The sequence below is a fragment of the Zingiber officinale genome, chromosome 2B (genome assembly GCF_018446385.1).
Source record: "Zingiber officinale cultivar Zhangliang chromosome 2B, Zo_v1.1, whole genome shotgun sequence".
Lineage (NCBI taxonomy): Eukaryota > Viridiplantae > Streptophyta > Magnoliopsida > Zingiberales > Zingiberaceae > Zingiber > Zingiber officinale.
The window spans coordinates 8,374,688-8,435,937 of record NC_055989.1 but is presented as its reverse complement, the minus strand read 5'-3'; the positions used below and the strand labels follow the sequence as shown (position 1 = coordinate 8,435,937).

At 38.6% G+C, this 61,250-nt stretch overlaps 3 protein-coding genes and 2 pseudogenes across 3 annotated transcripts; all 5 read left to right on the top strand.

Annotated features, from left to right (window-relative positions):
• Positions 1-1,585: 1,585 nt before the first annotated feature.
• On the top strand, positions 1,586-5,610 carry LOC122045205. Its single transcript, XM_042605317.1, has 4 exons — positions 1,586-2,092; positions 2,941-3,086; positions 3,162-3,272; positions 4,756-5,610. Exons 1-4 carry the CDS (start codon positions 1,591-1,593, stop codon positions 5,338-5,340), a joined length of 1,344 nt encoding a protein of 447 aa, XP_042461251.1. The 5' UTR covers positions 1,586-1,590; the 3' UTR covers positions 5,341-5,610.
• Positions 5,611-6,012: 402 nt separating this feature from the next.
• LOC122045204 (probable 5'-adenylylsulfate reductase 1, chloroplastic) lies at positions 6,013-7,982 on the top strand. Its single transcript, XM_042605316.1, has 4 exons — positions 6,013-6,201; positions 6,296-6,563; positions 6,658-7,141; positions 7,216-7,982. The coding sequence occupies exons 1-4, from the start codon at positions 6,135-6,137 to the stop codon at positions 7,750-7,752; spliced, it is 1,356 nt and encodes a 451-aa protein (XP_042461250.1). The 5' UTR covers positions 6,013-6,134; the 3' UTR covers positions 7,753-7,982.
• A 24,009-nt stretch (positions 7,983-31,991) lies between these two features.
• On the top strand, positions 31,992-33,231 carry LOC122045203 (ethylene-responsive transcription factor 4-like). The gene has a single exon (XM_042605315.1). It carries the CDS (start codon positions 32,292-32,294, stop codon positions 33,036-33,038), a length of 747 nt encoding a protein of 248 aa, XP_042461249.1. The 5' UTR covers positions 31,992-32,291; the 3' UTR covers positions 33,039-33,231.
• A 19,291-nt stretch (positions 33,232-52,522) lies between these two features.
• On the top strand, positions 52,523-52,652 carry LOC122049765 (annotated as a pseudogene).
• Positions 52,653-52,658: 6 nt separating this feature from the next.
• LOC122049755 lies at positions 52,659-52,835 on the top strand (annotated as a pseudogene).
• The last annotated feature ends 8,415 nt before the right edge of the window (positions 52,836-61,250 follow it).

The following is a 61,250-nucleotide window of genomic DNA, read 5'->3' as shown; positions in this document are numbered from 1 at the left end:
CATAATTGCTCTTGAAAGTCATATTCTAAAGCAATTTTTTGTAATTTTGGAATGATTTAGCATCCATTCCTACCAAGCTGAGTCCAAACAAACCGACCACTACATTAGCTTTCAATTCAACATGCTGATTATTTTTTATTCCAAAATTTTTATAATTAATACTTTTTATTTTTTCATCCAATCCAGTCAACATCTATAGTTTTTTTTAAAAAAAAACATTTGTGTTTCCTTCTAAAAGAAATCATTCCATAACTCAACACATAAATAAATGAAAAAAATAATGACATTCCATTGTTAAAAAAATTAGTATATAACCTTTACAAACCATCATTATCAACCAAAATAGCATATCATTCAACTAAAAAATTATATTATTTATTTCTAGCTCTAATATGAATCAAAATATCCTTTTCTCAAATTCTAACTACTACTATTTTATTTTTCTCATGGAGGATATTTTCTTGAGCATTTGATGTAATGCTCATATATTGTTGCATGATTTCTACCATCACACCTGCCATCTACAAAAAAAAAAAAAAAAAAAAAAAACAGATTTTACATCATGCATTATACAAATAATTTTTAATCACTCTTTGGTTAATATCAAATATGCTAATATTTGTCCCGGTAATATTTCGGACCTTTGAGATCCCCTAGCAGTTCTAACCATCATATTTTGCATAATACAGATAAAATTTTGGAATTATTGTTCCTGCATCCACCTCATTGATTGCTCCATCTCTGTGGCATCCGAAACGGTGTCATATCCTTGGGAATGGCTATGCTTATATTGGTCAAGAGAAAACTTAGCTAGGTAGTACACCAGCTCCTAAACATCGAACTCGCCCAGAATGCTAACACCTCGCCGCATAAAAAATAATTAGTATCATAACTTTAGCAAAAATTAAATGTGCTCATTACCAAAATACTTGCTCATGCACTTGTCTTGGATCTGTTCTCTCCGACATGTCTGGAGATGACATTTCACAACCTTATTCAACAAAGCTTACACAAAAATTGTCAATAACATTACAAAATATTGAGAAGTCATTTTAAAAAATTGAAACAAAATTCTTACCTCATGTCGTATAGCTTCATCATCAATAGGAGTCCTTCCTTTCTTTTTACTATGACAACTTAATTCTAATAAAAAATAAAATAAAATAACATAAATTCTAACCTTTCTCATTATGTTCAACATTGTGTTACAAGTCTAATTTAGCATTTTGTGTTTCCGATGGAGAGTGTGGCAATATTACATCTTGTGATTCATTGTCACCATTTAATCCTCTATTACTTGGTTCTTCTCTTTTGGATAGTTCTATGATATTTTGAAGTAACTTTTGAATTCTTTTGTTCACTATTTTTAAAGTGAAGCAATTCCTACAAAACAACACATATCACGGATAGCTTGAGGCTTTAGCTCAAAGACTCAAAGTTACATAAAAAAAAAATGAAATTGAAACATAAATAAACCCGATATTAGAGGCTGCAACCTAATTTCTTATTGGGCCTCAAGCGATCAACTGAGTAGCCCAATATGCAGGTCTTATATTTCAAATGACCTCTGCATTTGATTCTCTTTTCTAGATGCTTCCTCTTCTTCGCCGGATAATGGCAGCCTCCTCGTCTTCCTCTTCGTCTTGGGCTTGCAACCTCTGCACCTTCGTAAACTCTCCGTCTCGCACCTCCTCCTGCCAAGTCTGCCTCTCTCCCGTCCCCGTCGCTTCTTCTCCTTCGTTTTCATTTTCGTCTTCTACTCTTTCCGATGTCTCGCGATGGTCGTGCCGTGCCTGTACCTTCTCCAACCCGACCGCTGCCTCCGCATGCGAGGTCTGCGGCACCCCCGCCGTCTTGCCCTCTTCCAGGGCCTCTCTCCTCGCGGAGTTGGAGCCCGAACCCAGCGAGCTCGCCGATCCGGCCATCGGCCGCATCTTCCGCCCCCTCCGGCGCTGCGGCACCAAGCGCCCCGCCTCGCCTGGCTCTGTCACAGTCGCCCAAATCTCCTCCGATGCTGCATCACAGAAGCTACCTAGGGTGGGCGGAGATCAGCAGGAACAGCAAACCGTGACCCTATCCTCGCCTGTCTTAGGTTTGCTTTTCTTTATTCTTGTAAAGTCTTGATTTTTGCAGTTATTTATCCAATTTTCTTTTGCTTCTCAGCTTCGGTCTAGTAAGTTATTTTGGCACTTCGCATCCTTTTTGTGCAATGACCCGTGAGTTGGATAAGTTATTTATGTTCTTGGCGTTTCTAGTTGGAGCAGAAAGAAGGTTCCGGGCCGAATCATAGTCAATAAGTATTAGAAGAAAGAAAATAGTATTATTAAATGGAGGGAAAAAATATGATATTCACTATGATTGTGTTTGGTTTCAAAAATGTGATTAGATCATTAAAATTTAGAAGTTTCGATTTTTTTTCCCACTATGTCACAAGTACTATCCTGAGGCATATTTATCTTTCTAAGTGAGTTTTTTGGTGGATGCTTGTGAGTTTCCAATTTTTTCTTAAATGGTTGAATTGATGAATAAAAATTTGATTGTTTTTATAATTTCTAATTTTTTATTCTTATAAGAAATTTAGATAGTAGAATGATAAGGCAAAGGACAATCATGGCCTAGGATCTTGAAAGTGTGTATCAAAATTGTAAAGATGTAAGCCTGGAGAACTTTGGAGATAGGAAGATGTGAGGGAAGATTAAAGATTTAAAATTTTTAAAATTGTTTCAGGTTTCCTAAACTACGTAGTGAGTTTTGAAAGTGTATTTTTAGATTCTACCTTGGTAGCATGTGTTCAATGATGGACCAGGATATTATCCTTTTTTACCTAGGAGACAAATGTCTTCAGATCATCAGTCTCACTACTAAGTTCTTCATTCTTATCACTTTGTTTTCAATATGTTTGATTATTTGAGCCTGATACTTTTAATACTTCTACTACAGGAGATATTAGTATGAACCCAAATAGGAGCATGTTTAAAATTTTAAGCTACAATGTCTGGTTCCGTGAGGATTTGGAACTCCATGGGCGAATGGAAGCTCTTGGAAATCTCATCGAACAATATGCACCTGATTTCATATGTTTCCAGGTCTGAGCATCTCCTCTATCCTTAACAGTTCTTGATTTTGTGGGAAAATTTGGATTCTGAATATCAATATCATAGGAGGTCACATCAAATATTTATGTGATTTTCCAAAAATCAAACTGGTGGAAGCACTACAACTGTTCGCTACCACGACAAATGGCTGCTCAGAGGCCATATTTCTGCATGCAGGTTTGAGCTATTGGCTTTCACAATTTATACATTGTTGATGATAATAATAAAAAAAATCAGTAGATTTTGTTTGCCTAACATTATCTGAGAAATGTGGTTACGATGTTAGGTAAGTGCATCCATCTAAATTGGTTTATGCTTGCTTAGAAATTCAGTTAAAAGCTGATGTTTGAAAGGTAAGGCATCAACGTTAGGTATTAGGTAGGCATTTGAGATTGGGGAGAGCAATCAAAGATTATAGTACAAAGAAAAATAAGCTAGGAATTGATGTTGAATGACGGGAACTAATTAAGGTTGTCTCGCCCCATAATGTAAATGGGGCAAGGATGGCCTGCATATTTGGAGCAGGCAGAATATGGGATAGACATTTTATGCCCTGCACTACCGTATAGTCATCCCGAAACAGAAGCTTCAGTAGAGGAGGGAAGGGAAAATATGAGAACTCTAGGACCGAACTGCCAACCTTCTTATACCATTCTTTGAATGTTGCATAGGATCTATGGTGTATGATTCGACTCAGCCACTTATTTGCAGTGAGATTGCCATAGTCTAATATTATGTTCAATTTTGTTTTCCATATTAGTGCTATCAGTAGGAATTTGTCAAAAGATGTCACTTTGTGCTCATCTCTGAATTCTAGCTGTGCAGTTTCTTCATTTTGCATGACTTTCAACTCTCTCTAGATTACAAATTTGATGCTAAAATTTAACTATGATGGCTCCCTTCATGTGCACTAAACTTTCAAACAATAAAGTTTTCTTATATGACTAGATCTTTTCAGTAGTTAGCATTGCCAAAGCTTGCTATGTTCGAACATTGAGTGACAGCTTACAACACATGCATTTCTAATTATGTTCTATGAATACTTTCATGCATGGTAGTCAAATTGCAATATGATCTTAATTTCTTGTGACCTTATGATCCAAATTGGTCTAAATAGTTAACATGAAGCCGATCTATTGTTCCTAATATAGTATCTTTGTCCCAACAATATGTTTTTAATTCAACGACACATTTTAATAATTAACATTTCAATCCGTGAAAATTTGATAGTTCTGCAATATTCCTATTAAATTTAAAACATTTCAATCCTAAATCCGAACCTATGTACCTCTATCCCATTCTAGGTAGCATCTCTACCTTGTTTTCACGCATTCATTTATTATCTCAACTATTACCTGTTTGAAAGACTTATAACACAATCTTGAATTCAAACTTTATTCTATGGATTTAAGCGTAAAAGTGTCCATTTATGCAAGGAAACATCTGCCATAAAATTAAATTATTTCATTTTTTGCAATAAATAAATATTGACAGTTATCTAGGTCCATTTGTTCATGTGTTTAATTAATTTCCACCATGCAATGTTGTATCTTCATTTTTTTTATACCGAGTGTTCAGTTTTCATTTGCTAATTTAATCTGTTGCTATACTTTATTTTCAGGTTTTTACGTAAATCTCCTTTATTTCTTCATTTTTACAGATGAGCAAATTGCCCGTGAAGGAATTTAGCCGTGTACCATTTACCAATTCAGTGATGGGAAGAGAGCTATGCTTAGCTGAGGTTGAAGTCGGAGAGAAACAAAGTTTGGTCATTGCAACTAGCCACCTTGAGAGTCCCTGTCCTGCACCTCCACGCTGGGACCAAATGTACAGTAAAGAACGCGTAGCCCAAGCCAAGATGGCAACTGACGTTCTGGTAGATTCACCAAATGTAATATTCGCCGGTGACATGAATTGGGACGACAAGCTGGATGGCGCTTTCCCCCTACCCGATGGTTGGATTGATGCTTGGTTGGAGCTAAAACCTGGAGAAAATGGTTGGACTTACGATACCAAGGCCAACCAGATGTTGTCAGGCAACCGAACTTTGCAAAAGAGATTGGATAGATTCATATGCTGCCTGCCCGACTTCAAGATGGACGGCATCGAAATGATCGGGATGGAGGCTATTCCAGGGCTTTCCTATCGCAAGGAGAAGAAGGTGAAAAAAGAGCTCAGGCAACTGGAACTTCCTGTTCTACCTAGCGATCACTATGGTTTGCTGTTGACCATCCGCCGCTCGTGATTCAAATGACTGGAATCTCAAGAAGCATTTTGTAGAAATTTTTTGGAGGAGAAAGTGGATGAATAGGTTGCTATTCAATTTTGTGCCTATAACGTCTCTATAACATTCACTTGCATGAGACTTGATGGCATTATGTTTCTAACTGATTGTTGGTGGTCTCAGTGGACCTGCCACCGGCAAGATACTTGATGATGCAACTATTAAAACTCTAAACTCCAGGCTTTTGGGTCACTAACCAAATAAAAGTATAGCTGGATGGTTCTCTCTTTATTTCGACTTCTAATTCGAAGGAGTTAGCACATAAGATATTGTTATCATTAAGATTTGTAGTTCGAATTTTGATAAAGTCGAATTAAATATCTCTTTTACATATTAGTCATTATTTTAAAAATTAGTAATCATTCATGATTTATCTTCTTCTTATTAATTCTGGATGAATTGATATGGATATTAGGAGCGAGCTTATTCATCTTACCATCAAGAAATCTAAGAGTAGAGTCGAAATTTATGGAATTAATTGGATTATTAAAAAAATATAATTAATGGGGAATAAACTTGATACATTGCAATCACCGGTCACACCGTCCTCATCACCACCACGCGTACCATTTTGATCGGCAGCGGCGAGATCACGTCCAGATTCATTGCACCGACACGAGACGCCTACGCTTCGGTTGCGAAGATGACACGGCCTACTGCACGCTTTCCACTCCCGAGAAAACAGCGCGAGCGTTAAAATCCAACCTTCGCTCTGCTTTAATGCTCACCGATTTTCTTCAGTTTCCCTCGTCTCAATGGCTTTGGCGACTTCGACTTCGAGCTCCATCCCCTCGCATTCCTTCCTCACTCGCGATTCCGATGGTATTGCTTCTCGTCTTTGTTCCTTTTTCAAAATGGAAGATTTCGTGTTGTTCTGGCTTAAAAATTGTGTTTTTTGGGGGGGGCGATTTTTTAGCGGCCGCTGCAATTAGGCACGCCAAGCCGTCGTCCGTGCCTCAGTCAGTGAGCGGCGGTTCCCGCCTCAGGCGAATTGTGGCGCGGCCGTGCCGCGCCGTGGAGCCGGCCAAGAGAAATGATTGGGCGGTGGAGACGGCGGTGGCCGCGGCGGAAGGGCTAGCCCTCGATTGGGAGGAGCTGGACAAGGAGCTCAAGAACGCTTCGCCGCTGGAGATCATGGATTCGGCTCTCAGGATCTTCGGGAACGAAATCGCCATTGCCTTCAGGTGAAAATCGAGCTAGGGCGCCGCGCCCTTTACTCATCCCCAAAATTTTAGGTTTCTGACCGGAGGCGCATTCTCGATCGATTCATTGTGACAGCGGAGCAGAAGACGTCGCGCTGATCGAGTACGCGAAGCTAACGGGCCGACCCTACAGGGTTTTCAGCCTCGACACCGGGAGGCTGAACCGAGAGACCTACAGGTTCTTCGACGCCGTGGAGAAGCACTACGGCATTCACATCGAGTACTCGTTCCCGGACGCCGGGGAGGTGCAGGCCCTCGTGAGAACCAAAGGCTTGTTCTCCTTCTACCAGGACGGCCACCAGGAGTGCTGCAGCGTGAGAAAGGTGAGACCTTTGCGAAGAATGCTGCGAGGCGTCCGCGCCTGGATCACCGGACAGCGCAAGGATCAATCCCCCGGCACTAGATCCGACACCCCTGTCGTTCAGGTAGATCCAGTTTTCGAAGGCGTCGACGGCGCCGGCAGCTTGATCAAGTGGAATCCCGTCGCGAATGTCGACGGAAAGGACCTGTGGAATTTCCTCAGGAGCATGGACGTTCCTGTCAACTCCCTGCACTCGCAGGTTTATCACGAACCGCAGAACCTCTCTCGATCGGTAGTTCAGTTCCATTATTGACCTTCTTCATCCTGCTTCAGGGGTACATTTCCATCGGCTGCGAACCCTGCACGAGGCCGGTTCTCCCCGGCCAGCATGAACGCGAAGGGAGGTGGTGGTGGGAGGATGCAAACGCCAAGGAATGCGGCCTCCACAACAGGCGCCTCCAGACAAACGACGCGGCGAACAGGCTCACCGTCAATGGCGTCAACACCAGAGCAGACATCTTCGAGATCGCCGCCGTTGTCAGCCTCACTCGGCCGGGGATCGAGAACTTGCTGCGGCTCAGGAAGCGGCAGGAGGCATGGCTGGTCGTTCTCTACGCGCCCTGGTGCCGGTTTTGCCAGGCAATGGAAGCATCGTACTTGGAGTTGGCCGGGGAACTCGCCGGGACGGGCATCAAGGTCGGAAAGTTCCGCGCGGACGGCGAACAAAAGCCGTTTGCTCAGAAAGAACTACAATTGGGGAGCTTTCCGACGATCCTGTTCTTCCCCAAGAACACATCTAAGCCGATCAAATACCCGTCGGAGCGCCGCGACGCCGACTCGCTGGTCTCCTTCGTTAAGGCTCTGACATGAGCTTCGCCGGCGACTCTGCTGGATGGTGGAGTTCCCCCTTCTATTCACTTCTATAGATTCGCTTTCTGATCTGATTGATCTCTCTTGGGAGTAATAGGATTTGAAGGTTAGAGCGAGATCCCTTGTAGTGTGTTTCATGCTCAAGGTTGATTTGATGATGTATCGATCTGTTTGGAATAAGAATCTACTACTGTGTATATATTGTTCTAGCGCAGCCGATCAATAATTAATGTTTTTATAGCAGATTTTTCTATATATCTCTTTATCATTGCTGTTGATCTTTCATTCATTCATTCATTCTTCAACTTCACATTCCGATCGAATTCCAACAGGAGATCTTTTTTTGACTACTGTTTCTTGTTCATAAACAAAATTGCTGTCAAATTCCTTTCCTGTAATTTTTTTTGGGTTCGATCTAACACATGAATTGAGCCCTTGTTGCTTGACTGGACAGATGGTCCAAGTTAGACCTGGCTTACATTGACTACCATTTTGGGAGGAGGACCATTAAATCAGGGGATGGGCTCAAGCCTCAAGGAAGGCCAATTGCATTTGATGACAGCCTGATACCATTATCTAAGAGCTTCCGCAATGGGATATTTGAAGGGGATATTTTTTCAAATATCCCTCACTCTTAAATATCTTCTATTGTGGAGGATATTTGATGGGTAACGAAAATCACCGGGTATTCTCTTTGTGGGGCTCACAAAAAGTGAGCCGCCACTATTTTTTTATTTATTTTTTATTATTTTAATTGTTGGTGGACCCCATCTTAAATGTGGATACGTGACTTTATTTTTTTTATTTTTTTAAATTTAATTAAATTTATATTTCTAATATATTTTTATTAAAATTATATATAAGTTAATTAAATGGTCTTAGACCCTATACATATTTAGTTGATGGTGAGATATTTAATTGTAGAATTGAGAATATTTGAGAGTGAATATTTGATAAGTGAGACCCATAAATATTTGGATGGTAGATATTTCATTGTGAAAGTTGAGATATTTGAATAGTGGGATATTTGAAAGTTGATGTGGAAGTGAGGTCCACAAATATTTGGGAGAAATATCCCAAGCTATTGTGGATGCTCTAAAGGGTAAAACTCTCCCAGCGCAACGATAAAGATATTCAATTATCTTCTAAATATTTATAATTTTATTTTCAATTATAATATATTTATATATTTTTTTTAAAAAATTAGACTTCCAACTAAGGACTTCTGGGCTAGTGGCTAGTAGAAAATTTTCATAGGCCCAGACTAGTCACCCAAGCTAGGTTTCTAGGCTGGTGGCTGATGAAAATTTTTCATAGGATCGAATTGATCACTTAGACTCAACGTTAACGGTCTGTTTAATATTATATATATTTTTTAATATAGGAGTAAAATATGGTAAAAATTCTTAAAGGATATCTTCATCAAATGAGATACTTTGTAACTAACGTAACACAGGTCAGTCATTCAAAGATAATCAATGAGACTAATTAGTATTATCATTTTATAATTATAATTAACTGTGTCGTATACAAATTCGGGTCAGATTGAATTGAGATCGATCTTAAATCTGGCTAGTTGAACTTGTGCTCGACTGTGAGGGGTGGAATTGGGTTGAGCTTTGAAGGGTCGATCTGATTTGACTTAGCTCACCGTGAGTCAGGTAGGCTAGATTTGAACTCAACTGTGAGTCAGACTGACTGAATCCGAGCTGATCTGACTTTGTCTTGAATCTACCACGTGCTTCTGACAAATAATGAACGAGAGATATTTAATCTATTAAATTATAAAATTTGAGATTGAGATTTTAACCAACCACTTCAGTCCTTTAGTTTAGTTTGGAAAACATTGTGAGAAAATATTTTAAAATGTGGGAAAATAACTGATGCGCATCGGGAAGACCTCTCGAATTTTAATGAGTCATAATTTTGAATTTGGATATCTCAGATGTTGTTGGATTTATAAACATAAATTTATTATTAGATGGAATTCATAATCGGTCAAATGTCGAATCCAAACATTGTTAAGGATTTTTTGGAAACTCTAAATATTTTTAAACTATTTTTAGTAATTTTTTATATTTATTTATTTTTTAATATTTAATGTGTTTATGAATTAATATTTATCTATTTATATATCTATTTAGTTGTTTGAGAAATTATCTATATTATTCAATATTTTTTTTATAAAACGATAATTGTTTCTCTTTGTTTTTTGGATTTCTCTTCAGGTTTCTTTCATAAATCTTCCTTCTTGTCCGCCCGATAAGCACTATCTTATCCTACAGCAATTATCTTAGCAAAAGAAAAATTGAAAAGAAATAAATAAGATATTTTGCAAATTAAGTTTTTTTTAATGAAAATAGTAAATTCATTATAAAATTTCCGTTAGTAAAATTAAATTATCGGAGAGGAAAATTATCTTAAAATCTCTAATCACAACTTAAATTTTGTATGTAATTTCTATGTAAAAAAAATTTATTTTCACTCCCTGTAGTTCATCCTAAATTCAACTAAAATCTAGTATATTTTTTTCTATTAAATTAAGGATGACTCTTTAAATGATATTCAATTGGATGAAAAATATATTAGATTATCTTTAAATGATCTCAATTTGATATAAAATATATATTATATTCTCTTTAAATTGTGTTAAATTTAGGAGAAATTATATTAAATAAAAAAAAATATAAAATATACTTTATTCAAATTTAAATGTGTTAAATTTAGAAGAAATTATATCTTATTTTAAATTTTTTTACCTAAAAAAATAAGAGGATGAAGTTTACATGCAAGGAGTTGAAGCATAGATTTAGTTATTTGAGGGATTATTTCTATTCCGGTTTCCTTTGTAAATCTTCCTTATTGTCATGCATCAGACATCAATAATATTAGAAAAGGGAAATTTGAAAAGGAAGTAAATAAGATATTTTGCAAATCAAGTTTGTGTCTATTGAAAATAGTAAATTCGTTATAAAATTTCCGTTAGTAAAATAAAATTTGTTGAGAAGCTAGTCCACTTAAACTAATCTTGTGGGTTCAGTTAATTAGGAAATGCATATGTAATTCTTAAAATTGTAGTATCAAAGACCAAAAAAACTCATGTACATTTATTTATTTTTAAAATAAGAGACAAGAATAAAAAAGTACTCACTGTTTATTTTTAAAAAAAAAAAATCACAAAGGCATCCTTAACTATCAATATTACGAGAAGAGCACATCCCTTTTTAAAATTATTAAAATAGTATTCACCCATAATTTATATTTAAAATATACTTTTGTACTCCAAAGCTGAACATTAACTTTGATTTTTTTAAAAAAATACTATTATTTTATGAGCATTTATATCTTAGAGCAGTTTTAATTAAAATTATATTACTTTAAAGTATTTTTTGATTAAAGTATAATGAAGGTTGAATATCAAACTAGGGGGAAATATTCTAATAACTTTTAAAAGATATGTGCTTTTGTCTTTTTACTGTATAGATAATGGAGTACGAAAAATTTTAAAATAAAGTAAATTATAACTCTGGCGATCGAATATCTCTATAATTATATTGTCTAACTTAGATCTAAATTTTTAGAATTTTACTTTTAGTTTTTACTTAAATGTTTCACGTTAATAGAGAGATTTTATATCTATTAAATTAATAATTTTAAACGTGGAATTTGATTGAATCCCAACCATGATAATTTGATCTCTGTTATTTTTTATTCGATAATTTAGATTTTAATTTTTCAAAATTTAATTGTATTGCACGATCTCAATTATATATATAAAAAAAATGCATTGCAGGGTCTCAGCGCCGCCCAACGGCAAAGCAGAGCTCGCCGGCCCGGCCGCTGCGAATGCCCAGATTTCAAACTTGTCACCCCTCTCTAGGCCACTCCACGCCCGGAACAGCTTCAGCTCCTCTCCCTTCAGCACCGTGCCGCCGCTGCTGTCCCAGCACGTCAGCTTCAGGAAGAACCGGAACCTACACCGCGCGTGCACCGTCACCGGCAACCCCCCGTGCGGCCGCCCCGCCACTTTCCTCCTCTGCCTCTGCCTTCGCCTCCTCATGCCCCTGCTAGGCCGACCCTCAACTGGTCTGGAGGTCCTAGACAAATTTTTATTTTTATTTTCAAAAAACAATATTAATTATTTTTATATAAAATTTATTTTTTTATTTTTTGAGATGAAAAAATTAATTAAAGAAATTATATTTAAGCTTGATAATAATTTTTTCTGTGAATAAAATTGTTAAATTATTTATTTTTTATGAGATATTATTGAAGATAAATAAACTTTTATTAATTTTAATTTTAATTTTAAAAACTTTTTTCTAATAAATTTATATTAACAAATATTATTAGTAATATTATAAGTTATTCATGTATAAAAAGTGTTTTTTAATATCTCACGTATTGATTTTAATTTGAATTTATTATTTATATATTTTTCTCCTAAAGTATTATCTTCTAAGAAAAATTTGTGATTTTTTATTTAAATTTTCAATTGATACTTTTGAGTTTTTATTTTTAATATTAATAACAAATCTATATAGTTCATATTTTTGATTGAGTAATATGGTTTAATATATAGAATGAATAAAAATCCTTATTTTATGTTTCTTATAAGGGAAAGAAAGAACGCTAAGGTAGATCATAATGAGGAAGGAAAATGATGTCCTTTTGAAAGTATTATTGACAAGAGAAGAGAGGAGAAAAACAGAGAAAAATTATGTGAGAATACCAATGGGAAAATAAAAATTTATGAAATTACCGATAATTATTAGGATGTATGTTTTTTTAGAGATCAACATAGAAAAAAAGAATCATTTAGGTTTTTAAACAAAATAAGATATACAATTGAAACAAATGAAAAATAAATAAAATTAGAATAATTTTAAATTTAAAATTGATATTTTTTAAATTGATCTAAATTTAAGGATGAATATTTTTAATATATATATATATATATATAGTATTGATATCTTGCCCGTTGCGCAGGATATCACCCTTTTTTATAATTTTTTTTAATTTTTGAATTAAAAAATAATTAAAATATTTTTTAAAATTTTATTTCTAAGATTTATGCTGCGCTTGATTTTAATCTAGGCATCTAGATTTTTTTTAAAATTTTTGGTCAGGCTCCCGATTAAATCCAACCATCCCGACTCTATTTTTTATTTTTTTTTATTTTTAAAAAATAAAAAATTCTTTAAAACATCCTTAATACATATATTATACCTCGTATTATTTAAAATTGAATACTAAAACTCAAGAGGGAAGTCTGAATCCTAGAAAAAAAATCTTATTAGCTTAAATCCATTATAATACATCTCCTAAATTTTAAAATCTTATCCCTATATATATATATGAAAAATTAGGGGCCCCAATTTTATTGGGCCCTAGACATAGGCCTTAATGGCCTATGCCTTGAGCCCGCATTGCCCTCGAGGCTAGCAGTCGCGAGCTCCTCCGGCTAAAGGATCCCGACGAGATTGGACTCTACGAAATGGAAGGGGATGTAGAGACGGTTCTGCTGTGGCATCACGTCGGAATTCTCCGTCGTCTTGGTGGCGATGAAGCCAGGCAATGGCGGCGGCGTCAACATCGCCCACGAATTCGTGCTTCACCAAGGCAGCCACCCATTCTGACACCGGGCGGGTTCCTCTGGTGCCTTCTACCTTGCTCCGCTCTTGGACAAGGAGTGGATTCAATGCCTCACCTATTTTGCAGGTGGGAGTCAATTGAATTTCATCTATCATTATAGTGGACCAGGGTCCTTATCCGCTAAATGTGAATTAGGACCTAGTCCACTAAATACGGACATAAGGATCTGATCTGCACCTTCGACACGGCCGCCTGGTTGCCGGACCTGTACTTGCTCTCAGAGACGAAGCCACCCAGGAGATGTCCTGGGCTATAGCAGAGCCTTCCTGAGTACAACATCAAGGGGGAAAAAAAAGTAATCGACCGATTCTCGCACACAAGTAACTAATATTGTTTAGAAACAAAAAAAAAAAAGAAGAAAACAAGGTTAGTGTTTCTTCTTCTTTAGCTTACGATGGCAAGCAACCAACCATGAAGAGTCGGTAGGCTTTGACAATGTTCAGCGATGGTGGATCACTGGATCTTGTTACTATGTTCATCCAGAAAACAAAGCAAGAGAATTAGAGTCGACTATTTTGGATTGGGAGAAAAAAAAAGAAACTAAATGGAAGAAGAGAATATCACTATTGTTGTTGCTCTTGTTAAATAAAATGACAGTGAAACCTGTTGCTTAAGGCTTGAAGGAAACTTGGAAGAAATTTACTGTTGAGCTGTTGGCCGGCCTACCGAAAGATGGCTGCTGCTATGGTTAAAAGAGGACAGTAAGTTGCTGCTTTTGTTGTTGAGAAAGGGTAACAATGACTGCTATTCTAGATGAAGGATGAGAGAACATCTAGGGTTTCTATGGTTGAGAAAAGGAGAGTTGGAGAGGGAAAGGGTGGTTGGAAGAAGAAAAAGAAACAGCAAGGTTGCTGCTATTGCAAAGAAGAACAGAGCAGAGGCTCACTTGGGAAGAACGGAGAAAAGAAAATCGAAGTCAACATTGTGAGTCGGTGAGGATGGTTATGGCTGCTGTGTACGTGGAGAGCAAAAGGTTAAAAAGAGTTTAAAAAAAAATAATGTACGTCATTTTAAATTGATAATTAATCCATATATTTAGTCCGATTATAATTTAACTAAATTATATTTAAATTAATCTCGATTTAAATCAATATAATTTTTATTTTGATGTCTATCTATGGATTTAGATTTTAGATGCAGCATTTTCATCGTTGGACAATTCAAATTTTCTTATATAACGAGATGGTAATATGCTCACTTAAAATTAAGTGGGACCTCTTCTATGATATATTTGGCAGACTCAATCAACTTAAGCTCAGCCTAGTCCACATTAAATTTCTGGATCCGTCCCTGCTTGCTCTAGTCATGAGCGAACAACGGTGATTATCCACGTCTCTGGCATTGCCTGCCGCAGAACCCAAGTAGAGTGGCCCTTGAAAGCACCACTTTCTATCATCAGATCTGGCTTAATCCACCGTGCCATGAACCACAACCCAAAGCTGTGGTCAAAGCCCATGTCGTACATGTTGTTCTTGATAGGTCGAGTCTCATAGATCTTCACAAGCGACGGTGGAGGTAGCTGGAGGGAGGCGACGCTAGAGGGAGGAGAGTTCGAGAGGCTAGGGCGCTGGAGACGGCGCTGGAGGGAGTCCGCAGGCGACGAGGGAGGCGCGGGAGGGAAGCGGCGCTGGAGCGAGGTAGGCGACGCTGGAGACTGGAGTTGGAAGAGGTAGGGTTTTTTTGGGCGTTGGCGCGTGCACGTGCAAAGCACGTAAGGGAAAGTTTTATACTTATTATGTGGTCCAGGGGTGGACCAGGAATTCCTGGTCCAGAAGATCCGCTCTCGCAATCTGTATCACTGCAGTGGCATTGTGGCACCGTAGAAGGATAGCAGATCTGTTATGTTTTTTCTCTTCGTCTCTTTCCTATTATAATTTAGATCGAAATAGATGATTAAAAATTGTCCTAGCTCGACATCCGATAGTCCAACCGTCCGCCTACAGTGACACCGTAGAAGACGAAACATGTGCGACACAATTTATGGCTCGCTGGTGCGCTGCAGTAGCGTTGAATTCTGAAAGTTGGATTCACCCACTCTATCCGGACGGACCTCGTCCTCAGCGATCATGGCGGTTTCTCATCGTATTGCGGATCATCTTCATGAGAACGAACAACGACGATTACCGCTTTTCAACTTTAGTTAACGATGGAAATTATAAATCGAGTTTTATTAGACATTTACTAATGATGTCCATTTTATATTTCTAAAAAATGTATTAAGAGTGTACCTTAACGAATCTCAGTTGTTTATCTTTTCTTTAAGATTCGAAAGTCCAGTGATGAGCTCTTTAATCCTCGAGTGAAGGTGTGCAATGATTTTGTCTTCTTCAAATCGAAAGTTGGTGAGCTGGTTGCGAAGTAAGTCCCGTCTCGCGAGCTTGGCTTCGGATGCCCCTTCGTGTAGCCTAAGGAATTTCTCCCAAAGCTCATTTGCTGAGTTGTAGGTGCCAATCCGGTTAACTTTTTGTGACGGTAGGACGCTCAGCAGAGGGAACTTTACTTTGTCGTTTGCCACGTAGTCGGCCTGCTCCTTCGCCCACTGGTATTCATCCTTATCTTCAGGTGCTACAAAACCGAACTTCATTATTAAAAGTAATTCAAAACCGATTTTAAAGAATACATGCATTCTATTTTTCCAGCTCATGAGCTCTCCCTAGAACTTCGGTGGTATATGCTCGGTCCGGCCATCGATTCACTGCTTTGATCGGCGGTTAGTTATCCTGAAACGTTCTTGCTCTGATACTACTTGTTAGGACCCTTAGCGGTCAGCTAGAGGGGAGTTGAATAGCCCCTACACAAATCAAACAAAATAACCTTTCTCGGACAAATAACTTGATTAAAAGAACACTTGCATATAAAAAATAATTAAGAAACTAAAAAGCAGAGACTCGACAGATTTACTTGGTTACAACAGGGAAAGTTGTTAATCCAAGACGAAAAAGCGTACTAACAATTCTCCTTCAGGCGGAGAAGCCTCTTTACAATAGTGAACTCTTAGAAACAGAAAGCTAAACAGAAAATGAAGTGCGTACAAGTATTGTATTGATCTTTCTTGTTGTTGTTTAGCTTTGAGAGTAAGACTGCTTATATAGCCTTGCTCAGGGCGTCTGGAAGGGTTCCAGGCGCCTGGAGGTAGATAAATTTTATCCCCTTCGTAACAGAATACGGTCAAACGCGATTCAGATAGCATTTGATTTCGGGCCCCCAAAAAGTCAACCACATTGACTTTTTCAGTCCAGACCTTCCGCTCCAGTTTCCCTTGCCTCGGTCCGGGTATTCCGTTCTGAATCCTCTTGCTTGGGCGATCTTAGCCATCCGAAATATGGCTCACCGGAACCCAACTTCCAGCCTTCTCGAGCAAGCTTCCGCTCTTGGCTTCTCGTCCCTCAGAAACGTCACGCGCCTCCTTCTCGTCCGTCCGCATACTCTTCCGTAGCTCCTCGTCCCTCAGATGCACCAACCTGTTGGCTCTCTCCCGTACCTTCCTTCTCGCTAGCTGCGTTTTTTGTTGGACGCCCTGTTCTCCTAAGTTCCTGTACACATAGACACAAGGTTAAACACAACAAGACTTAACTTAACTTGTTTGATCACATCAAAATAACCTTGGGATACCAACAGAATTGTCTTGCACAAATAAACAACAAATACCTTTTTTAAACAATCGGGCTTTAAAACAATTACACACATAAAGAAATATTACAGAATAAAAGAGAAGTATGAGACAATCACTTTTACTTGATTGACAATTAGAGGATTGCTACTCCAAGGCAAATAAGCTCACTCTGAAGATCTCCTTCTCGAACAAAACGTCGGAGGTGGAGAAGCCTTGTACACAAAAATAACTCTCGAAAATGAAAAATAGAATGAAACTTGAAGTACAGAGTATGCTGTTCGAAAAGGAGAAGACCGGGCTCTATTTATAACCCACTAGTCGAAAATAACCATTTGCTGACATGGCACGGTCTGGGAACCTGTACCTTCTCCGACACCCTTAGCATGACAAATCTTATCGTCACGCAAACGGTTACGCATAGGGCATGGGATAAAATTTTATCCCACTCTGGGCGACGGACCCTTGCAAATTTGATCCATAGTGCCAAAGAGGTTGAGGCGCCCCGGATGGCACCAAACTGGTCCAGGCACCCAGACTAGAGTCAAATCAAAGTTAAATTTCTATCCAGGCTTCCACTCGGGTTTCACTCGCTTGGGTGATTTCGGCCATCCAGAATAGGGCTCACCCGAACCCATTTTTTGGCCTTCTCGAGCAATCTTCCGCTCTGGCTTCTCATCCATCGGAAACTCTGCGCTTCCTTCTCATCCACTAACGTACTCTTCCACAGTACTTCATCCCTCGGATGCACCGAGCCTGTCGACTCTCTCCTGTGTCATCCTTCTCGCTAGTTGTGTCTTTTGTCCGACTTTCTGTGCTCCTAAGTTCCTACACACTGAGACACAAGACATCAAAAGACAACATGACCTAACTTGACTTAGTTGATCACATAAAAACTACCACGGGGTACTTACAATCTCTCATTTTTTGATGTGAGCAATCCAAGTTAAGTTAGGGTAAATCAAAATACATAACATTAAAATAACAAGTACATAATTTATAATTTAATAAAAATGTACTCTATGTATCCTCCCCTAAACTTAATCTCTAATTCTCCCCCTTTGATCATATTAAAAATAAAAGAAATATTAGAAAATAACTTTGAAAGAAATATGAAATAATTTTTAAGAGAAAAAAAAATTCTAATATTAAAAAAAAATTTAAAATTTGAAAACTTTAACTTTTGCGATTTATAAAGTATTTTTAGAGAAATAATTTTAAAATTAATTCTAAGTGTTGAAAAATTTTAAAATTTTGTATAACAAATACATCCAAAGTAGTAAGAAAATTTTTATGAAAAATAAAAAATAATTTGTGTAGTAATAAATTATTTTTTACAAAAGGATTTAGTTTCATAAAAAATACTTAAAAATAGTTTTTAAGCTCAAAAAATCTTGATAAATTTTCTAAAAATGTAATAGAGCAAATATTTTTATAAAAAAAATTAAATTAAAATTTTGAGAATTTTTAATATTAAAAATTAGTATTTTTATAAAAAATTTATAGAAAATTCAATAATAGTAAAAAAAATCTAAAAATATTTTCTTGAATAGATAACATGATAAATTTTCACAAAAAAATAAAGTTTACAAAAATAACTCTGCGAAATATTTTTAAGTAAAAAAATATAATATTTGTTAAAAGAATTTATAAAAAATAATTCAACGGTTAAAAAATTTAAATTTTTTTCTACAGAGAAGTAATGAACTCTTCTTTATCTGAAATTTTAAGATCAAATTAATTTCAACTAGAAATTGTATGTCACAATTTATTTAGACAATTCTAAGCAAAAACAATATTAAATCAAATTAATGATAAGACATGCAAAAAAATATTAATTTAAGCATGATTTTGAAACCCAATATAGGTTCCTACTTACTGGATTAATTAGAAATTTTTTGAAATATATTTTGATGATAAATTTCTAATTTGGCCCTTATTATATCTAAAATATCGATTAAGTCCTTGATAATTTATAAAAATAGTAAAATTTAAATATGTAGAATTCTTCAAATGTTTCTATTTGTTCTTTCAATTTTTCATTTTCTATTTTCATTTTGTCGAAATCTTCTGATCAACAAGATATTGCTAAAGTTGTTTTTAATTGTTCATTTTCCTTTTTAAAATTTTTATTTCCAACTTCTAAATGACAAAATATTTTTGAAAGCATTTTTATAAACTTGTAAAATTTATCAGGAGGTAGAGATCATACCTGACTTACCCTTGTCGATCTCGTTGACTGATGCTCCCCCTTATTGCTACTTCCTTTTGAAGTGGCTCCCCCTTCGTTGATATTCTTGATGTTTATTTTGGATGAGCTTGCTTCATCGTCTTCTTGGTGACTTACTATCAGTGCAAGTTTGGCATAGGCTGTAACTTCCGAATCTGATGATGACATTTCATCCCACGTTGTCTTTAGATTTTTATGCTTCCTTTGGGTCGCTCTTTTGTCCTTGTTCTTCAGTTTTGGGCAGTTATCTTTGACGTGTCCTTCTTCATTACAATGATATCACCTCGCTTTTCTTTTTCTTCTTTTACCATGCACTTGATTGAATTATTAGTTTTAACAAACTTTTTGAACTTTCTTACCATAAACATCATTTCGTCATCATCGAGAGATGCTTCAGAATCTGGTTCATCCATTTTTGACTTCAAGACAATGTTATACTTCGACTCCTTTTTTAGATCTGTGCATTTAGAGTCGTGAATTTTAAAAGTAGAAAATAGTTCTTCTAAATTACTTACCTCTAAATATCTAGAGATCTAATATGCATCTACTAGAGTTACCATTCAGGAGTTCTAGGAAAAGCATTAAGCGCATCCCTTAGCGAATCTCGATTGGTTACCTTTTCTCTGAGATGCGTGAGTTCGGTGACTAGCTCTTTTAGCATGGAGTGCAATTGAGGAACTGTTTCACCTTCCTTTAGTCGTAGATTTGTCAGTTGGTTTCGAAGTAGATCTCTCCTTACGAGCTTGGCTTCAAATGATCCTTCGTGAATCTCCAAGAATTTTTTCCAAAGGTCTTTTGCAGACTGGTAGACTCTGATTTAGTTTACCTCTTGTGGTGGCAGCGCACTTAATAGATGGAATTTTGTTTTTCCATTTGCCTTAAATTTGGTTTGTTCTTTCTTCGTCCAGTGTTCTTCTTTCTTCAACTCAATGTTGTTATCGGTAGGTATTGTAAAACCACTTTTAAAAATTAAAAATATATCAAAATCTATTTTAAAATATACCTCCATTTTTTTCTTCCAGTGTGTAAAGTCTCCTTTGAACTTCAGTGGATGGATGCTTATTCCGACTATCGTCTTTGCTTCAGTTGGTGGTTAGTCATTCTGAGGATACTTGGTTAGCAATTAGAGAATTACTACTCCATGGTAAATAAGCTTAGTATGAAGATCTCCTTCTCGAACAAAACGTCGGAGATGGAGAAGCCTCGTATACAGAAATAACGCTCGAAAATGAAAAACAGAATGAAACTTGAAGTACAGAATGTGTTGTTATAAAAGGAGAAGATCAGAGCTTTATTTATAGCTCACTAGTTGAAAATGACCATTTGATGATGTGACACATCCTCTCTAGGCGCCCCCAAAGTGGTAAATCTTATCATCATGCAAACGGCTACGCATTGGGTGTAGGATAAAATTTTATCCCGCTCCGGGTGCTCAAACCAGCTCCGGGCCCCCAAACCCTTGCAAATTTGAACCACAACACCGAAGAGGTCAAGGCGCCCCGGATGGCACTAAACTGGTCCAAGTGCCCAAACTCCGGGAGCCCGGAATGGCTCTGGGGGCCCTGACCAGAGTCAATTCAAAGTTGACTTTCTATTCGGGCTTTTGCTTTAGCTCCACTCGCTTGGGTGATTTCGGCCATCCGAAAATAGGGCTCAGCCGAACCTATTTTCCAACCTTCTCAACTAGTCTTCTGCTTCGGCTTCTCGTCCCTCGAAAACTCTGCGCGCTTCTTCTCGTTTGACAGCGTAATCTTCCGCAATACCTCGTCCCTCGGACGTACCGAACCTGTCAACTCTCTCCTGTACCGTCCTTCTCGCTAGCTGTGTCTTTCGCTTGACTTCTTATTCTCCTAATTTCTTGCACACTTAAACATAAGACATCAAAAGACAATAAGACCTAATTTAACTTAGTTGATCACATAAAAATTACCACAGGCACTTACATCTTTTTCAAAATTTACAACTTTGATTAAGATAAACACTTTACTAAAATGCTTGAAAAAAGTACGAGACAAAAAGATTTACTTGGTTTACTATCGGGGAGGTTGATAATCCAAGTTAAATGAAGCTAAAGTAATCAACTCCTTCTTCGACACAAGTCGGAGGCGGAGAAGCCTCGTACAGAATGTTAAACGCACAGGCAAATGGAAAACAAAGTGAAAAAATTCGAATACAGAAAGTGTTGTGTGAAATGAAGAGTGCCAGGGCTCCTTTTCTAGGCTCACTGGTCAAAGTGATCGTTTGCTAACGTGGTGCGGTCCGGGTGCCCCCAGCGTGGCAAAACTCTATCTCTACGTACAGCTACACAACGGCTAAGTGATAAAGTTTTATCTACTTTCGAGTGCCCGGACCCTCTTCGGGCACGCAGACTGTTGCTGATGTGGACCCAAAAGTTGATCCGCAACGACGAGGCGCCCTTTGCGCACCCTGGTGATCCAGGCACCCGAATCAGTTAACCTTGTGCTGACTGTCTAGCACCTTCTCCAGTCGCTTGGGTGATCTCATCCATTTGGAATTGGGCTCACCCGAATCCATCTTCAGGCCTTTTCGAGCAATCTTCCGCTCTTGCTTCTCGTCCCTTGGAAATGTCACACGCTTCCTTTTCGTCCGCCAGCGTATTCTTCTGCAGCACCTCATCCCTCGGACCTACCGAGTCTGTTGACTCTTTCCCGTGCCATCTTTCTCACTAGCTGTGTCTTTTGCTCGACTTCTAGTGCTCCTAAGTTTCTGCACACTTAGACACAATAATCAAACACAACATGACCTAACTAGACTTGGTTAATCACATCAAAACTAACATGAGGTATTTTCAATCTCCCCTTTTTGATGTGATCAACCCAAGTTAAGTTAATATTAAACAAAACAAAAAATAGTAAAGTAATAGGGAAATAATTGTAATTAATAAACATTTATGCAATGCAAAATTAAAATGTACCTCCCCTTAGACTTAATCTATAATTCTCCTCTTTTGATCATATTAAAAATAGGGGTATACTTTGAAAATAAATTTGAAATAAATTCTAAGAGATAAAAAAAATAGTGACTAACATTCAGAAAACTTATGAAGTTTATATTTCAAAAAACTAAATTTTTGTGATTTATAAACTAATTTTGGAAGAAATAATTTTAAAATTACTTTTAATTGGAAAAAATTTCTTAAATATTTTTTCACGGTTAAACATACTTATTCAAAATAGTGATAAAATTTTTATGAATAAATAAAATTATATTTAGCAATAATGAATTATTTTATACAGGGAGATATATTTTCTTAACAAATTGTTTAAAAATAGTTTATAAACTTAAAAAAATCTTGAAAATTTTTATAAGAATGTAAATTTTTAAAAATTAAATATTGAAAATTTTTAATATTAAAATCAGGATTTTGATAAAAAAAAATTGTAGAAAATTAAATAACATTGAAAATTTTCAACAAAATTTCCTTTGATAGAGTATAGGATGTTTTATCACAAAAAAAAATAAAATTTTCAAAAATAACTTTATAAAATAATTTTAATTTCACAAATACCATTTTTTGTTAAAAAATTTATAAAAAATAATACATCGGTTAAAAAAATTTTAAAATTTTTTCCTACATATAAGTAATGAAATTCTCTTTCTCGGAAAGATCACAATCTAATTAATTACAAATAGAAAGGTTACAAAACAATTTATTTAAAAAAAATTAAGCATACAATGAAAATATTAACGCAAATAAAAATTAGAGCATGTGTGAAAATTTAACCTAAGCATGATTTAGGAACCCAATATAGTTTCCTACCTATTGGATTAATCAGAATTTTTTTTGGAATATATTTTCATGACAATTTTTTAATTTGGCCCTTTTGATATCTAAAATACCAATTTAGGTATTGATAATTTTTAAGCTCTTGAACATGTAAGCATGCATCATCCTTGTATAATTTTTCTTATTGTTCTTTTAACTTTTTATTTTTAATTTTTAAATTATCAAAATCTTCGAACTGCATGCATTTTCTAATGTTAACTTTAACTTTGCATTTTCTTTTTTCTAATTTAACTATATTTCTAGTAAGAATTTTAATAAACTGATATGATTGTTCAGAAGATAAAACACGTACCTCGCTTACCTCGTGTTCTGATGCTTCTTCCTCATCAATGCTTTTGTTTAATGACACTCCCCTTTCGTCGATGCTTTCTTCTAATGATGCTCCTCCTTCATCAATGCTCATATTTGATGTACTTTCTTCATCCCTCTGATAGTTCGCCACTAGTATCAGTCTGACATGGACCTCGATCTCGGACTCGAGGGGGCAATGATTCATTGCATGTTGTTTTTAAGTTCTTGTGTTTCGTTCGTCTTGGTCCTTTGTCTTTTTTCCCTTCCTTTTAAGTTTAGGACAGTCATCCTTAATGTGCCCTTCTTCTTGGTAGTTGTAGCATCGAACCTTCCTTTTACTTCAAAGGTGTTTCTTTACCTACGACTTGTGAATTTGTTAGTTTTAAGAAATTTTCTTAGGTTTCTTACCATTAGTGCTGCTTCATTTTTGTTGATGAAAGTTTCAGAATCTGGTTCGTCCATTTTTGCTTTTAAGGCAATGTTCTGATTCAACTCCTTCTTTAGTTCTGTACATCTAGATTTATGAATTTCAAAGGTAGAAAATAATTCTTTTAGATTACTTACCTTTAAGTCCCTAGAGATATAGTATGCATCTACTTAGGTTGACCATTCTAGTTTTTTTTGAAAAGTATTAAGCGCATACCTTAGTGAATCTCAGTTGGTTACCTTTTCTCCGAGATACGTGAGTTCGGTGATTAGCTTCTTTAGCTTGACGTACAGTTGAAGGACAGTTTCACCTTCCTTTAATCAAAGATTTGTTAGTTGGTTCTGAAATAGATCTCTTCTTGCGAGCTTGCCTTCGAAGGATCCTTCGTGAAGCTCCAGGATTTTTTCCCAGAGATCATTTGTAGACTTGTAGACTCCGATCTTGTTAACCTCTTGTGGTGGCAGTGTACTCAACAGATGGAATTCTACTTTTTCGCTGGCCACAAATTTGGCTTGTTCTTTCTTTTTCTAGTTCTCCTTTTTCTTTAGATCACCGTTTTTTTCGGTAGGTACTACAAAACCATTTTTTAAAATTAGAAAAATATTAAAATCTATTTTAAAGTATACCTTCATTTTCTTCTTTCAATGGGTGAAGTCTCCTACGAACTTAGGCGGATAAATACTTGTTTTGGCCGTCATCTTCTATGCTTCGGTCGGAGGCTAGTCCTTTTGAAACGGTTGAACTCTGATACTAATTGTAGATCCTGTGTGGCCAGCAAGAGGGGGGGGGGGGGAATTGTCTTGAAAAAAATAAGTATACCTTTCTCAAAACTTACGATTTTGATTAAGACAAACACTTTACTAAAAAAACTAAAATACATAAAAGAAGTACGAGATAAAAATATTTACTTGGTTTGCAACCGAGAAGGTTGCTAATCCAAGGAAAATGAAGCTCAACTAATCAACTCCTTCTTTGATATAAGTCGGAGGTGGAGAAGCCTCGTATCAAACGTTGAACACATAGACAAATGAAAAATAGAGTGAAAGAATTCTAATACAGAAAGTGTTGTATGAAATGAAGAGCACCAAGGCTCCTTTTATAGGATCATTGGTCAAAGTGACCGTTTGCTGACGTGACGTGGTCCAGGCGCCCCCAGCATGGTAAAACTCTATCTCCATGCAACAACTACGTAACGACTAAGTGATAAAGTTTTATCCACTTTTGGGCGCTCAGACCCTCTCCGGGTGCTTGGACCAATGTTGACGTGGACTCAAAAGTTGATCTACAGTGACGAGGTGCCCTTCGAGCTCCTTGGTGGTCCGGGAGCTCAGACCATCTTGTCTGGGTGCCCGTATGGTTCGGGCTCCCGGATCAGCCAACCTTGTGTTAATTGTCCGACGTCTTCTCTGATCGTTTGGGTGATCTCAGCCATCCAGAATTGAGCTCACCTGAACCCATCTTCTGATCATCTCCTCGAGCAATCTTCTACTTCGACTTCTCATCCCTCGAAAATGCTAGGCGCTTCCTTCTAATCTACCAGTGTACTCTTCCGCAACACCTCAGGCGCACTGAGCCCGTCAACTCTTTCCCGTATCATCCTTCTCACTAGCTGTGTCTTTCGTTCGACTTCTTGTGCTCCTAAGTTCTTGTACACTTAGACACCAGGATCAAACACAACAGAACCTAACTTGACTTGGTTGATCACATCAAAATCAGCATGGGATACTTACAGTTATCAGGTCCTCCTTGTTGTACCCAAAAAATATTCACATATCTCCACAATGATATGATATTATCCACTTTGGGTTTAGGCTCTCATAGCTTTGCTCTTGGGCTCTACCCAAAAAGTCTCATGCCAATGGAGATATCATGCATCCTTTTAACCCTATGATTTTTATCAAATCTTTTCAATGTGGGACTTTGATTGAACCCCAACAATCCTCCCCTTAAATGAAGGACCACAATTACTCTCATGGTCCGGGCCTTCCCGAGAGCATCTGGTCACCCTGACCTGCTCTGGACCTCCCTGCAAGCATCCGCACCCGGTTATCTTGACCTACGTGGGGCCTCCCTACGAGCATTTTGTCACCTTGACCTGCTTCGAACCTCCCTGCAATCATCCGGTCACCTTGACCTACTCGCCTCTCGCAAGCATCCAGTTATCCTAACCTGCTCCAGGCCTCCCTGCAAGCATCCAGTTATCCTGACCTGCTCCGGGCCTCCACGCGAGTATCCGCTTCCGGTCACTCTTGATCTACTCCGGGCCTCCCTGCAAGCATTCGATCACCCTGACCTACTTGCCTCCCTGCAAGTATCCGATTACCCTGACCTATTCCAGGCCTCCCTGCAAGCATCTGATCACCTTGACCTACTCCAGGCTCCCTGTGAACATCTAGTCATCCCGATCTACTTCGAGCCTATCTGCGAGCATTCAGTCATCCTAACCTGCTCCGGGCCTCCTTATAAGTATCTGGTCACCCTGACCTACTCCGAGACCACCCTCAACTTTGTTCAAGGTCACTCCACATTGCATCTGGTCTGGACCATGACTCTGATACCATTTGTTGTACCCAAAGGATGTTCATATACCTCCACAATGACATGATATTATCTACTTTGGGCCTAGACCCTCATGACTTTGCTCTTGAGCTCTACCCAAAATGTCTCATGCCAATGGAGATATCATGCATCATTTTAACCCCATGATCTTTACCAAATCTTTCCAATATGAGACTTTGATTGAACCCCAACACTCCTGACCTAATTGAACTTCAGCTTGGTGTCAGGTCCTCTAGAGTCTAGGCACATCTACTCCTTTGACCTGTACACTTGGTAAATACATTAGATCAGACATAATCTAACTTTAACCTTTTATCATATATCAAAACCTAAGTTTGATTATTAGTGTTAACTACACCAACAAATGGTACATTGATCCTTCTTTACCTAAAGGGAAGAAGCCAATCGGTTGTAAATGGGTATACAAAATCAAGTACAAATCAAATGGGTCCATTGAGCGTTACAAGGGGAGACTTGTCGCTAAAGGTTATACACAAGTTGAAGGGTTAGATTATAATGAGACTTTTGCACCAGTAGCTAAGTTAGTCACCGTCTGTTGTCTACTAGCTATATTAATTTATGGAGACTCATTCACGACTGTATTGATTTATGTTGATGACATGATAATTATGGGAAATGATCCTAATGTCATAAGAACTCTTAAAAGTTTTTACATGAGCACTTTCGAATAAAAGACCTTGGAAAATTAAAATACCTTTTGGGAATAGAAGTGACTACATCGAAACAAGGAATTCTATATCACAATGAAAGTGCACATTAGATCTGCTTGATGAAATGAGTCTTCTTAGAGTTGCTCCAATCAATTGCCCTATAGAATAAAATTTTAAACTCACACAAACAGATGGAGAAATTCTTAAAGATTCTTCACAATATAGAAGATTTGTTGAAAAACTTATTTACTTAACAATTATTCGTTGAGATATCACTTATTCAGTGCATCTTCTTAGTCAGTTCATGCATTATCCACTCAAACCATATCTTGATGTATCTATTCGAATTCTAAGATATTTAAAGGGAACACCTAAACAAGACATTTTTCTTTCAAGCAAAAATGACCTTAAGTTAATTAGCTATTGTTATGATGATTGGGGAAGTTGCCCTACTGCAAGGCTATCAATGTCTGGAAATTGTGTTTTCCTTGGTTCCTCTCTTGTTTCTTGGAAGATAAAGAAACAAACAATTGTTTCTCATTCTTCTACAGAGACAAAGTATAGAGCAATGACAGTAATTACATGTGAGTTAACTTGGTTGAGATACCTTTTACAGGACTTCAAATCAATAATCTGGGTCCTGCCATATTGCATTGTGATAACAAATCAACACTACATATTGCGGTAAATCATGTTTTCCATGAGCGAACAAAGCAAATTGAAATGGATTGTCATGTGGTTAGGGAAAGAATTCAATTGGGTCAAATTTTTACCACCTTCACGCCATCAAATACTCAAATTACGGACATCTTTACTAAACCGCTTGGAAAGTCACTCTTTCAATCTCATCTATACAAGTTGTGTATTTTAAATATTCATACTCCAAATTGAGAGAGAGTGTTAAAATATGATATTTCAAAAACATATTTAGAAATTGAAAACATATTCAATATGCTAGAATATGCTATTCGAAAAAGATTACAAGCTCATTATTTCCCTTATTTATCTTGTGGTAATTAATGTTAAATATGTATTGTCTTTTTTTTTTTCTTTTTAGCCAACTTGCATATACATGTAAACGGTTTTATACGAGAAGAATAGACAAGAATATTTTTACACATTTCTATTATTTAATAAATGTTAAATATGTATTATCTTCTTTTTTTTTTTCTTTTTAGCCAACTTGCATATACATGTAAACGGTTTTATACGAGAAGAATAGACAAGAATATTTTTAAACATTTCTATTATTTCCCCGTTCTTCTATTTTTCTATAGTATCCCACATGAAGTTGTCATTTGATTATCATAATTTACTCATTTTATCTCACTATGAAATTGATGATAAAGCATGCTTAGATGAACGAGTCGTCTTTTATCACATGCCTTATATGGTGTACTATCATATCTTATCTATGTCCATGTCTATTAATTAATCTTCTAGTTTTCTAAAAACACTAGTATATGTCCATCCTAGCTAGCATGGAGCTTCTTTATTACAAACTATTAAGAGAATGTTTTTGGGCAAAAAATCAAAGTATCTTTTTAAAATAATTTAGGTGTTGTTTTTTTTAAAAAATAATCCAAAAGAACTTCTTACCCATTCCGTAAAATAACATAATATAATTACTCTTAAATATAGAGTTTGACATTATTATTTTCCGTCACATGAATTAAATCTCAAACCGACAAGGTGAATTTGATATGTTCAATAATATTTATATTGTAATAGTTACAATTAGTAGTTACTATACTATATATTATACTAGTTACGAAACTATATATAACTATTATGATTTTATAGCTACTATAATACTAACTCGTCTTGTGGAATAATATTCACATTAAAAAAGTTATAAGGACATCCACATTGATTTGAACGTTAATATATGCCACATCTTCAAATAGAATGTCATATATCTATTATATTAACACTTTTTTATTAACACACACTCATTTTAACATTAACATTTATTATTTGTGGATCTCATGCATTATCCATTTATTCATTTTTATTCTTTATGTTAAAATTTATTTTCTCAATTTTTGAATTTTTTATATAAACCCGCTTATTAACCATGTTCAAAGAATTGAACATGATTAATGTGTGGGTATTATAGCACCCATCCACATTGATTTGTAATACTATTTAGGTGTTATAACATTCACATATTAACACCAACATGGATGCTCTAAATTTAGTTGTTAGAGCATCCACAATCCACCCTTATTATAACACCCACTACCTCACAAAAAATGGGATCCAATACCATATACTTATTATAACAATATATCTCTTTCATCCATATTTTTTTTAACATTAGGGTGCAATGGGAGGTTTATGACATACAATGTATGTTATAAATATCTCAATATAAACCCCTCCCCCACTACATAGGTGGGGTTTATAGTTTTTTTTATAAACCTGTATTAAAATCTTGGGACCAGGTTTATAAAAAAAATAGTGGAGAGAGGATAGAGAGAGAATTTTAAAAGAAGTGAAGCTTTTAAAAAAGAGAGGTTTTATGATAATAGAAAGTGGTTTTTAAAAGAAGTAAGGTTTTTAATTTTTTATGTGATAATGATGTGGCAGAGCATAAACCTCTTTAAGAGGTTTACGACTACAAATGCCCTTAATCCTCATTATTTATGGGTCTCACAGTCCACTCAATTATCTTAAAATTTTATCATATTAAATAAATATTTTTTAAAATATTTAAATTATTTTTTTTTTTAATAATAATCTTATTTTTTAAAAATAATTTTACTATTTTAAAAAAATATTAAATTTCTTTTAATATATTTATTACTATTTAAAAAAATAAAAAAAATAGATGAGAGAGAGGGATGTTCATTCCTCTTAACATTTGTCCCTCTCTCTCCTCACAATTGAGAAGGGTTTAATATCTATTTAACACCCCATTATGGATGCTCTTATAAGAGCATCCATATTAGATTTATTTTATATAAAAAAATCTTTACATTATCCTATGCATTCGCTAAATTTAGATTTTTCAAACATTATTTTTTTAAATTTAGGAAATAAAATGTATTCCCTAAAATATTAAAAAAAAATTTCTAATTCTCACTTTTCATTTTAATAATAAAAAAATATAAAGAAGAAAGAAAAAAATATTAAAAAAATAAAGATATGATAAATTATATAGAAATGTATTGTGTAATGAAAAATAAATATCTAAATTTCATAAAGTAATTTTTTTATTCTAAATTTTAAATTTTGGATAGGGAATGATCATCATGAGCACTTATAATTTTTTAATCTATTCTAAAGTAAATTTATTTTGTTTATATAATTAATGTTGAATATGTGTGAATGGAGAAGAGGTGGAAGAGGATAGAAACTTCATTGTGCATGGGACATTAGTTCCAAATTGGGAGTTTCATAACATGTTGGTTGGTTTATATTGATTCACATGCATTGAGAATGTTAACAAATGCATGGGGAGAGACTATCTCTCACGCGTGGATGCGCAGGGGGTGCAAATTCAGGGTCCGGATTGCATTGAATCATGCCGAATGCCGGATTGATCGGGGTAAAATTTGACCAAGTGGAACAATCAACATTTTGTCGTGTAAACCTTTTGCTGCTGTGTAACAGATGCATTAAATTCGAGACTAATGCATAATAAAAAACGGTCGAGTGATAATAAGTGAAACGATGGTCGTTTCACCACTCGGCGAGTAATGGTCATTAATCGACCATTAACACTGTTGATCTAAGCTCTTATATAAGGAGGTTGCGATCATAGGCAGACGACACACAGCAACGCAAGCAGAGGCTCTCCACCTTCATTCCCTCCTCCTTTGTCATACAACTCCTGCTCGACAAAGTGCTCGTGATATCAATCGGGTGACATTTAGTTCGCCGTGACCACCAATACTTGGTGGGAATTATCATCAATTGTTGTATCTTGGGAAACAGATGATCTTAGTGAGCCTCGAAGCATACCGAAGGTGAGTGAATCTGTTTCAAGGAAACTGCGACTCTCACAAGCCTTATTCCTTTTTCTCGCTTAGGAGGTTGTTCATACGATTGGCTCCTCTGCTCCTTCAGCCGCTCGGCCTGTCTGCTTCTCTCGATCGGTCCCTTGCCCGGACAGCCTCTCCTCTCACCCACTCAACAACTTTGCTCGGCCGACTCAGCTTGACCGATCGACACTTCTCTCTTGAGTTGCATTTCTGGTTCGCTCGATCGACATCACCTTGCTCGACCTATCTGCTTCGGCCGACCGGCCTCTCTGACCGCTCGGCCTGTCTTCTTGCCCGATCGGCCTCTCACTCGACCTGCTCTCTGTGAGGCCGAACTTGCTCGGCCTTACTGCCCGATTGACCAATCTACTGCTTGCTCGCCCGTCCATTAAGTCTGCTCGGACTTTACTGCTATGACTTGAAGCTCAGTCTGCACTCAGCAATTAGCAGAAACTAGTTCCTGTTAGTAGTTTGAAATTATCCGCTTATGCTATATCAACTAAAAATTGAATTGAATTCAGTGTAATTTAAATTCAGTTAATATTCTATAAATTTCTAATAACAGATTATTTATTGCAACATATGAGACTAATTTAGAATTTAGTGTATATGATAAAAATAATAATTATAAATAATATATTAGAAGTAACTATATCATTTTGATAATGAAATGAAATATTTTTTTATTAAAAATTAAAAATTTAAAAAAATATATATCCTTCGATGATTCTCAAGCCGCCACTTTGATTTATAGTTGGCTGGTGCGCCCCCACGGTTCTCGTCCTCAGCTATCCTCGCTGCCTCGTGCTGCGTATCCGCAAACCGCGTGAGCAGCTCCACGAGGCACGAGTGCGGAAGGTGTGGGTCCGGCGCGGCGATCCAAATTGTGCGGCGCGTAAGCGGCCGATGTCGACAACTGGTGCGTTCCTTCCGTCCGCATCGCGCGTCAGCCGCCGCAGAGTGGTCAAAATAATTAACGACCTCCCGTCACACCGACGGAACGGGGAGAGAAAGAGCGAGAGAACCGTGCCGTAGTCGCGTCTTATTCTTCCTTGGCCGCCACAACCTCTCGCCAGATAACCTCACGAACGCCCCATTGGACAGAATGCAGCAACTAATTGTTAGGGTGTATCGTCGGGTACGTTCTATAGGGTATGGGAATTGCGCCGTGTTATTCTCATTTCCCCCTAATTACCATCTAAATCTCGCTGTAATTTGATATATAAACTCCTCCAAATCGACCCACTTTGGGATGTGCTTATTGGTGGGGAATACTAATTAGAAAGAAGGCGAACGGAGATGGGTATGGCGCCGGCGGCCGTCGAAGGTAGAGGGAGCGTGCACGCTGGAGGCGGCGGAGGCAAGGAGATGCATTTCCGAGGAGTGAGGAAGCGGCCGTGGGGGCGGTACGCTGCGGAGATAAGAGATCCGGCGAAGAAGAGCCGGGTTTGGCTAGGGACCTTTGATACCGCAGAGGAAGCCGCGCGGGCGTACGACGCCGCCGCCCGCCAGTACCGCGGATCGAAGGCCAAGACCAACTTCCCCCGCCCTGAGGCCGCCTGCCCCAATAAGAGCGTCGCGGTGGTCGCCGCTGCTGCCGCGGGAGGCAGTCCAAGCAGCCAGAGCAGCACGGTGGAGTCCTGCGGTCGCGAGGCGGCGGTGCCGCCACTCGCGATCCCGCTCCCGCCGACGGTCGATTTGGATCTCCTCGACCGCGGCCGCCACGGCGCCGCGCGGTTTCCCTTTCGGCCGTATCCCGTCGCTCCGGTAATGCCGACGGCGGGCCGCCCCTGCTTCCTGCTCGACTCGATCGGGCTCAGATCCGAGAAATCGGAGCCGGGGTTCAATCGCCGCCATGTTACCATCTGTCATCCGCTATTCATCACCGGCCTTCCGCCGGCCGCAATCCATCGCGCCGCGCAGAGCGACTCCGAGTCGTCCACGGTGGTCGACCTGCGCCTCCACCCTTTACCTCCGCCAGCGGCGCCCAAGAAACCCCTTCGAAATTTCGATCTGAACCTGCTTCCTCAGCCAGAGTTCGACTGATCGTACAACTCGCTTTTCCCAATTTTTTTTTTCTTTCTTTTTCTTTTATTTTTCCTCAAAAACAAACGCATCCAGAGGAAGAGATAATTTTGTAAAATGCTAATTAAAAACTCTTTTTCTATCCTGTTTAATTCAAGGACACTGCAATGTACTCTAGAGAATCCTTTATATTGCCTTCTGTTTTCTTTGTTCTTTTTCTAGAATGGAAATAATCAAATTGTTAGTCTAGAAGCGTGGGCTGGACGGGTGCGGTGGCATTGTCCCTTCTCAAAGCTGAATGGCGAGGTTCCATGTGTTGAGTGAGCGTGTTCATGACGTTTGTCGCCTGATCCAGTGATCCGCAGATTGCGACCGTGACGAATTGAAAGGAAGGCTGCCTGACCCAATATTAGTGGGTCCATGGTCTGGTCTGGTTGGTGGGGCAACAATCATGTTGTGTTGAGTCCATTCCAGTCCGTGCTGCTGATTGGGCTAGGACCAGCATGCAGGGGCGGATCCAGAGGGGGGGGCGGCATCGACGATCGTCCCTCCTTGCCGGTAATGGAACCCCTAATAATATGGGGTTTCATCGGTGGAGATAGAAGATACTGTCCTTTGTTCCACGTAAATATCGTCCCTTCATGTATGAATTTCTGGATCCGCCACTGTCAGCATAAGTTAGTAGTACATGCTCTGGTGCAGCCTGTGCTGCGGATTAGGCTAGGCGATTGAGCTTAATGTGCAATTTAAGTAATAATCACACTCTATAATAATCAACTCGATTTTGCTCCTGAGAGATAAATCAATTTGGATAAGTGATTAGAATAATCAATAATATAAATTATTAAAAATATCCTATAGCTGACCTAATTAAAATAATTAATAAAAAATATAATAATTATAGTAATAATTTAAATAATTAATATCTTTATTGGGAGCTAGTTGAATTTCGAAACAAATTTATATATATTATCCCTAACTAACTAACTAACTTTCAATTAGTTTGTGAATTTCAAGATTAAATTTTGTTAATGTCTTTTTTTACAGTAAAAAAAAATTCAAGATTTATTAGAAATTTTAATAGATACATTAATAAAAAATTTAGAGTTCGAGACTCAATAATTATAGTGTATTATTAAAAAATTTTGTTACTAATTAATCAGGGATTTACCGTTTGAGACTTAATTGAATTATTAGAATTTTTTCTCATTAATTAATTAGGTATGACTAGCTGAGTAGTATTATTGAGAATTTTTCTCATTAATCTATTAAGGAATATGCACTGTCATGATTTTCTGTAGTTTCACATCTTAAAATTGATAACACTGCTAATGGAGAAATTTTTATGAATACCTTGGTCGGCGATATTAAAAAATATATTTTTCTTGACTTTTTTTGCTAAGAATAAGTGTAATATTAAATTAATTTTTATATATAAGAGAGAGTTCATTACAGTATTTGTTCTTATCAGTTTAATATCTAATATAAAAAATTAAATTATTTTTTTACAAGAGTTTGTTACAGTAATTTAATGACTAATTATATAATTAAGAATCGGTATAATCAGTTCCATTATATTAATGTTATGCTCACTTTAGGAAGGTCATCATGCATGCCTTGCGAAGGTCATTGGACGGAATTTAGAATTTTTTTAAAACAATTATTATTTTTTTTATATTTTCAAAGAGTCATGATTTTTTTAAAAAAATAAATAAAATCAACCTTTTAATAAATAAAAGGAGTTTTAATTTTTTAAGGATATTTTGATCATTTTAAAATTCCAAGAGAATTAAAAATTAAAGATAAATTTGGGAGTAAAATAAAAATTTCATGTAACCAAATTTATGATTAATTTAAAATGTGATATCACCCCCAACTAATTTATTTTTTATTTATTTAATCTTAGCCTATCTGTTATTAGTTGATGATGTAAAAGGTGTAAGTTGATAAAAATTTAAATAAACAATGTGAAGAAAAAATTATATCATATTTTTATATAGATTAAATGATTGTAAAATTAATGTACCCATGCTCCTAGAAAAAAAAGAAAAATTACACTCAGTTTCCGAGAAAATGATGATTCAATTTTCACACATAAATAAACTCCTGCAAAATCACTCATGCGACTGTACCATCTTTTTATGATCCATCTACCATTTTTGAATTTATCTAATGGGCAATGAAACAAAATTTAGGAATCACCTTTAAATTTTATTTTTTTTATAAAAGTAAAATTGTTGTGCATTTTATGTTGTATTATTTAGCTTCACCATTTACGAATTCAAGTACTATTGGAGATTTATAAAAAATTTTTTTTGAAATAGTCACTTTAGTTGCTTTTCTACTCTGTCAGACTGTCACCTATTTTTTGGAATGAATAAATTATAGAGGGTATTTGGTCTAACTTTTTTTACCCGAGGAGTTATTTTATATTTCCACTGTGCTAATCAATATCCACAACTATTATATTGTCTTGACATATTATTCGTAATATCAAATAAAAATATTCATTTTAAAATATTATCTAAAAATAATTCATTTTAAATTAAAATAGTTAAATTAAAAATTTGACTATAGATGAATTGTAAGTTCTTGATACATGAGCTCCTAGTTCTTGATAAAAACTAATGAAGTAGTATGTTAAAGTTGTACCGGTTTTTTTTTTTAACCCAATTCTTAAGAATAAATAAAAGTTCAATTAAATCGAATAAATCGGTTAAACCGACCGAATTTAAAAATTCGATTTGATTTATTCAGAAATTTAATTTTTTTGTTTCTAAAAAATCGGTTAATTTGATTAATTCAGTTCGGTTTTAAATTTTTTTATTCGATTAAATCGAATAGATCGAATTTTTAGTTCCGAATTTAAAAATTCGGTTCGATTTATTCAGAAATTCAATTTTTTATTTCTAAAAAATCGATTAATTCGGTTTGGATTTAATTTTGAATTTTTTTTATTCAGTGAAATTGAATAGATTGAATTTTTGAACCGACTATAAATTTTTGATCAAAGCTACATAGCGAGGAAGTTTGACTGCCTTCCGTGTGTTTAGTGAGCGTGTTCATGACGTTTGTCGCCTGATCCAGTGATCCGCAGATTGCGACCGTGACGAATTGAAAGGAAGGCTGCCTGACCCAACATTAGTGAGTCCATGGTCTGGTCTTGTTGGTGGGGCAACAATCATTGGGCTAGGACCAGCATGAGTTAGCAGCCCATGGTCTGGTGCAGCCTGTGCTGCGGATTAGGCAAGGCGGGAGCGCCTTGGTCCGTACATCATTGCACCTCACTCTGGGTTAAGAGACAAGACGTCAAAAATGAATACACGCGATAGCGAAAGAAAGTAGCAGCATTCTTAACCAACCCAACTGTAAAAATAAAGAAGAGAAAGATGAATGGGGATTGGGCTCAGACAGATGCCATCTCTTGCCAATAACATATTTGATTTTCGAATCCAATAAAATGTCAACTTGTTTAAGTGGTATGGAAGAGATTTAGTGTGCAGTTCCACTTTACCACTGCACATTTCTGAGAGGGAGAACAATGTCGTTTTGCACAACTAAATTACCATCCTTCCACGTGATATGGCTGTCGACCATCAAGCAATCCCCCATTTTGTTCGGGTGTTCGGATTACAGTGCCGTCCCGATCGAAGCCCATCGCAATCTATCTTGATGGCCTCTGCAAAGGGTAGAAGTCCAATTCAGCATCCCATTTTGTCATCAGATGTGAAGGCATATTTGTCAAAAACCTCCTGAACAGAACACCCATAAAATTGACTACTTTTGGCATTTTGTAGTACTCTTACAGGCTTATGACCTTGAGATAAAACAAAAGAGCATACGAATACATCGATCATCTTCTCAGTTCTCACGAAAAAGATAGAATATCTCGTGAAATTAGATGATCCATCAAAGAACCTATGGAGTCATCTGATCTCCAATGCAGACGATCGACGACATAAGCATCGTTGTCGTCGACATCGTGTTTGGTGAGATTGATGCCTCTCACCATTCGGACTCGGGGGACTCCGTCGTAATCTCTGTATCCTTATCAATAATCTGTTTGATAGATTGATATTTATTTTCCTAAACATTATTTGTTGCTATGAACTTAATGTGCAATTTAAGTAATAATACATCAAGTTTGTCGTTAGTAATGAATCAATTTATGTAAAAGGTAAAATTTGTCTTCCTATGACTATCCCATATAGGGGGGAGTAAAAATCGAAATAAGGCAGGAGGGTGCAAACCTACTCTGTCATAATCAACTCGATTTTGCTCCTGAAACAATAATAAATCAATTTGGATAAGTGGTTAGAATAACTAATAATATAAATTATTAAAAAATATACCTAATTAAAATAATTAATAAAAAATATAATAATTATAATAATAATTTTAATAAGTATATATCTTACTATTTTATTAAAAATCTCTCCCCTTTACTAACTAACTTTGGTGAAGCCTAAAATGAATTTATGTTAATATCCTTTTTTCTATTCACACTAAAAATAATTCCAAGACTTATTAGTAATTGCACAAGCGAAACAATCAATGATGTTCGAGACTCAGCTAGCGTATTATTATGAATTTTTCTCATCATTAATTTTCTCTGGTTATTTTATATAAAAAAATATAGTTCTCTTTAGTCCCATATCTTAGAATTGACAACACTATGATCAAAGAAACTTCTATAAATATTTTAGGCCGACAATGTTAAAAAATATACTTTTCTTAGTTTTTTTTACTAAGATAAGTATAATATCAAATTAATTTTTTTCATAAGGAAGCCTGTTACAGTAGTTTGTTGCTGGGATTCTCTAACGTCGTCACCCTTGCATTATTGCACTATTACATGGGTCTTACGAATTTTATCCAAATAATTAATTCTTGATTCTGAACATAAGGGGGGCACTCGAAAATCCAAACAATTCGGATTTTCAAAAACCCAAATAATTCAGATTTTCAAAAGTCAGGTACTTTACTTTAGTATTTTAATGCTAAAATGCTTTAATTAATATAATTTCATTATAAAGACTCAATGTGATTTCAATATATTATATTACACACGCGACGCGTGTGCACGATCACTAGTATATATATATATATATATATATATATATTATCCTTAAGTAGTTGATGACTGATTGACTTTCAATTAATTGGATGAAGTCTAAAATTAAATTATGTTAATGTCCTTTTTCTAGTAAAAAATTAGAAAGTTAGAGTTCGAGACTCAACAATTGATGTATTATTGGAATTTTTTTGTAAATATCCCGTAAAAGTTTTGATGTGATCAAACTAAGTAAGTTAAGTCCTATTATATTTTGATGACTTGTGCTAAGTGTGCAGGAACTTAGAAGTACAGGAGGTCGAGCGAAAGACACAGCTAGCGAGAAGGACGACATGGGAGAGAGTCGATGGGCTTGGTACGTCCAAGGGACGAGGTGCTATGAAAGAATATGCTGGCGGATGAGAAGGAGGCGTGCAGCGTTTCCGAGGGATGAAAAGCTGGAGCGGAAGATTGCTCGAGAAGGTCAAAAGATGAGTTTGCGTGAGTCCTATTCCAGATGGTCGAAATCACCCAAATGAGCAGAGCTGGAGCAGAAGACCAGGAGAAAAAGTCAACCTGCTGTTGACTATGCTCCAGACTCCCAGAGCTATTCTGGGTGCTCGGACTTGGGGCACTCGGATCACCTGGGCACCTCCGGGGAGCTGTAAATGCACAATCCGGGTGCCCAGAATCCTTCCAAGCACTTAGAATTGAAAAGTTAGCCAAATGCGACGTGGTGCGAGCCATCTCGACGGGGATAAAATGTTATCTCCCTCCAGGAACCTAGAACCCTTCCAGATATCCGGATCAGAGCTATAAATACAACCCTGGTCTCAGAAGTTAAATACAATGCTTGTATTCAATTCTAATTCAGTTTAGTTTTGTAGTTGTGAGATTTGACTGCTGTAAGAGCCTTCTCCGCCCAGAGGAGATTTTAATGAGCTTTGATTTCCTTGGATTAGCAATCCGCTAATTGCAAACCAAGTAACTCTTTTTGTGCCTTTTCTTTTTGTAATTAGTTTGTATTACTTTTTATGCAAATGATAGTTTAATAAAGCTTTAAAGTTTGAGAAAGGTTTGCTTATTATTGTGCAACCTATTCACCCCCTCTAGTCGGTCGTCAAGGGTTCTACAATTGATATTAGAGCCAAGTTCACTTCAAGATGACTAACTGTTGGAGCAATCTCAATGGTCCGTGCGACCATGTGTTTTGGTATTTGGGCAAAGGGTTCAAGTTAGGATCATCCTTGTATCTGATATGTGTATTTGAGTTGTGTAGGTTTGCAGGATACACATATGACTCAGGTTGATGGCTTCGGGTCCGGTGAAGGATGGAGCATCCGAGGGGCCGTGAACTGTTGGGGATCGTTGGGCCGGCTAGAAGGGGGGTTGAATAATCCTGCACAAATAAAAACAAACACCCATCCCAGACTTTAAAGGAACACTTGTGTAAATTAAATAAAGAAATAAACTAAAATGATGAGGCTCACGGATTTGACTTGGTTACAACCGGGGAGGTTGTTAATCCAAGGAATGAATCACACTAAGTATCTCTTTCAAACGGGGAAGCCTCTTACAGCAGTGAAAGCACAGAAATGAGAAGCTAAACTAAAAAGAAGAGTGCACAATTGTTGTATTGCTAATTTTCTTGTTTGATGTTAAGTTTCTGGACCAAGGCTGTATTTATAGTTTTGGTCGGGGCACCTGGAAGGGTTCCAGGCGCCTAGAGTGGGGTAAAAAGATATCCCTAATGAAACGTTCAAAATCCATGTCAATGTAGATAAAATCGAGGTTCTGGGCGCTCGGAATGGGTCCGGGCCCTCTGCTCCGGTTCCGCTTGCCTTGGTTCGGGTCTTCCGCTCCGGCTCCGCTCGCTTGGGTGATCTCGGCCATCCGGAATAGGCTCACCCGAACCTAACTTCCGGCCTTCTCGAGCAACTTTCCACTCCAGTTTCTCGTTCCTCGGAAACGCCGCATGCCTCCTTCTCATCCGCCCGCATACTCTTCCGCAGCACTTCGTCCCTCAGACGCACCGAGCCCGTTGTCTCTCTCCCGTGACGTCCTTCTCGCTAGCTACGTCTTTTGTTCGACTCCCTATGCTCCTAAGCTCTTGCACACTTAGACACAAGGTTAAAACACCACAGGACCTAACTTAATTTGTTGATCACATCAAAACAACCTTGGGATTCCAATAATCTCCCCCTTTTTGATGTGAGCAACCCAAGTTAAGATAGGGTAAACCAACATAAATTAAAAGTAATAATTTTGTATGAAAATGTAAAAGATAAAAAAAATATTTTAAGCTACCTCCCCCTAGACTTAACATTTTCCTTTTCCCCCTTTGATCACATAAAAAATGGGGTGCCAAGAAAAATCTAAGGGTAAAAATAAGTTATCAATTTTTGAAAATTATTTTGATATTACTAAAAATTTGCAATAATTTTAGAAAAAAAATACTAAGAAAGAAAAATTTCAAGTAGAAAAAAATTTTAAGTTAAAAAAAATTCAAAGTGAGATAATTTTGAATTAAAATATTTTTGAGAAAATTTTCTAAGTTTTTATAACTATAAATAGTTTTGAGAATTTACAAAAAAAAAATTGAGTAACCCTTTAAAGTATTATTTAATTTTAATTAATGCCTTTTCAGTTAGTCAATTAAACTTTTTATTTCAATACTTGGCTTCCAGGCAGTGACGAGGCACTAGACCTTTTTGGTTATTGGAGCAACGACCACTTTCTAGACAAAGCCTCATAAAGAAATTAAATATTTAATTTTCTCATTGAAAGTGCAAAGTCTAATTAAAGTTTAAGTTAGACAAGACTTTGGAACCCAATATAGGTTCCAGCCAACTGGATTAACTAAGAATTTTTTGGGGACATATTTCTTTGAAATATTTCTAATTTGTCCCTTGTAATATCCAAAATACCAATTTAAATTATTGAATTTTCTAAAGTTCTATTATATGAGCATGCATGATTTTTCAAGTTACTTATTTCTCTTTGCAAATTATCATTTTCTAATTTTACTTTGTCTAACTCTTCTAATGGACAAAATTTAGCTAGAATGAATTTTAAATTTTTAATCTCTTTTTCTAACTTGCAGCAATTTTTAATTAATAATTTAACAAACTTAAATAGTTTATCGGGAGGAAGAGATCGTACCTGACTTACCTTGTCGATCTCGTTATCCGTAACTCCCCCTGAACTGCTGCTTTCTTCCGACGTAGCTCCCCCTTCATCGATGCTCTTGATACTCATTTTGAACGAGCTTGAATCGTAGTCCTCGTCTTGATGACTTGCCATTAATGCAAGTCCGGAGAAGACCTCGGCTTCCGATTCTGACGATGTATCGTCTCACGTTGCCTTTAGAGTCTTGTACTTGTTCTTTTGGACAGACTTCTTTCCCTTGTTCTTGTCCTTGTTCCTTAGCTTGGGACAATTATCTTTGGCGTGTCCTTCTTCATTGCAGTGGTAGCATTTGATCATTTTTTTTCTACCCTGTGGATGGTTAGTTTTACTTTATTTACATAATTTTTTAAAGCGCCTTATCATTATTACCATTTCCTCGTCATCAAGAGAAGACTCTGACTCATGTTCGTCTCTCGATGCTTTGAGGGCGATGTTGTGCTTTGGCTCCTTTGTACCTGCACATCTCGATTCATACACTTCAAACGTCGAAAATAATTCTTCCAATGTAATTATTTCTAAGTCCTTAGAAATATAGAAGACATCTACTAGTGATGCCCATTTCGTATTCCTAGGGAATGCATTGAGTGCATACCTTAGCGAATCTCGGTTACTTACCTTTTCTCTGAGATTCGAAAGTCCGGTGATGAGTTCCTTAATTCTTGAGTGCAGATACGCAATTGTTTCGTCTTCTTCAAGTCGTAGGTTGGCAAGCTGGTTGTGAAGTAAGTCTCGTCTTGCAAGCTTGGCTTTGGACGTCCCTTCGTGTAGCTCAAGGAACTTCTCCCAAAGCTCCTTTGTTGAGTTGTAGTTGTCGATTTGATTAACTTCTTGTGGCGGAAGGACGCTAAGCAAATGGAACTCTGCTTTGCTATTTGCCACATAGTCAGTCTGCTCTTTTTTTCGTCCACTGGTATTTTTATTTGCCTTCCGGTGATATAAAATCAAACTCCATTATCAAAAGTAAATTGAAATCCATTTTGAAAAATACCTGCATTCGCTTTTTCCAGCTAGCGAACTCCCCCTCGAACTTTGGTAGATAGATGCTTGGTCCAACCATTGATTTGGTTTTTCATTCAGCAGTTAGTCCTCTTGAAGCGTCCTTTCTCTGATACCACTTGTTGGGGGTCGTTGGGCCGGCTAGAAGGGGGGTTGAATAGCCCTGCACAAATAAAAACAAACACCCTTATCAAACTTTAAAAGAACACTTGTGTAAATTAAATAAAGAAAGAAACTAAAAAGACGAGACTCATATATTTGACTTGATTACAATTGGGGAGGTTGTTAATCCCAAGGAATGGATCACACTATGTATTTCTTTCAGGCAGAGAAGCCTCTTGCAACAGTGAAAGCACAGAAATGAGAAGCTAAACTTAAAAGAAGAGCGCATAAGTGTTGTATTGCTAATTTTCTTGCTCGATGTTGAGCTTCTAGACCAAGGCTGTATTTATAGCCTTGGTCGGGGCGCCTGGAAGGGTTCCAGGCACCTGGAGTGGGGTAAAAAGCTATCCCCAATGCAACGTTCAAAATCCACGTCAATGTGGATAAAATCGAGGTTCCGGGCGCTCGGACCCTAAAGTAAACCATGTTGACTTTTTTACGGGCCCTCTGCTCCGGTTCCACTTGTCTCGGTCCGGGTCTTTCGCTCCAGCTCCGCTCGCTTAGATGATCTCGACCATCCAGAGTAGGGCTCACCTGAACCTAATTTTCGGCCTTCTCGAGCAACCTTCCGCTCCGGCTTCTCGTCCCTCGGAAACACCGCGTGCCTCCTTCTCATCCGGCGACGTACTCTTCCACAGTACCTCGTCCCTCAGACGCACCGAGCCCGTCGGCTATCTCCCGTGCCATCCTTCTCGCTAGCTGCGTCTTTTGCTTAACTCCCTGTGCTCCTAAGCTTCTGCACACTTAAACACAAGGTTAAAACACCACAGGACCTAACTTAACTTGTTGATCACATCAAAACAACCTTGGGGTTCCAACAATCTCCCCATTTTTGAAGTAAGCAACCCAAGTTAAGATAAGGTAAACCAACATAAATTAAAAGTAATAATTTTGCATGAAAGTGCAGAAAAAAAAACATTTTAAGCTACCTCCCCCTAGACTTAACTTTTTTCCTTCTCCCCCTTTGATCACATAAAAAATGGGGTACTAAGAAAAATCTAAGGGTAAAAATAAGTTATCAATTTTTGAAAATTTTAAAAATTATTTTGATATTACTAAAAATTTGTAATAATTTTATAAAAAAATCTAAGAAAGAAAATTTTCAAACAGAAAAAATGTTTAAATTAAAAAAAATTCTCTAAGTTAGATAATTTTGAAATAAAATATTTTTAAGAAATTTTTCTAAGTTTTTGTAAGCATAAATATTTTTGAGAATTTATAAAAAAAATTGAGTAACCCTTTAAAGCATTATTTAATTTCAATTAATGCTTTTTCATTTAGTCAATTAATTTTTTTATTTCAATACTTGGCTTCTAGACAGTGGCGAGACACTAGGTCTTCTTGGTTATTAGATTGACAACTACTTTCTAGACAAAGCCTCATAAAGAAATTAATATTTAATTTTCTCGCTGAAAGTGCTAAGTCTAATTAAAGTTTAAGTTAGACAAGACTTTGGAACCCAATATAGGTTCCAGCCAACTGGATTAACTAAGAACTTTTTGGGGACATATTTCTTTAAAATATTTCTAATTTGTCCCTTGTGATATCTAAAATATCAATTTAGATTATTAAATTTTCTAAAAGTTGTATTATGTGAGTATGCATGATTTTTTCAAGTTACTTATTTCTTTTTGCAAATTATCATTTTCTAATTTTACTTTGTCTAACTCTTATAATGGGCAAGATTTAGCTAGAATTACTTTTAAATTTTAATATCTTTTTCTAACTTGTAGCAATTTTTAGTTAATAATTTAACAAACTTAAATAGTTTATCGAGAGGAAGAGATCGTACCTGACTTACCTTGTCGATCTCGCTATCCGTAACTCCCCCTGAACTGCTGCTTTCTTCTGACGTAGCTCCCCCTTTATCGATGCTCATTTCAAATGAGCTTGAATCGTAGTCCTCATCTTGATAACTTGCCATTAATGCAAGTCCGGAAAAGGCCTTGACTTCTGATTCGGACGACGTATCGTCCCACGTTACCTTTAGAGTCTTGTATTTGCGCATCCTAGGGAATGCATTGAGTGCATACTGTTGGTGCAACCTTAGGTCAAGGTTGACCTGGTTGACCTGACTCGAGTTGACCTGACTCGAGTTGTATTTTGATGTTTGACTTAGGAAGATTGTTGGTGCAACCTTAGGTCAAGGTTGACCTAGTTGAGTCGTATTTTGATGTTTGACACTCGTGGAAGAGTTGTATTCTTGATGTGAGACAAGAATAGATGGTTTGGAGTTTATTAGTCCAACCCTAGGTCAAGGATTGACCTGGTTGACCTAAAAAGTCCAAGTATGGAGACTTGGCACTGGAAAAGTCCAAGCAGGGAGCTTGGCACGCGAAAAGTCCAAGTATGGAGACTTGGCATGGGAAAAGTCCAAGTATGGAGACTTGGCACTGGAAAAGTCCAAGTATGGAAACTTGGCACTGGAAAAGTCCAAGTATGGAGACTTGGCACGGAGAAGTCCAAGCAGGGAGCTTGGCACGAGGGAAAGTCCTAACTGGGATGTTAGGCAGTGTGGAAAGTCCTGGTGAGTGAAGCCAGGCAGTGGAAAAGTCCTAACTGGGATGTTAGGCAATGGGAAAGTCCTAACTGGGATGTTAGGCAATGGGAAAGTCCTAACTGGGATGTTAGGCAGTTGAAAAGTCCTGGTGAGTGAAGCCGGTGGTGGAAATCTTGGTAAGTGAATCCGGTGAAAATCCTAGTGAGTGAAGTTAGGTAGGTGAAAGTCCTGGTGAGTGAAGCCAGGCAGTCGGGAAATCCTGGTGAGTGAATCCAGGTGAAAATCCTAGTGAGTGAAGCTAGGTGAATGAGAAAGTCCTAACTGGGATGTTAGGTAGTTGGAAAGTCCTGGTGAGTGAAACCAGGCAGTTGTGGAAATCCTGGTGAGTGAAGCCAGGTGAAAACCCTAGTGAGTGAAGCTAGGTGAAAGTCTTGGTGAGTGAAGCCGGGCAAGGGAAAATCCAGATGGATCAAGGGTGATCGGACATCTGGTGATGGGAAGTCCAAGTAGGTCATAGGAGTGATCGGATACTTGGTACGGAGAGAAAAGTCTAAGTGGGTAAAAGGGATTGACCGGACACTTAGCGGGGAGTCCTAGCAGGTCAAGGGAGTGACCGGATGCTAGGCGCAATGTACCAACAGGTCAAGATTGACCGGATGTTGGTTTGGACTTGGTTTGGCGAAAACCATGTTGGATCGATCGGTGATCGATCTAGTGATCTGAGAATATTCGATCGGTCCGGTGACGATCGGTAACTATCGATAGCATCTTGTGTGTTAACTGATCGATCGGTGACCGATCGGGAATCGATCGGCCGAGCAGGTGAGGCGCGAAGGCTGATCGGCGGGGACCGATCGGCCTGCTGATCGGTCCCGGACCGATCAGAGGTTCTGATCGGTCCATGGACCGATCGGGGAAACAGCGAAGGAGGAGGAATGGATCGGTGCGTGGACCGATCGTGGCGAAACGAGCGAAGGAGGAGGAATGGATCGGTGCGTGGACCGATCCATAGCTGATCGGTCCGGACCGATCGAGCACTGCGCAACGGCTAGATTTCTTCTGTGTTTCTTCGTCTTCTTCGCAGGTTATAAAAGGAGGGCTGCTGCTGCGAGTTTTTTTCTTCCTTCTTCTTCCTTCTTCCTGTTCTTGGTGCTGCTAAGCTTGCTGTTGAGCTTTGTTGAGCTGCTTTGAAGCTTCGCGTGAGCTTCCGGCTGGGTCACCTGCTGTTGTAGGCGCTTAGAAGCGGCTGCTTCTTCCAGTCGAAGAGAAGGCAAGAAAGTTTACATTTGTATTGTACTTTATTTCTTGTTTTCCTTGTACTCTTTTCTTGCTGTTGCAAGAAGTTTCTGTGGCGAGGTTTCTCCACCCAGAAGGAGAGTTTTTATTAGCCGATTTTCCGGGGACTCATCCACCGACGGATTGATTGGGTTCGTCCACCTTACGGACACGCCGAGGAGTAGGAGCATCATCTCCGAACCTCGTACATCGCTGTGTTAAGGTTTGATATTCTTCCTTTCGTTTCTAGTTTATTTTTCCGCTGCGCTAACGAATTGTAGGAAGAAACGAGTGATTTGGGGCGGCTATTCACACCCCCCTCTCTAGCCGAGTACGTAGGATCCTAACACATACCTTAGCGAATCTCGGTTACTTACCTTTTCTCCGAGATTAGAAAGTCTGGTGATGAATTCCTTAATTCTCAAGTGCAGATGCGCAATTGTTTCATCTTCTTCAAGTCGCAGGTTGGTAAGCTAGTTGCAAAGTAAGTCTCGTCTCGCGAGCTTGGCTTCGGACATCCCTTCGTGTAGCTCAAGGAACTTCTTCTAAAGCTCCTTTGTTGAGTTGTAGTTGCCGATCCGATTAACTTCTTGTGGCAGAAGGACGCTAAGCAAATGGAACTCTGCTTTGTCGTTTGGCACGTAGTCGGCCTGCTCCTTTTTCGTCCACTGGTATTTTGCTTTGCCTTCTGGTGCTATAAAACCAAACTCCATTATTAAAAGTAAATCGAAATCCATTTTGAAAAATACCTGCATTCGCTTTTTCCAGCTAGCGAACTCCCCCTCGAACTTTGGTGGGTAGATGCTTGGTTCGACCATTGATTTGATGCTTCGTTCGGCGATTGGTCCTCTTGAAGCGTCCTTGCTTTGATACCACTTGTTGAGGACCGTTGGGCCAACTAGAAAGGGGGTAGAATAGCCCTGCACAAATAAAAATAAACACCCTTCTCGGACTTTAAAAGAATACTCGTGTAAATTAAATAAAGAAAGAAACTAAAAAGACGAGGCTCACAGATTTGACTTGGTTACAACCGGGGAGGTTGTTAATCCAAGGAATGGATTGCACTAAATATCTCTTTCATGCGGAGAAGCTACTTACAACAGTGACAGCATAAAAATGAGAAGCTAAACTAAAAAGAAGAGCGCACAAGTGTTGTATTGCTAATTTTCTTGTTCGATGTTGAGCTTCTAGACCAAGGTTGTATTTATAGCCTTGGTCGGGGCGCCTGGAAGGGTTCCAGGCGCCTGGAGTGGGGTCATGTTTGTTTTAACCCTTGTGTCTAAGTGTGCAGGAGTTTAGGAGTACAGGAAGTCGAGCGGAAGATGCGGCTAGCGAGAAGGACGGCACGAGGAGAGATCCGACGGGCTCGGTGTGTCCGAGGGACGAGGTGACGCGGAAGAGTACACCGATGGACGAGAAGAATATACACGACGTTCGAGGGACGAGAAACCGGGGAGGAAGGCTGCTCGAGGAGAAGGTCGGAACTTAAGTTCGGGTGAGCCCTATTCCGAATGGCCGAGATCACCCAAGCTAGCGGAGCTGGAGCGAAAGATCTGGATCGAGACGAGCTGGACCGGAGCAGAGGTCCCGGACCGAGAAAAGTCAACCTTGTTGACTTTCTTGGTTCGGACGCTCGAAACCATTCCTGGTGCCTGGACCTGGATTTTCATCCATATCGCGGTCAAACGCGATCTACGCGTCGGGGATAAAATTTTATCCCTTCAGGACGCCCGGAACCCTTCGGGGCGCCCCGAACAGTGCTATAAATATAGCACTGATCTTTACAGTTAATTCATTAAAAGCAATTCACTTGTAATCCAGTTTTTTCAGTTCTACATTTTCTTTTGTGCTGTCAACGTTGTAAAGAGGCTACTCCGCCCGAAGGAGATCATCAGATAGTGCGCTATACTTTACTTAGATTATCAATCCTCTGATTGCAAACCAAGTAATTCTTTTTGTGTCTGCTTTCTTTTAGTCTCTTTTTGTTTTAATTACAAGTGCTATTTATTTAAGTTGGAAATCCGAGAAAGGTTGAATTTATTTTTCAAGGCAATTCACCCCTCTCCTCTTGCCGGCCTCCAATGGGATCAACAGCTTCTCCGCTTGAAGGAGATATTCAATGCATTTTATTTCTTGGATCAACAACCTCCCCGGTTGTAACCAAATCAAGTCTGTGAGCCTCTTCCTTTGTTTCTTTCTGTTTGTTTAATTTATGCAAGTCTTACTTTAAAAGACCGAAAAGGGTTTATTTTTATTTTTTGTAGGGCAATTCACCCTTCCCCTTTTGCCGACCTCCAAAGGGACCTACAAGTGGTATCAGAGCAAGGACGCTTCAAAAGGACTAACCACCGACCGAAACAAAGTAACCAATGGTCGGACCAAGCATCTTTCCACCAAAATTCGAGGGAGACTTCACACACTGGAAACGTCGTATGGAGGTATTTCTGAAAACAAACTTTGAGATTTGTTTAATAATAAAATATGATTTTGCAGTTCCTACGAATTAAAATGGAGAGGAAAAAGAAGAGAGTCTTTGGACGAAGAAAGAGCAAAATGACTCCATAGCGAATAACCGAGCGGAGTATCATTTGCTGAGCGTACTGCTACCTCAAGAAGTAAACCGCATTGGGAGCTACTCGTCGGCCAAAGAACTCTGGGAAAAATTTCTGGAACTCCACGAAGGCACATCCGAAGCCAAGCTCGCAAGAAGAGATATACTTCGGAATAAACTAACGAATATTCATCTGGAAAGAGGTGAGAAGGTAGCCGATCTACACGCAAAGGTAAAAGAACTAATCACCGGACTCGAAAACCTCGGTGAAATGGTAACCAACGGGGACACGATACACTACGTACTCAATGTCTTTCCCAGGACTCCAGAATGGACTTCAATAATCGACACCTACTACATCTCAAAAGACCTAGAGGTAAGTACCCTAGATGAACTCTTTTCTACACTTGAATTACATGAAATCAGATGTATAGTGACAAAAAAAGACTCAAGCCAAATTATGGCACTAAATGCAACTAAGAAGGATGAACCTGAGTCAGACTCAAAAGAAGATCAAGAAGCTTATATGGTAAGGAATTTTAGAAAATTCTTTAGATCTAACAAATTTAAAGAAATGCAGAATAAGAAAAATAAAAAAAAAATAGAAGAAGTGTTCAATGTTACCAGTGTCAAAAGGAAGGACACATAAAAGAGGACTGCCCAGAACTCAAAAAGGATAAAGTCAAGATACCCAAGAAGTATAAGACTCTAAAAGCTACTTGAGACGATAGCTCATCATCTGAATCCGAAATATAAGAATATGCTTGTCTAGCACTGATGGCGAACCATGAAGAGCTAAGCACCTCAGAAGCCAGTATCGATGAAGGGAGAGCAACTTCAAATAAATACAGTGAAACAGGGGGAGAGTCAGACTTCAAGTCTGATATGATAAGTGAGGTATGACTCTTACCTCTTGATCAACTTTATTATGGTATTAAGTCTATGACAAAATCTATATACAAATTTAAAAGTAAAAATAAAAAATAAAAAATAAAAACTTAGAAATAATTTTTTTTTTTAGTAAAATCATATCTGATAGAAGATTTTGATAAAGTAAAACTTGAAAATGTTAAATTAAAAGAAGAAATAGAAATCTTGAAAAATTCTGCTTGTTCAAATATTTATGTTTTTAGAAACTATAGAGGGTTAAACTAATATTATAGATTTTACAAAGGTCAGATCAGAAAAATAACAAAAGTCTGTATTCCTAAAAAATACTTGATTAACCCTGTAGGAAGGAACCTCTATTGGGTTTCAAAAACTTGTTTAATTTAAAAGTGAAATTAGACTTAACACTTTCAGCGAGAAAATTAAACATTTAATTTCTTTATGAGGCTTTGTGTAGAAAGTGGTTATTGCTCCAATAACCAAGAAGGCCTAGTGTCTCGCCATTACCTGGAAGCCAAGTATTAAAATAAAAATTTAATTGACTAACTGAAAAAACATTAAATTGAAATTACATAATACTTTAAAGGGTTACTCAATTTATTTTAGAAAATTCTCAAAAATATTTATGTTTGTAAAAAAAAAACTTAAAAAAATTTTCTCAATTTTTTTTAAATCTTTACCATAGAAATATTTTTCTTTCTTACTTATAAATTTTTGCAACACTTAACACTTTTCCAATTTATTACATATTTTTTTTTAAAAAAGTTAAAATTCACCTTAGACTTGTTAAGAAAACTCATTTTTATGTGATCAAAGGAGAGAAGAATGTTAAGTCTAGGGGGAGGTATAATCATCAAAATTTTTCATTGGAAAATCTTATTTGCACTTATTTGTAAAATTATTTGTTTTTACATTATGTTTGTTTACCCTAACTTAACTTGGGTTGCTCACATCAAAAAGGGGGAGATTGTTGGAACCCCAAGGTTGTTTTGATGTGATCAAACAAGTTAAGTTAGGTCCTGTTTGGTTTAACCCTTGTGTTTAAGTATGCAGGAGCTTGGGAGCACAGAAAGTCGAGCGGAAGATATGACTAGCGTGAAGGATGACACGGGAGAGAATCGACGGGCAAGGTACGTTCGAGGGATGAGGTGCCGCGGAAGAGTACACCAGTGGACAAGAAGAACGTACGGGATGTTCAAGGGACGAGAAGCCGGGGAGGAAGGCTGCTTGAGGAGAAGGCCGGAAGTTGGGTTCGGATGAGCCTTATTCCAGATGGCTGAGATCACCCAAGCGAGCGGAGCCGGAGCAGAAGACCCGGGCTGAAAAAATCAATGATGTTGACTTTCCCCACCCGGGGCGCCCGGAATACTGGTTTTATCAAGAATGATGTGGACGTTGACCGTTACGTCGGGGATAAAGTTTTATCCCCTCCCAGGTGCCTGGAACCCTTCCAGGCGCCCGACCAAGGTTATAAATACAACCTTGGTCCAGAAGCTTTTCAACAATTCAAGAATTAGCAATACAACACTTGTGAGCTTCCAATTTTAGTTTAGCTTCTCTTTTTATGCTTTCACTGCTGTAAGAAGCTTCTCCATCTGAAGGAGATATTTAGTGCGTTTCATTCCTTGGATTAATAACCTTCCCGGTTGTTACCAAGTCAAGTCTGTAAGCCTTTTCCTTTGTTTATTTCTGTTTATTTAATTTATGCAAGTGTTACTTTAAAAGACCGAGAATGGTTTGTTTTTATTTTTTAGGGCAATTCACCCCTCCCCTCTTGCCGACCTCCAAAGGGACCAACAGGTTTGATGTGATCAAACCAAGTAAAGTTAGGTTCTGTTATGTTTTGATGCAATGTGTCTAAGTGTGTAGGAACTAGGAGCACAGGAGGTCGAGTAAAAGATGTAGCTAGCAAGAAGGATAACACAGAAGAGAGTCGACGGGCTTGGTGCATTCGAGGGACGAGGTGCTGTGGAATAGTACACTAGCAGACAAGAAGGAGGCGTGCGACATTTCCAAGGGACGAGAAGCCGGAGCGAAAGATTGCTTAAGGAAGCTGGAAGATGGGTTCGGATGAGCCCTATTCCAGATGACCGAAATTAGCCAAGCGAGTGGAGCTTGAGTGGAAGACCTAGAGGAAAAGTCAATCTATGGTTGACTGTGCTCAGGGCGCCCCCCCGGGTGCCTCGCCCCAGGGAGCTAGAAACGCACAGTCCGGGCGCCCGGAATTAAAAAGTTAGCCAAACTTGACAGCAAGCCATCGCGACAGGGATAAAATTTTATTCCTCTCTAGGCACTTAGAATCCTTCCAGACACTCTGATCAGGGCTATAAATATAGCCCTGATCCCAGAAGCTAAATACAACACTTATAATCGATTCTAATTCAGTTTAGCTTTGTAGTTGTGAGATTTGACTGCTGTAAGAGACTTCTCCGTCTAGAGGAGATTTTAGTGTGCTTTGATTTTCTTGGATTAGCAATCCGTTAATTGCAAACTAAGTAACTCTTTTTGTGACTCTTCTTTCTTTAATTAGTTTGTATTACTTTTTATGCAAATGTTAGTTTAATAAAGCTTTAAAGTTCGAGAAAGGTTCACTTATTATTGTGCATGCTATTCACCCTCCTCTAGCCGACCGTCGAGGGTCCTACATTTTTGTCATTAATCAATCATGAATTTAAAGTTTAAGACTTAGCGAATTATTAGAAATTTTCTCATTAATCAATTAGGGGTCTAGAGTTCGAGACTAGCTGAGGTGTATTATTGTGAATTTTTCTCATTAATCTATTAGGGAATATGCACTGCTATGATTTTCTTTAGTTCCACATCTTAATATTAGTAACACTACAAGCGAAGAAACTTCTATGAATATCTTGGGTCGACGATATTAGAAAACATTTTTTTCTAGGCTTTTTGGCTAAGAATAAGTGTGATATTAAATTGATTTTTATATATGAGAGAGAGTCCATTATAGTAGCTAGCTATTGAGATTCTCAAGTGTCGCCCTATGGGCCTGACGTACCCTTACCAAATCTGATTTATGAGCTTTTTGGCTAAGATCAAATGTAGTATTTGTTCTTATCAGTTTAATATTTAATATAAAAAATTAAATTAATTTTTTAACGAAGAACATGTTACAGTAGCTTATTGCTAAGGTTCGTAGTTCTCGTTAGTTTTAGGTTGTACTACTGTATAATCTTAGCATACTTTTATCAAATCCAATTTATAGATCTAAGATACTAATGTATGTATATTTACATATTATATTATATAGATAATACGTGTGTACAATGACTAATTATATAATTAAGAATATATATCCTTTAATAATCTGTCTAAAATTAATAATTTTAAATTATAGATGTATCAATCCATCTTAAATATTTGATAGTAAATATTTATTTTATAAAATTTACAGCTATTGATACGTTATATTAATGCTATGCTTCCTTTAGAAAGGCCATCATTGCCTTGCAAGTGAACGTTGAATGGTATACTTCTTTAAAATTTAGAATTTTTTAAAAAAAGTATTATATTTTTTATATTTTCAAAGAGTCATGATATTTTTTTTAAATATTTTTTATTAAATAAATAAAAAAATTCCTCCCTTAGTCACGACCAACCTTTTGATAAAAAAAACGAGTTTAAATTTTTGAGGATATTTTGATCATTTCAAAATTCTAAGAGAATTTAAAATTATAGATAAATTTGGGAGTAAAATAAATTTTTCATGTAAACAAATTTATGATGAATTTAAAATGTGATATCACACAAATTAATTTATTTTTTTATTTATTTAATCTTAGCCTATCTGTTATTAGTTGATGATGTAAAAGGTTTAATTTGCTAAAAATTTAAATAAAGGATGTGAAGAAAAAATTATATCATATTTTTATATAGATTAAATGATTGTAAAATTAATATATTTATGATGACAAAAAGTAAATACGTTCATTTTCAGCGCCTCACTAATCTGTTTCAGGACCAACACCGTAGAGATAAATCACTAAAATTAATATACTTATGCTTTTAGAAAAAAAGAAAAATTACACTTAGTTCCAAGAAATGGATGATTCAATTTCCACATATAAATAAAGTCCTACACCATTTTGAATCACTCATGCTTCTGTACATCTCTTATGATCCATGTATCATTTTTGAATTTATCTAATGGGCAATGAAACAAAATTTACGAATCACCTTCAAATTTTATATTTTTTTTTTATAAAAGGTAAAATTGTTCCCCTTCAAATGAATGTAGGACACGTCGATTCTAAAAAAAAAAAATATTGTTGTGGTGCATTTTATGTTGCATTATTTAGCTTCTCCATTTACGAATTCAAGTAGTATTGAAGATTTTTTTTTTTTAAATTTTTTTTGAAATAGTCACTTAGTTGTTTTTCTACTCCGTCACCTACTTTTTCAACGTTCACCTGCCATGGTCGAACGTTCACCTGCAACTAATGAAGTAATATGTTATAAGCTGCACCGGTTTTTTTCCCAAAGGACTAGGGCAGCTTTCTCCTCGAAGCCTAGCGAAGCCACCGCCGCCTCATCCAGGAGGTGGGATAGAGTATGCCATTCTCAGTAACGATCTCTAAGTTTTCACAAATCGATTCACACCATCCATCACCTTTAACTATCTCGACATTCACCTTTGGCTCTTCGTCTGGTTCCTCATATCCAGAATCAAGGCCGACGAGGACTCGAAGACCATCCAGATCAACGTGGGCTTCCTCACGGAGACCTTTCCGTGGAAGCAGCTCAAGGGCGTCCCCGATTGCTAGAAGAAGTTGCTGTAGAAGGCCTCTTCCTTGCGTGCTTTGACTTAGCCAATGTCATCGCCCTGGTGCATTTCTGTCGACCTAGGTGGAAAGAGAATAAAATGACCCAAGGTGAGAAAAGGAGTCTGAGATTTTATTTCTTTTTACCTCATTTATATGCTTTAGCATTACTGGTATTTGGTTCTATCCGCCCAAGCTTTCAACTTTCTTGTGCGTTAGTCCTTATTTGGATTCCTTGTTTACATTCGGTTTCTTGAACAATGGTGAGTGTGATTTTTTGATGAAATAGTGTGTTTTTATCCTTCCTTTGACTGAGTGATTGGACGAGATCTTTCTTTTGATCAACTAACATGGCCCTAATTTCTGCACAATCATCTACAAGTACTAATATTTAGGCATATGCAATTGTACAGGAGACGGTTGTTATCAGGATGCTGGGAAACATTGAAAATCTTGTTACTTTTTTCCCTTTCAATATTTTTTTTTTCAGTTATACTCTTGTTGCTGTTGTTTGTCATCATATTTGTTTTGAATTAGTCACCATTACTGATATTTGGACATAGTTTCATTTTTAATATTATGATTACTCTTATGCTTTATATTATGAAAGTTGTTCTTCTTGTTGTATGTGGTTGTAATTTATTATAGTAGGGTATTGCTCATGTTGCCATACCAATATGTCAAGCTGATTGTTTGTTACTACTTATTATGTGTATGGATACATATAGTTTAACATGGCATAAGAATTTTACTAGCAATGCAGTCTAGTTGTTTGTTTCTGGTTGTCGAATACATACTAAATGACATAGTTGCGCAGAAGTAGGCTTTTGGCACTGGTAAGCATGTTAATACGAGTGCATAGGGCAATGATTATGTCCCAAAGTGGGGAGCTGGAAAGCTAGGGATGCGACAATTTCACTGACAGGCTCCGCTCTGCAAAACAAGTAATATCAGTGCCGAGCTAGGGAAGGGGTCCTCGGCGTTAGGGAAGGGCTTCCTGGCGTTGGCCTTCCGACGCTCAAGTCAGTCACCGGAATGTGGAGAAAAGTGGAGCAACTATAGAACTATGCGTAAACAGTAGATAACGCGTACCTCCGTCGGTGATGAATTACCCTTTATATAGAGCCCTGGTGGGCAACACGCTCGCTTCTTGAGGTATGGGTACGCTCTCCAATATGTCCTATGACAAGCATGGGCATGCATACCCTTGACGAGACAATAGAAGCTTTTGCCGTACGATTCGTCTGTCGATCATGTCTCGTGTCAGCGATATTATCTCCCAAAAGGATGTCGAGAGATACTACAGTGGTTCCGTTGCTTGGCCGAGCGGCATAACCGTACGCCGCTCGGCTAGGACTCCGTTCCATCCACGGACGGTTCCATCCACGGACGGGTCCCGCTGCTTGGAGAGCCCTCCGTTCTGGTGATTTTAGTTGCTCTTTCGTGCGGTGACTGTTTAGTAACACGAGCTCCTCCTCCGTCCGGACAAGCTACCTGACTTCCTTTGACGTCCTGCTGCTTCGTACCGAGCGTCAGCTATATTATGTATCATCCCGAGCTGGACGGGTGGTCTGCTCGGTTATGTCTCTCGTCGGTCGGGCCTGATTGCTTGATCGATCCTTGTAATTGTCCTCTGTTCGGTCTTTTGACACCTAAGCATTGACTGCCTTAATTTTGACCTCCACTTTGGCAATTAACTCCGTGCCAGGTAGACCTCCCTCTATCGCCGTATCACAAGCCTCCCCCTCAGTTGTTGCTCGGATCATGCCTCTCCCAGAAGATGATGCCCTAGCCGTTTGACAACGTGCAAGTCCACTATCTATGCCCGGCCGGGACGATGAGTGACAACACTTGGCGAATTTTCTCCTTTCCTGACGCCTCCTCAGCTGAACGCCTTGACATCATCCAAATTTTTCGAAGATCGTGCAAATCTTCGATCATTATGATCAAGCATGCGACCATACCTTTAAATTAAGCTTCATTAATGACTCTGGGTGATTGAGCGTCATGTGTCTTCCTTTTTGTCGCCGCACGTTTGACAGGACAGGTGGATATCCGCTGACGATCGAATTCAACGGCTAGATCTACTCCTAGTTTTTCACAACCTTGGATCGAACGGCTCAAGACGATTGACCGTGAGCTTTATAAACCCCTCGTGCGTCGTCTCGTCTTCTTCCCTCACGAAGGTCTTCTAGCTCTCTCTGCGACGCCTCACTGCTTCTTCTCCTCCGACGATTTTTCTTGTAAGCCCCTTTATTTTTTCTGTTTAATCTGTTCGTTGTTCTTCCCCGTCTTTGTTTTCAATGGCTAGCCCCTCGCAACCTCCTATCCTTGTCCCTGGGCTCTGGTATACTTCTACCTAGTCTAGGTTCGATGGGGACGATATTAAAATCTTAAAATCCATCTATGAGCTTCCCTCCGACCATGAAATTGTCATTCCTTCCGCGTACGATCGGCTGCACTCATCTCCACCGGGTTTTTTTGTGTTTCTTTAAGGACTAGTTTATCGCCGGTCTGCGATTCCCTGTCCACCCTTTCTTTTTCGTGGCCCATAAATATTTCCGTATTCCTCTTAACCAATTAGTGCCTAATTCCTTTCGACTGTTGTGCGGAGTCGTCGTCCTTTTCCGCCTGCACGACATTTCTTTGACTCCTCGACTCTTCCATTATTTTTATTACCCTAAGTTGTTCGAGCCGGGAGCTTTCCTCTTCTAAGCCCGAGTGGGCTTAGTCTTCTTCGATAAAATGCTGTCCTCCAATAAGCATTGGAAGGACCATTATTTCTTCGTTCACTTTCCCGAGCGGCCAGATTTTCCGACCAGCTGGCAATCGGAAGTGATGAATCCACCCCCGCTCGGGAAGTACAAAGGTCGATCGGACTATCTCTAGGCAGCCTCAAGCTTAGCCGGTTAGAAGTACCACATCCATAAGTTGCTGTTGGAGGGAGTCTTGTGCGTGTTTGTCTTGAGTCCGATTCGCATGAAGCTTCAGTCCAACCTAGGCATGCTCCTTTCCCTGATCTTTGAATCTAACTGATTTTTCCTTCTTTTGTGCAGCTCGAATCATGCTGCGAGCATGTCTGGCCGGCAAGTGCAAGCTTGTGGACACAGAAATCAATGTTACTGCCATGACTGAGCTGGAGCGTCGCGGACTGCAGTCGGTCGGCTCTCATGAGGATTCGCTTGGCGAAGAAGATGGAACGTGAGCGCTGGGGAGTAGAGTTGGGAGAAGTCGGATAGCGGCAAGCAACACAGCGGTCGCAACAGCGGACCTTCTGCCCAAACGACCATCGATGGTTTCGATCGCGGTCGCTTCGGAGTTGGCTACTTCCGGTGAACCTCTGCGACAACGCAAGAGATACTGCGTGGAAGCGTCCTCCTGCTCTACAACTTCGGCATTCCAGACCCCAACACCGGCTGCCTCTCGACCCTCCTCTGGGCGGGGTGAGGCCTCCATTCCTCCTCTTGAGCAGGGAGCCGCAGAACTTCCGGCCTCTATGTCCTCTTATCGGACACCCTCATAGACCGTGTTGTCTCAGGGGACAATCTGCGCATCGCCGGTCGCTTTTAAACCACCATCTTTGTCGGCGCGGCCCAAGTGTCACGCATTTGATCGATTCTAACATCCCAGTCTTCAGGCAGGGCGACTTTAAACCCTTCTGGCTCGAGCAACTAGAGGCAAATAAATGGGATTATTCATCTGCCAACTGATGAGTATCGCAGTGTTGACGAACTAGCACCCCTCACCCTTGAGCACCAAATAAAGATCCAAGGGCCGCTGGCACAAATATGGGTCGATTCCCAAGCCTGTGCGGCGGTCATCTTTTCGAGGGAGCTCGCCAGCAGCCACACCTAGATGTCCACTGGGATAAGTACGCTGCTTTTGTATTTACTTTTTATCCGTTTGGCACTCACAAATTTCTTGTTGCTGCAGTTCTAGGTTGAGAGCCTAGCCATGTGTCACAGGCTCGCCTATTTAGAGCACGAAGTCTAACAGCTGAATGCTCTGAGCAGCCAGTCGATTATTTTACAAGCGCAGGTGGAGAAGATGAGTGTCGAAATGACTCAATTAAAGACTGACTTACAGAGGAGCTCCGATCTGCTGGAGGTAGAAAAGGGGAAGAGTACTGAGCAGGCGACGCAGCTGGCGAGGCTCAATAAGCAGGCTGCTTCCTTCGAAGCGAAAATCCACTTGGCCAACATTAGGAAGCTCCGAGCCATCGAGGATTTGAAATCAAGAACAAGGAGTTTCGAGTGTTGGCGTAGAATATGAAGGAAGTGGAGACTTCCTTGAATGCCGAGTGGGAGGGTCGGTCGGTCGAGTGCTCCTCTGCGAAGACCCAACTTGCAATGAGGAGCTGGCCAAATTGAAGGCGGACGTAGAAGCATCCCAAGTGGCTCTCGAGGTTTATCAGGATGCTGAGTCCAGTCGGTTCGAGCTCATGAAGCGGGACTTCCTCTACTCGGATGACTTCAATGATCGGCTTACTGATCGGGCGCTCCGTCTCTTCAATATTGCCATCGATGGGATGCTCGACTAGCTAAAGGACGGTGGCTACATCTCGCCGTGAGAGGATATCCATCGCCTAGGGTCTGTGCTTGGGATGCGTTTACCTTTCTCAGAGTCTCCACGTTTGCCTTTAGTTGGGAAATGGCCGAAGAGGGATCAGAAAGTTGAGACTCCACCTCTATAGCAAGGCCCCTGCGCCACCATAACAAAGCATTTGGTCGATGAGGTTGCCTATTTTCGACTCAAACTCTTTGGAGGTTAGATAGGAGAGCTCTCGCCCTCTTGATAATCCTTCAGCTCTTCCCTAGCTTTGTGTGCTTTAGCCCGTGCCTCAGTTAACTCTTGGCATGTGGCTGCGGTCTCCGCCTTAGCCACTGAAAGTTCATCTCGCACAGATTTGAGAATAGCCCGAGTCGCTTCCCACTGCTTCTGAAGGGCAGCCTCCCGATCATCACGGTAGACAGATCTGCCATTTTAGCCGCTAGGTCTGTCTCCAGAGAGTTGCTTGCCTCTTGGAGCTCCCGCAGCTGCGAAGAGAGGGTGATCATCTCTGCTTCCCTCTCCTGTAGACACACCTCAAGCCCTTAGACTTAAGTTTGGACTCACTAGTCCTTAGAGAGGTTTGCAGGGACTGTACTTTCTCTAGCTCTACATGAGCCATGCTTTTGGCAGTTCGGGTCTGCTCCTTCACCGTCTGCAGATAGGATTGGATCAGACTCTCAGTGGTTGTCAGGTTAAAAATGCGGCTGGCGGTCGTAGAAGATACCATCTCCTGAATACGAGACCTTAATGACTCGTTCTCTCGATGTAGACCGGCTACGTACTGGGAGAGGCTCAACCCCATGACACATGTCTGTCAAGAGCAGGGAGAGGATTAGCAGTATTTCAAGAATACGAAAAAGAAACAGATAAAACTCACCGACACTAGTCGTTGAGAGAACAGGTCGGTCAAGTCCAGTTAGGGGCTTTCCAAAACTTGGTCGGTAGTGCTTTTCCACGAGTCGGCTAGAGCCCCATGGAGTTGCACCTGATCACAGTTGGAAGATGTGCTGGCGGAAGGAATGAAGCCCAACATTTATAGGGATGACAATTGAAAGGAGGAAGTGAAGGCATACCGGCCCTTGAGGCGCTTCTTAGGACGAGAAGAAGGGGCAGGCGTCGAAGTGGGCAGTTGGCCCAAGGACGGTGGAGTGGAAGGCATAGAAGCCTCGGGCTGGCCTTCTGCTTGGGAAATGGTCTGCTCTGGGGCGGAGACTTAAACAGGAGAAGAGGCCGCAACCTCTGTTGTAAGGGGAGTGTTCACCCGGGCAGGAGTTTTGACTTTGGAGGACACTTAGGACACTGGCAGCCTTTGAGGTCAAGATTGGACTGATGGGGTAACGCGTTGCCTTTTGTGCTGAAGGCGTAAGCGTTGCTCTGGAGTTGGAAAGAGAGCCCTCTCGTCAGCAGTTGCCTTGATGGAGAGGGATTCAGCTCCAGGGGCCTCAGGGTCCCCAGACTGTTGAGAAGAAGCCTCTGCTGAGGCGCTGGCCTGAGGAACCTCCTGGCCTGCCAGGATCTCTCTGCCTCGCTTCTGCTGGATGGCACTGGACATCGCGGAAGAGTCAAGAGCGAAGGCTTGAAACATGACGACTTATGCAGGCACAAGAGAATACATTAGTTAGCGGAGATATACAAGAAGAGTCAAGTAATCTTACCAAAAGGGGTGCTCAAAGGTGTCTGGATGTGGCTTAACCTAAAAGTATACAACACGCTCTCCCACAGCAAAGAAGGGAGCCACAATTGCATTCCTTCCAGTTTTTCAGAGGCAGTCAAACAAGCGTGTTGGTGCTGATGATTTCTCAACTCGAAGGGAGAGGGAAGATTGAGATGCCATTCAACATGCTAGGTCACGGATTCGGGCAATTGGATATAGAATAAATGGGACTTTCAGCCTTTATTCGAAGAAGGCATGCCCTCAAAAAATCTATACTCAATACTGGATTGTACCATTAAGATGCTCGGTTCTGAACGCTTAAGAGAATAGAAATAACGAAAGAGTTGAGGAGTCAAAGGGATCTCATACAGACAACACAAGATTATCATTCCACACATAGCGCGGAAGACATTAGGAGCAAATTGGAACAAAGGAATATCAAAATATTGACTCAGGGAGGAGAAAAAGGAAGGAATAGGAAATCGAAGATTGCCAAGAAGCTAGTCTTTGAAAAAGGTCACGAATCTGTTAGGAGGAGGATAAGGATGATCATCAGGTCCGGGGAGGCGTAGCTGATATGCTTCGAAAAGCCACAAGCTGGATCGTATAGACTTAAGGTCGTTCCTGTCCAAATCT

Excerpts from the sequence above, each read along its gene's own strand:
- LOC122045205 (XM_042605317.1), top strand. The coding sequence starts at position 1,591 with ATGCTTCCTCTTCTTCGCCGGATAATGGCAGCCTCCTCGTCTTCCTCT. Across the intron at positions 3,087-3,161 it reads CTGATTTCATATGTTTCCAG|GAGGTCACATCAAATATTTA; the intron begins GTCTGAGCATCT and ends TCAATATCATAG. Across the intron at positions 3,273-4,755 it reads GGCCATATTTCTGCATGCAG|ATGAGCAAATTGCCCGTGAA; the intron begins GTTTGAGCTATT and ends TCATTTTTACAG.
- LOC122045204 (XM_042605316.1), top strand. The coding sequence starts at position 6,135 with ATGGCTTTGGCGACTTCGACTTCGAGCTCCATCCCCTCGCATTCCTTC. Across the intron at positions 6,202-6,295 it reads CCTCACTCGCGATTCCGATG|CGGCCGCTGCAATTAGGCAC; the intron begins GTATTGCTTCTC and ends GCGATTTTTTAG. Across the intron at positions 7,142-7,215 it reads TCAACTCCCTGCACTCGCAG|GGGTACATTTCCATCGGCTG; the intron begins GTTTATCACGAA and ends ATCCTGCTTCAG.
- LOC122045203 (XM_042605315.1), top strand. The coding sequence starts at position 32,292 with ATGGGTATGGCGCCGGCGGCCGTCGAAGGTAGAGGGAGCGTGCACGCT.